This window comes from Puma concolor, chromosome B3 (genome assembly GCF_028749965.1).
Source record: "Puma concolor isolate L17-30 chromosome B3, mPumCon1.1.hap2, whole genome shotgun sequence".
In the NCBI taxonomy this organism is placed as follows: domain Eukaryota; kingdom Metazoa; phylum Chordata; class Mammalia; order Carnivora; family Felidae; genus Puma; species Puma concolor.
Window position 1 is genome coordinate 146,673,327 of NC_141672.1, and position 70,544 is coordinate 146,743,870.

Sequence of the window (70,544 nt, forward strand, 5' to 3'; positions counted from 1 at the left end):
CCTTGGCCCCGTGTGGGTCGCATGCTCACCCCCTGAACCCGAGTCACAGGGACCCAGTGTCCAGGCAGGTGGGCGGAGTGGAGTGCCGCAGCCTGAGCTGAGCCGTGCAGACAGTGTGGGGCGACGGGGGCTTCCAGAAGGCGAAGGGGATTCTGAAGCTGGAACGAGGAGCCGCCGATGATGCCGGGCAGGCGAGAACAGGAGATTCGTCCAGCGATGCCTGCCACTTGGGCCGGGAGGACAGAGAGGGGCAGGGACGTGTGCCTGTTTATGAAGGACAGAGCCGGGCAGGGAAGCGACACAGTGGGGGTGCGTGGCCGCGGGGCAGGGGGTCAGGCGGGCCCTGCCCCCCACTTTGCTACGGCTAACGGGCGGGACTCGAGCTGGACAAAGCAGATTGTCGCTACAAGAAACTTTGTGACTCAGAGACTCTGGGAGCCCCCGTTAGGTATTTGGGCTGGGGAACCAGGCGGACATAAGCAGAGGAAGGTGGTTTGGGACAGAAAGAAGCAGAGATGTGCTGTGCAGCGAACGCCAGGGACCAGCAGCCCCAGGGAGACAAAAAGAGTTGAGCGGTCCCTCTTTCCTCCTGCCACCGGGCGGTCCAGCCCCCCCCCCCCCCCTGCGGACAAGACTGCACTTCCTGCGCTTGGCCAAGATTCAGGGTCCTTCCGGCAGGTTCCCCTGTGGGGGAGGGGCTGTGAGGGTGTGGGTGTGTTTTAAAGCTGGATCAAGTCCTTTGCTGCTCCACACACACCACACACACACGACAACAAACAGAACAAACACACAAAGGCAGGGAAAGAAGCAAGTCTTCCCTCCTAACTCCACTGAAGAACACAGTCAGGTGTTTCCCAAGAATGTGTTGGTTTTTATCCTCGTTTTCCACAGACCTCAGGAGGAAGGGGCACCAGCAAGGCCTGGCCGTGTTCAAGGTCTGGGACAAGAGGCGGGGAAGGGGGGGACGCACCGGGCAGAGCATCAGGTGGGGGGTTTGGGGACCCTCAGGCCACCACTGTGGGAGCTGCGCCCTCCCCTGCACGATCTGCATGCTCCCAAGGTTTCTGTAAAACCCACGGTCATATGCTGAAATCAGATTTCCAGCTCTGAAATCTGAAATTAGATTTCCTACCCTCTGCTGGTAAGTCCTCTTAGAAGCCCTTTGTGAAGCGTAGCACGACCCCTTCCTTGGCATTTGTATAAGATTTTTTTAAGTTTGTTTTTTTTTTTTTAATTTATTTTGAGACAGAGGGGGGGCAGAGAGAGGGGGAGCAAGAATCCCAAGCAGGCTCCACGCTCTCAGCGCACAGCCCCGTGCAGGCATCGATCCCACGAACCCTGATATCACGACCTGATCCGACACCAAGAGTCGGGCGCTCCACCGACTGAGCCCCCCGGGCGCCCCAAGATACTATTTTTTAAACCAGAAAAAAATGGAGACGTTATTTTTCCTAAAAAGGCATAACAGGCCAGGTCCTCTGGAGGCGTCAGACGTCTGCTCCGCGCCGTTTTCCATGTTGTTGCCGTCAGAGCCACGTTGAGGCCACGTTATGGAGCCCGTGGTTCATGTCACTTAGCAGATCTGTTCCCTGGAAGACCGGGAGCCGGCACTTACTTTTTGAAGGTAAAGTGTGTCTTAAAAGCTCCAGGGGGCTGTGCTATTTAAAGGCACAGGGGGTGAGTGGAGCTCTAAGGAGGGGCCCCACTCGGGGCTTTGGCACAAGCAGCTCCCTCTGGGGGCCTTCCCCGGGGCTCGAGGGGAACAAAGACCCTCTGATGGAGAGGTTCTTAACCAGAGTCACCTGGGGAGCTGTGGGCCCTGCCCCCCCCCCCACCCCTGCTCCAAAAGCAGCATGGGAGAGGTGAGGGGGTGGCCCTGAAGCTGAAAAAGCTCCTGGTGATTCTGCTGCAGCTTCCGGCTCAGAACCGCCCCCCCCCATCCCCGACATGGGGTCTTATTTCAAAGCTTGGGGTTTTACATTCAGCAAAATCCACCGCTTTCAAAGCGGGGCACCCTGGGGGAGTTGCACACCACAGCAGGACGCTTCCCCACCCCGCCCCTTGGTGAGCAGGGGAGCTGGGACTTTGCGGGGGGGGGGGGGGGGGGGGGGGAGGGGGGGGGCTTCTCCTGGTGCTAATAGGTTATATAGGAGGGAAGGCAGAAGGGGGTGCTGCATGGGGTCCCATGACCTGACACCCAGCTAACCAGCCTTTGGGTTAATTTGTCAGGCCAGGTAACAAAGCTCTCACCGAGGGAGAGTTTCTTCACTGAAAAGAGAAGAAGAGAGACTTGAAAAACAGTACTCCCGGCATCATCTACGCCGAGCGTTATTCATTTTACAGGCAGGAAACGCGTCTGGGTATTTTGGGCTACGAGGAGGGAGGGGTGGGCCGGGCTGGGCGTGGGGGTTCGGCTTGCCCTGTTCTGGCCTCAGCGGCCGGCCTGCCCCTGCCAGCGCGCCAGTGGCGGGAGGTGCTGTGTCCTGCGCGGTTGTTCGTGGCCATCGCACCTGCAAATCGCTCGCGTCCTTGCCTCCCTGCCATCTGCCAGCCTCACCCCCTCCTGGCCCAGCGCTCCGGGGGCTCCGAGGCCGGCGCGGTGAAGTCTTAGTCTCCCGGTCGCCCGTGCTCTGCACGTGCAGTTTCCTCCGCGCGGAAGATGGACAGGAGCCTCTCCTGCCCTCCCTTTCCTGCAGCCCCGGACTCCCTCCAGTCAGCGGATCAGTCACCCTCCCGTTCTTAGTCCAGTGCCTCGTCTCAAGACCGCTCTGGCCCCACTTGAAAGACAGCCTCCACCTCGGGGGATCCCTGGGGGCCCTCGCCTGCCATCATAGCAATCCAGGGGATCGCGTCAGAATTGCCTGTTTCCGCGTCTTTGCGCCCTCAGGGTGCTGGTGGGGGCCTACTGAGTTCTTCCGTGCACCGGGCACCGTGCCAGTGCTGGACAGACGTCCTCAGCCTTCGCCGGTACCCCCATTGTACGGCTCGAGAAACTGAGGCTCAGGGCTCGGTAACCGGCTCTCGTCTCGTAAAGAGAACCCAGGGTCATCCTGTCTCCCGGTCTGAGCCCACAGCGGCAGAGTAAGCCAGAGTGGGGCAGAGATGAGTTTCTGTGTTTGTACCTTCAATGGCCAGCCTAGGGGACGGGCCCCGGGCGACTTGCTAAAAGAAGGAATCGGGCTGCGGGCGTGGCCTCGGCAGAGTCTACCCCGCACGTCATGCCCCGAGGCCTTAGTTACCTGCCGGCTCCGTTCCTAGGACACCTGGGACGCGGGCCTACGGAGGACTTGGAAGGTTTTCACCAAGGTAACGGGAACCTGAAAGGTTAAAGCAAACCGAGGTGGGCTGCCTAGAGCACTGTCAGCTGTGTGTGTGTGTGTGTGTGTGTGTGTGTGTGTGTGTGTGTGTTTGAAAACTGACTCCAAAAGCTGAGGATTTTAAAATAAGTAGGACTCTGTCTCTCTGAGCTTTGCTTCTTTTGGATTCCTTCCTCTTTTTGAACTTAAAAGGTGCAGGGGGAGCCTGGGTGGCTCAGTCGGGCAAGCGTCTGACTTCGGCTCAGGTCATGATCTTATGGTTCATAGGTTTGAGCCCCACGTCAGGCCCTGTGCTGACAGTTCAGAGCCTGGAGCCTGCTTCGGATTCTGTGTCTCCCTCTCTCTCTCTGCCCCTCCCTGCTTGTGCTCTGTCTCTCAAAAATGAAGAAACGTTAAAAAATTTTTGTTTTTTAAAAAGGTGCAGACCCTGTCTGACAACATTGGGATAGGACAGCTGACGTGCCGAGAGTGTCATCTGCGTGGGTCACCGCGGTGGGGTCTGCGGGACAGGAACCCTGTTCCCAGCAGGTGCATGACGACGGGTTTAGGGCAGGAGGGCCCCGGCCAGCTCGCGGGTTCTCGAGGTGTCAGAAACTAAGCGTGTGTGACGTGTATACACATAACACCCGGGGGGAGGGCGGGAGGGGAGACGGCGGTGAGGCCGAGCGGGTACGTGTTACCCACAGACGAGTCTGGGTAAAGAATATACGTGCGTTCCTTGTACTATTCTTGTGTTTGCACTTGCCTGGAAGTCTGAAAGTTAAAACAAAAAAAAGACGGTTGCTGACCTTGGAACAAAGGGACGCCGCAGGGAAGAGGGAGTCGTGCGTGTCTTGTGTCTGAAGTGCGGAGCGCAGGGGCCGGGGATCCCGCCGACTGAGCTGCTGCGTGGCCGGCTTCCCTTCCCAGGTCGTGTCTCTCCGAGTCCGCTCAGCAGGCCCAGCTCCGCGGGAGGCGGCCTCGGTGCCAGCGAGGGCCACCCGTCCGCGCGCGGCACTCGAGTCGCTTCCTCTGCTGGCCCCACGTGCACGCTGCACGGACGGCCGTGGCCCCGTGACCCACGTTCTCCACGTTCTCCACGGGTGGCGACGGACGCGGACAGGAAGTGGTTTCTGAGGACACAGGAAGGGTGCAGCCGGGAGCCTCGGGGAAGCTGCGGCTTAGCGGGATCGGGGGGCGGGAAGAGCCACAAAGAACACGGACGCGGGGCTGAGGGCGCGGGACACCCCGACTCGCGGCCGGCAGGCGACAGGGGGTCGGCGCGGGGGGCGTGGCTGGAGAGGTGGCTTCTGGGTGGGGCCTCGTGGGACGAGAAAAAGGATGCAGAGAAAACAATTTTTAAGAGGCGGGCGTCGGGGCGGAGTTCCGGAGAGCGGCGCTGGCGGAAAACGGCGGGCGCTGAGGTGGCGACAGCCGGGCACTGTCCTGGGCACCGTGTCCGCCCGTTCAGAGCAACGGCCTTTCCCTCCCTCGTTCTAGAAACGAGTAAACGGAGCCTATGCGGGAGGCTGCGCGCATTAGTGTGGCAGGCAAGCCCACCGGCTTGAAAAGTGCTTCGTGACGATAGCTGTAGATGATAATGTGGTAGGAGGAGGGGGAGAGGGAGGAGGAGGGGGAGAGGGAGGAGGAAGAAGAGAGGGAGGAGGGCGAAGAGAGGGAAGAGGAGGAGGAGAGGGAGGAGGAGGGGGAGAGTGAGGAGGGACAGGTGAGGGAGGAGGGAGAGGTGAGGGAGGAGGGAGAGGAGAGGGAAGAGAGGGAGGAAGAAGAAGAGAGGGAGGAGGGAGGAGGGAGTGAGGGAGGAGGGAGAGGAGAGGGAGGAGGGAGAGGAGGGAGAGGAGAGGGAAGAGAGGGAGGAGGAAGGAGAGAGGGAAGAGAGGGAGTGAGGGAGGAGGGAGAGGAGAGGGAGGAGGGAGAGGAGAGGGAGGAGAGGGAGGAGGGAGAGGTGAGGGAGGAGGGAGAGGTGAGGGAGGAGGGAGAGGTGAGGGAGGAGGGAGAGGAGAGGGAAGAGAGGGAGGAAGAAGAAGAGAGGGAGGAGGGAGTGAGGGAGGAGGGAGAGGAGAGGGAGGAGGAAGGAGAGAGGGAAGAGAGGGAGTGAGGGAGGAGGGAGAGGAGAGGGAGGAGGGAGAGGAGAGGGAAGAGAGGGAGGAGAGGGAGGAGGGAGAGGAGAGGGAAGAGAGGGAGAGGTGAGGGAGGAGGGAGAGGAGAGGGAAGAGAGGGAGGAAGAAGAAGAGAGGGAGTGAGGGAGGAGGGAGTGAGGGAGGAGGGAGTGAGGGAGGAGGGAGAGGAGAGGGAGGAGAGGGAGGAGGGAGAGGAGAGGGAAGAGAGGGAGGAGGAGGACAGGGAGGAGGAGGAGAGGTCGTGGCAGTCGTGGCTGTGGCGCTGGTGGTCCCGGTGGAGGTGGTGGGTTGAGTCCTGGAACACTCCCGAAGCGGCACGGGTAGCTGGGTTTCTCTCCCACTCTGCCTTAGCCTTGACCAAGCCGGTCATGTCCTTAGTACTCAGTCCCTGCTCAGGCTCATAGGAGAAAAGGTGCTTTGGAGACGAGATCGTCTCCCTTCCTCAGACACGTCCTCATTCTTTTCTGAGCTCTGATTCTGGTGATGTTTTCCCAAATTCTGCCAACCCCCACCCCCCCACCCCCCCACCCCCCCCACCCCCCCCACCCCCCCCCCCCCGCAGAAAGAAAAAAAAAAACCCACAAACTTGTACTTGTCTTGTGGTTTGTAGGCAATTTAGAGGAAAATCATCCCAGGGCAGGATGGAGAGGAGGGAACCGGACACAGCACTCCTTGGGGGTCAGCTCATTCGCGGTCCCCAGGCCGGTCCCTAGTGCCCCCGAGAGACCAACAGAAGCAGAAAACACTCTAGCCAGGGGCACGAACCCCATCCCAGGGTGAGCCCGTTCCCGCGGGTGCTTTCCTGGCACACCTGCACCAGACCTGAGAAAGGAAAGTGCAGGAAGGGGTGTGTGTGTGTGTGTGTGTAGAACCAGTGTTAAAAATAAGATTTCCTCTGCAGGAGATAAAAATTAAAAAAAATTTTTTTAATGTTTATTTTTGAGAGCGAGAGAGACAGAGCATGAGCAGGGGACGTGCAGAGAGAGAGAGGGAGACACGGAATCCGAAACAGGCTCCAGGCTCCGAGCTGTCAGCACAGAGCCCGATGCGGGGCTGGAACTCAAGAACCTAGAGATCATGACCTGAGCTGAAGTCGGAGGCTTAACCAAATGAGCCGCCCAGACGCCCAGACATTAAAAAAAAAAAAAAAAAAAGCTGGAATGTTCAGTCTGGGGTGAGGGAGGAGGAGAGGGGAAGATAGTGTGCTTTTACCTCTTGGGGAATATTTGTCTAATTGACCCTTAAGTATGGTAAGGATAGAGTGGTTCCTTTCCCAAGGAAAATTTCACAGGGATTTATTTATTCCTCACCGGAAACCATGAAAACCGTGAGCGAAACGCTCCGAGATCCACAGGCGATCAGAAATCCACGCTGCTGGTGTTCCCGGCACAAGCGGATCTTCCTTCGAGGATTCTGTCCCCCGGGGCAAAGCCACTTAGAGATGACCTGTGTCTGGGTCTTCTGTGCCTCAGTCCACGTGGAGGACGTTAACAGTCCCACGAAAGGAAGGAGCTGCAGCCTACCCCCCTCCTGCTTTCCACTTGTTTTGAAGTGACCGCTGCCCGCCCCACACCTCAAGGGCTCGCCCACTAGGAACCATCTAGAGTAGGGGACTTGAAAGAACAGCGGCGAAACTCCAGGCGTTATTCATCCCCCCTCTTCCATTTTGTGGTGCAGGGACATCAGCAGGGAACACGAAGGGCTTGGAGACCCCTCGTCCAGCCAACCTTCTGCGTTTCCGTAAGAACCTGGCGGGGGGGGTCTCTAGTAAACCTCCCCCCCCCACCCCAGTTGGACGGTTGGCTTTGTAACGCCACGGGCATGTTCGCCTCGGAAAGTTTTGGTAACGTTTTACTGCTGCCATAAAGTAGCAGAGTTGATTTAATGAGCTTCTATGCTCGTAGGAAGCGTCCCCGATTCCGGTTAGCCGTATGAGATGCATCCATTTTGAAGGTTTGTGAAAACATGTAAGGCCCCTGGCCTTAAGAGAAAACCAGATTTACATTCCTCCCTGTCTCAGCAGGAAACCTTAAATCAAAGGCAACCCGCAAATCAACACATGCTTATCTGTCAGTGTACTTGTCCCAGTTTGTAATTAGACGTGTATTTGTGTGGCTCGATGCTGGTCTCCTCATTACGCTGCAGACTGCCTGGGAGCATCTGGCCCGGTTACCCTTGGACCCCTGGGCCCAGGCAGTGCCTGGCACAGGGGCGTCTGAGTGTCCGGAAGGGAAGGAGGGAAGGAAGAGAGGAAGGCAGGCAGGCGGGGGGAGGAAGGAGAAGGGAAGGAAGCCAGGAGAGAGGCAGCGAGGGAGGCACGGATGGAAGGATTCCTTACAGCCATCCTGTCCGGCGCACGAGGCTCACTTGTTTTTCCCCCAGATATAAAGTGGAAAGAATAAAGTACTATTTTCAATTGCCACTGTATAACTCAAATAGTTATATGTATACATTTTAAGCAGTCTTATTATATATATATATATATATATATATATATATATATATATGTATATATATATCTTTTTTTTAAGTGGTTTTAGGTGTCGGACAAGACAGGCCCCATGCTTTCGAGGGTCCCCACTCTTGCTGCCTGCCCTCTGGCTGTGTCTCTCCCCACGATAGGTCACAGCAGGACCTCCATGCCCAGAAGGCCGCACCCCCTTCTCAGGGTCTGGGGGCCTCTCCCCGGACAGTTCTTTCCATCTTCCACCAGAAATGTGCCCAAGGTGTGTCAAAGGGTGTGACTGTTGGCAGGGACAGAGCGTGGACGGAGCTGGGGCTCCACACGTGCTCAAGACCCCCTTGTGGTGCGGGACGGGAGGCACGGATCACGGCCAAGGCCAGCTCTCCCTGTGTGGCCAAGGACTGGGGCAGAACCGCACAGAGGCTGGGGGCTCTGAATTCTAACCTGGCCTTCCAGATCATTATGAAGGTCTATTTGTCTAGGTAGGAGGTTACAACATATTATGTACAGCAGGTGATACCTTGACTCATAACTTTTAAATATGTAGCGATATGGTATGGGAGCAAATGTTCGCATGTGTGTATAGTTCTAAAACTTTGCTGGTATCACATCATGATTAAGTGGGAGAAAAGTTTTTTTTAAATGTTTATTTTTGAGGGGGGGGGGAGGGGAAGGGGCAGAGAGAGAGGGAGACCCAGAATCCGAATCTGAGCTGTCAGCATAGAGCCCGACGCGGGGCTCGAACTCACAGACCTCAAGAGATGGTTAACTGACTGAGCCACCCGGGTGCCCCAGAAGAAATATTTTTTTAAGTTCTTTGCCCATTTTTCCATTGGGTTATTGTGTATTTGTTTTTGTTTTTAATATTTGGTATCGTATTATTTCCTTATATAGTTTGGATATTAATCTCTCATCAGGCATGTGGTTTGCAAACATCTTCTCTCATGCCGCCTTCTCGTTCTGTTGGTGGTCCCCTTTGCGGTGCAGAAGCCTTTAGTTTGATGTAGTCCCGCTTGTTTGTTGCTGCTTTTGTTGACTCTGCTTTTGGTGTCCTATCCGTGCCTTCGTTGCCAAGACCAGATGAAAAAAAAAGGGGGGCTAATGACTCGAATAGACATTTCTCCAAAGACGATACACAGATGGCCAGCAGACACGTGAAAAGATGCTCGACGTGACTCATCGCCAGGGAGATGCAAATCAAAACCACCATGAGATACCCACTCATGCCCGTGAGGACGGCTCTTCTAAAACAAACAAAGCAAAGCAGAAGAAAGTTCTGGCAATTCTATGGCGAGAAAATGTGGAATACACGTAAACTAGAGCATCGGTCAGGCTTAAGAAAGGAAGGAAATCCGTTTGTGACGACGTGGCTGAATGTGGAGGACGTTGCACTAAGTGAGATGAGTCCATCACAGAGGAAGGAATGCTGCGTGGTTCCCCCTGGAGGAGCCTGCCAGGGTCAGACTCAGAAGCAGAGAGGGAAACGGAGGTTACCGGGGTCCGGGAGGAGGAGAAAGTGGGGAGATGTTCAACCGGTACAAGTTCCTCCAGTTATGCAAGATGAACCCGTTCTAGATTTCTGCCGTGCCCCACGGCACCTGTGGGGAACGACACGGTGTCGTGCGCTCAGAAACTTCAGGGGCTGGATCTCATGCTGTTCTTACCACAGACAAAAGGGACAGCAGGAAACTTCTGGGGGTGACGGATACATCCATTGTCAGGACCGCGGGGACAGTGTCACAGGTGCGTGGATATGTGCAAAGCCGTCAAATCGTACACGGCACACGTGTCCCGGTTTCTGTGTCTCCGTTATTTCTCAACAAAGGGGTTTTTAAAAAAGAAAGAGAGCTCGCGCTTGGACAGCTGGGTGTGCCTGCCGCTGGCCAGCTCGGGCTCAGTTTCCTCTGGGCGAAAGTATAAATAAGTTAGTCCCCATTTCACTGGATTATTGAGATTATCGAGTGACGGCACCAGCATCATCCTAGCATGTAATAAGTGCTCAAAAATATCACAACTTATTCTGCCTTATTTTACTTCGTGCATGAAAACATCTTCTCAGCTCGTCAGTTATGTACTTTGAGGCCACAGATGAAGTCCTCTGCGTAGCAAGAATTGCGGGTCCCCCCTTTGCAAGTTGCTCGCACCACGGTCTGTCCTCCGTGGCTGTTGTGATGTGACACAAACGCCTGTCGGTCGGCTCGTCAACGTGCTGTTCCCTTGCAGATGCCCCACCCTGGGTCACCCCGCTGTGTTCCCCGTCCCCCAGCCCGGTGCCCGTGGGACAGACACGCCGGTATCCGCCGCAGCCTCATACTGTCTTGCACCAGCTTCTGGACGTCCTCTCCTCGGAACGGATGACACACTCCTGTCCATCCGCGGTCGTAAGAGGGGCTAACGTCTGGTGTCGTGACAGCTGCTCCTAGCCCCCCTTGGTTCTTCTGTGATCTTTCAGATGAACTTCTGAAAGATTCCGTGCCCCCCACCTCCCAAAACAGTTGTCTTTTGGCTACCGTATAAACTTCTAATTATAGGGGCGCCTGGGTGGCTCAGTCGGTTGAGCGTCCGACTTCGGCTCAGGTCATGACCTCGCGGTTTATGAGTTCGAGCTCCGCGTCGGGCTCTGTGCTGACAGCTGGGAGCCTGAAACCTACTTCAGATTCTGTGCCTCCCCCTCTCTCTGCTCCTCCCCGACTCATGCTCTATCTCTCTCTGTCAAAAATAAATAAACACTGGGGCGCCTGGGTGGCGCAGTCGGTTAAGCGTCCGACTTCAGCCAGGTCACAATCTCACGGTCCATGAGTTCGAGCCCCGCGTCAGGCTCTGGGCTGATGGCTCAGAGCCTGGAGCCTGTTTCCGATTCTGTGTCTCCCTCTCTCTCTGCCCCTCCCCCGTTCATGCTCTGTCTATGTCCCAAAAATAAATAAACGTTGAAAAAAAAATTTTTTTAAATAAATAAATACTTAAAAAAATTAAAAAAAAATTTTAATTCTAATGATAAATTAATCCTTAAAGAATTAGCCTAATTAGAACATCTTCCCATCCGTCGTTTGTCTCCAGTCCTCATTCACTCACATAACATCTGCATTGTACAGTTTACCACATCTGAGCACCAACCGTAATGTTATTCACCTCACAGTTTTGCTCAGATTGACTTCCTTTCAAAACATACATACCAACTTCTGCTTCTCCTTGCCTTGATATCACTGAATTCCAAGGTTTCATATACTAAATATGATTTTGTAATGCAATTAAGATGAACGTATAATAGTCAAAACAGACCCATCTGTGTGCCCCCCAAGGTCACCACTGGCCCGTCTCACACCGGCCAGTCCCGCCCAAGAGACCGTGGCCAGGGCCTCGGCAAGGTCAAGTTCTCCCTGAGAACCCCTCCCCATCTCTTTGCAGCGGGCCGAGCAGCCTCCTTGTCTCTCTTCCTACTGACCTGTTGGTATTTGTTTTATTTGGTTGTTATATACTTTTTGTATGCTTTGTCGTGTTTGGTTTTACGCTTTCCACTTAACGACGCTTCTTAACATTTTCCTGCTGGAGACCCCATCTTCTTTCTTTTCTTCGGAGTCGTGGAATCTACATCATGGCCTCTGTGTTACTTCTTCTGTTAGGTTGGTGCTCACGCCTCCCGAAAGGCATTCTCGCATTTGTGTTTCTTCGCTTGTCAGAGTCCATGAATCTCCGTATCCTCGTGTACACGTTTTATTACAATGACAGCTGTGCAATTTAAATAAAGCTGGAGATTTGTTTTATCAGCATAACAAAAACGATTCTATTAGTAGCTGAAATTTTAATAGCTCTGTTGACATAATTTTTATCTTTTGAACTGAAATGCGTAGGGAAGAAATCATTTTAGCACGAAGTTAAGCTGGCTAGTCATTCGGAGTTAGTTGTGAGACGGTCACAGCTGCATTTCAATTGATTGGCATCTCGACTTGTCACGGTGATGCTGAAAAGGCAAAAACTCTTCAGGTTATAAAGGTATTTCTTTTTTTTTTTTTTTTTAAGTAATGAGAACAGAGAAGGTGTGGTCATACAAAATGTTGAAAAAGATTAGAGCTTTAAATCCTTTTTTGCTCTGTGTTCTGTCACTTTAGAAGAGGACGAACACGGAACCCGCGTCCCTCAAGTGCGTCGCCATCCCACTGGCGAGAAAGAAGGGTAGCCCGCCTTTGTTGCCTCAGTAAGGACTAATATTCCTATGTTATAGATGAGAAAACCAAAGCTAAGAGACTAGCTGACCAGTCGAAGGTCAACAAACTGAGGAAAACTCAAAACGTCACCCCTGATCCGGTGCACCTGTCTACGCAGCCAGTGCGTGCAGCCGTTGTAGACGTCCCTGATTAAGTGGTCCTCGCGTTTCTGGGAGGTGGCCCGCCCCATCTGCAGGCAGCTCCCAGCTCAAGGCCGCTCCTGTCCTCTGCTGGCATCTGCCTTCCAGAAGCATCTACCCTTGTCTCCCCCACCCCCCACTGTACTTTCACAGAAGAAGCCTCCCATTGAGAAAAGTTCCTAAGTATCGGAGAACTATCAGTCCCTCCACGTTCACGGCTTTCCCACTTTTGATCTTTCAAACTCCATTTACTGAGCACTCAGGATTGTGACCCGCTTCAACTTTTATTTAATTTGGTGTTATCGTTTTCTAATCTGTCATCCTCAAGTCTGACGAATAAATACTTTTAGCCCCGAGACTTTCCTCTGTTGCCAGAGGCCTGGCATTTGGTTCGTTGGTTGGTTGGAGTTGGGGGTCTGGGGTCAGCTGGATTCCAATCCTAGTTCCCAGAATGGGACCTTTCTGGAACAGAAATGGCCATCGCAGCTTATCAGTACACCGTGAGAATTGACACTGTCCGGGTGTTCAGCATGGTGACTGACTCGTGCCATATGTCAGCACGTGGTGTTTGTTTTATTTTGTTTTACTTCCATGGCACGGAAGTCCTGCTAGGAGCTTCGTGCGGGGCTGGGACCACGGAGCTGTGGCTGCCTCACCACCTCCCCCACACAGGGTCTGGCAGCTCCCGGAGCCTTCGCCTCGGGGCCCCGTTTAGTTCAGGGAAAGGGGGCTGGGAGCGAGGGGGCTGAGACCGCCTTCCTGCAGATGCCTCGCAGGACGGCCCCCACCTGGACTCGGGAGGCAGCTGTCCTGTTCCTCATAGGTTTGACAACAGCAAATGTGACTGAGCCTACCCCACGCCGGCCCAGGACACGCAGAGGGGTGAGCTAGGGGCAGCCTCAATTTCCTTGAGTTAACTGAGAAAGAATGAGCACTTCATGTGGGAAGTGAGGGCTCCGGGTCCCCAGTCCAGACCCACACTGTCAACGAGCCTGTGAGTCTGGGCCAGCCGCTTCCCGTTCCTCTGCTCCCTGCCACATAAAAGTTTGGGACCACACACTTGCTGGCATCCTGAGGTTCTAACCACCTGCTAGAATTCATCAGTTCATAGAAAGGGGTTCCACCTGAGAGTCTGGGGTCAAGTGGAGGATTCCATGGGTCCATTTCATCCCTGCTCAGGAAGAAGAAAGGGCACCTCCTTCCCGAAGGTCGGCGGGCCTCCGGGCTCCCGGAGTTCCTGTGTATCTTCAAGGTTTTAAAATTACCACCTCTGGTTCCTATTCCTCTCTGACATTGCAGAATGGTTATTACTGATGATTAACCAAATGAACGTTTAAATTTTAGAAGTCAAGCCACTTTTAAAGGCCCATTTTATACAATTTATGACACTTTCTCCCTCTCTACCCTCATAATTCCGAAAGCTTTTATAAGTATAAATGTGTGCTAGGATTCGCTTTAGGTTTTTCCCTTCTATTTACAGCAGGTACGGGTGCTTTTGGTTTTATTAAGCCTTTTAGCGCTATTTAACTTTTAAACTAAGCATGTATTGCTTTTAAGAACTAATCCAATAAAGACGTTCAGAACTTGAGACATGAAAATAAAACGTGATCCCGCTATTTAAAGAACCATCATGAAAATGCCGACGTATTGCTTCCCGGCCTGTTCGTCTGCCTCTCCTGATGCTTCCTGCGGGTTTAGTAACATACGCGCCTCTTGTCTCTTTCTGTTCGTCCAACCCAAGGACAGCATTTCCCAGATTATCAAAACATTCTTCAAAAACGTTGTGTCCATGTTACATACACGTTAACAACAGGACAGCAAAAACCAAAATGCTTTCAGGCGCCCTCACCCACGTGGGCGGTACAGTCCCATGAGGGACGCAAGGCTCGAAGTGTTTCCCACCTCCAGTTGAGGATCCACAGCTCAGAGGTGGGACGGAACTTGGGTGGTTCTGCTCACAGGCTCGGGTACCATTTATCAGCTGTGTGACCTGCAGCCCAACAGTGAATCTGAGATTTATTGAGTCCAAAGGTCACGTCACCATAGGGGTCCTGCTTAAGGAAAAGAATAAAGACCTCACTCTTGAAAAGTTTTCTAAAATGTGATCCTGTGAATAAATTGCTTTCACCCCTCCCATGGCCATGCAAAGGCCCCGTGCACACGAAGAGCCCAGAGCTCAGGCTTCACTTGCTTTAAGATAAATAAATCTGCCTCCGCCTGGGCAAGAGACTTAACCTACCTTCATCTGCAAAATGGGGACAACAGAAGTGACTTTACCTTTTCTTAATTTGGGACAACTGAAATTCTCGATTACATTACCAGACCATACTCTACACTCTGCAAGCTCATCTCTTTTGCTAATAATAATAATAATAATAAAACAAAACAAAACAAAACAAAACAAAACAAAACAAAACCATGGCCACCTCGGGAAGTTCTTGGGGAAAGCGTCCTGTGTCAGGAAAAGTAATTAAGCTCTGGGGTCCTAAAGGAGCCTGGGAAAGTCTAGGCAAAAACTAGGGAGGTGGGTCTATTTAAAAACAGAACTGGACTTTGCGAGTTTTATCATGTCTTGGCTTATTAAATCCACTAATTGAGAATTAAATTTTCCAGATTGTTACTTTTATAACAGCACTCGAGTGTCAGAAAATCCCCTGACCGGTCAGCACTGGATACAAGTAGAGAAGATACGAAGTGACTGTGGGTTAAGCACCACCCCACCCCAAACTAAGTACGTTTGCTTAGTGCTTTGTAATTTACAGCGACTTACCTTTCACCGTCATTATCCATCGGCTCAAACAACCCCCCGAGGCAGGTGGGACGCTGGATACTAGCCTCTTCTCAGAGACCAGCGTGCTGAAGCTGAGCTCGGCTGGGGGGTCGGGTCTGTCAAACATCACCCTCCTAGACTCTCAGGAGGCCCTTCGATTTTGTGGGCGTCTTCAGAAAACCACCCGATCTTTGCATAGGTGTTCCTGAAGCACTCTGGTCTACGGAGGGCGGCCCAGGCTGCATGGAATGCCAGTGGGCACCTGACCACAGGCAGCTCTCCATGAGTTCGTCGGGTCGGAGTTTGAGCTTATCCTCCAAGTGGGCTCAGATGTGTGATTTCATTGAACACCTGCAGTTACGGCCGGGTACAGATCTGCTGGGGGAGAAGGATACCTGTCAGTTCCACAAAGTGTCACACACACCGTCCTGGGAATGACCCAAGGACCCCAGGGACTCTCAACAACATGGGCTTCTGATTTAACCTGCCTGAAATCTTAACACTGCAGGTAGGAGGGCAGGATGTGTGCAGGCCTGTCCCCCAGCAGGAGCAACCCTGGGTGGGGGAGCCCCCATTTACCCGTGTGCGGGCCTCACTAGCAGTGGACGCTGAGGAACAGCTTTACTTTCATGGTGTTGTTTGAAAAAGGAAACCCCACTTGGCCCAATCGGGAGGTTATTAAATTCCTGGAAACGGAGCTGAGAGGCCAGCAAAAAAGCCTGTGGTGTTGGCAACATGTAAACGCGGAGGCCCTGGGAGTCCTTTCCCTGTCTGCCCTGGCCTTTATAGGCCCTGAGCAAGGCCATTCCCGGCCAGGACCCTCTCCACGGAGAACCTCCTTCCTCCGGGCACCCCCTCCTCACCCACAGATGAGTGGGACGGGAGCCCACAAACCAGGTTGAAAAAGACAAGAATTCACTAGAGTACTAGGCGGTGGCTCTCCAGAGGACTTGCCACCGCCTCTGCCCCACCTCTCTCCCTCTCTCTGTCTCACGCACACCCCAGACTCAGGGAAGCTGACACAAACATCCTGACGAAATAACCACTCTGAGCGCCTTCTAAGCCTCATTTCCCCGAGGAAATAATCAGCACCTCTTCTCCAAGACAGCTCCAGGTGAGCAAGAAGGGAACACCTTCCCGTGCTCAAAAGTAAAGGCGTTTGCGGCACTGCCCACTGATTCCCGAGCGCGCTCGCATCTACTGTCACAGTCAATTCTCCGAACCCACGAGGTGGCCGGGGCAGGTACGACCTGCCCCCTCCTTTCACGCATGGCACACCTGGGCCCGGGCGCTCGCGCTCCTCCCGGGCTCACGCAGGGAGAGAACACCCGGGAGCCTCCGCCTGTGCGCCCCGAGCCCGCCCCGCGGCACCGGCAGGCCCCCCGCGTGGGCCCGTCCGCGGTGGCGGCCACATGGCCGCATTGTCCCGCGCGCGCGTCCCGCCGAGCCGCGCGGACGCCGGCGCTCTCCGCCAACCGCAGCCCCCGGCCGCCCTGCCGAACCGCAGCCCCCGGCCGGCCGGGCGCGGGGACGCGGCGAGCCCGGGGGCGCCGGGAACAACGTAGAGGGGCGCGCGCGGGGCCCGAAGGGGCGTCGGCGCCCGTGGCTGCGCAGGGGGCGGACCGGGCGGCGGCCGGCGGGCAGGCGGTGAGCCCCGGCCCCCAAAGCCTTCTTTCTTCCCTCGCGCTCGGAGGCGGCCGCGGGAGCTCCGGAAGGGGGCGCAGCTCGCCGTCCCCCTCCGGTCGGTCCGGGCGCGCCCTCCCTCCGCCGCCAACTCCACCCCGAGAAGCGCACAAAGAACGGCGGGGCGGCGGGCGCACACCTCCCGTCGGGGCGGGGCCGCGGGAGGGGCCGGCGCACGCTCCGCCGCGCCCGCCTTAAAGGGCCCGCCCGCTCCTCGCGCTCACCGCGCATGCCCGGCCGCGGGGCGGGGAGGGACCCGAGAGCGGCGCGCGCACGCCCGCGCCGCCCGCCGGAGCCATGGCCGGCGTCCCCGCGGTGGCGGCGCGGCGCTCGTGCACGCGTCAGCGCCCGCGGGGGCTCTGCCCGCGCGCGGGGCGTGTGCAGGACCCCCGCCCCGCGCCTTCCGGAGGTCGCCGGCCGCAGGGCGGGCCAGGCCCGCGCTGCGGCGGGGTTCCGGCTCTCCGATCCGCAGTTTCGGGGCCACTTGGACGGAGTGCTGCCCGGGGGGACCGAACTGCGGGCGCGCGCGCGAGGAGCGATGCGGGCGGGCCTATGCCTTTGTGTCTCCTGCGCTCCCGCGCAGGTGGGCAACCCGCGCCAGGAGCCACTTTGCCAGTGCGCACCGGGACCCCGAGTCCCGCTTTCCGTGTCCGAGGACTCGGACCGCCCTTTGGGGCGGACAATAGACCCTTCTCCCAGTGGCACCGTGGGCTCTAGGGGTGGCTTATTTGGGGACGCTAACGGGACTTTCGCAGGACCGCTCGCTCAGAGCCGGGCCGCTGGCAGCAGAGTTGGGCGCGTTTTCCTTTCTCAATCGCGCGAGGGAGGAGATCTGGGGACAGACTGTCCTCGGCCGATAGGTACGCGCGAGTGTCCCGAGCCTGCCGGTCCCGCATTAGACAACAAAGAGAGGCGTTAGCGGCGGCGGGGGAGGGGCGCGGCCGGGAGGAGGACGGGGCGGGCTGCGGCGAGCGCGGGGGTGGGGGGCGCTCGCTCTCCGCTCGCCCTGACCGCGGCCTCCGCCCGCCCCCGGCCCGGCGCGCGCCAATCGCCTCCCCCAGCGATAGTGTCAGTAGCATTGTAGTGTCAGCTCCCGCCGGTGACGTTGCGCCTCCCTCGTCCCCCTCCGGAGCCGTCTGGCTGCAGAGGCTCAGTCAAGAGGCGGGGAGGAGAGGAGGAAAAAGCGCTGAGTGAGGGCGGGCGGGCGGGCGGGAGGGAGGGAGTGGAGGAGCCGGGGAGGGGCTCCTTAAAGAAACGCTGCTGTCGCTCGCCTGCTCGGTCCTCGCTCGGCATTGTGGCCAGCCAGCCGGGCACTCGGGGGGTACGCGCGGCCGCCGCTCGAGCTTTGCCCCCACCCCACCCGCCGGCAGATCTGGGGTGGGGACCCAGGCGGGGGCTCCTGCAGCCACTGCCCGGCGCGGACCGCACCGAGCGCCCCACTCCTCCCGGCGCCGAGAAAGGAGCAACGGAGCCCTCTGCAGCCGGCCGGCCTCCCCGCCCCTGACCACTCGCTTCCCGGCTGCCTTTGTGGCCGCAGCTTCTCGCCGCCGAGCCGAGGGCCGGCGGGGGCGCGGCGCGCACGGCCGAGCGATGCCCAGCTCCCTGTTTGCAGAGCTGGAGCGCAACGGCAGCGGCGGCGGAGGGGGAGGCGGCGGCGGCGGTGGCGGCGGCGGCGGCGGCGGCGGCGGGGGAGAGACCCTGGATGACCAAAGAGCCCTGCAGCTAGCGCTCGATCAGCTCTCCCTGCTGGGGCTGGACAGTGACGAGGGCGCCTCTCTGTACGACAGTGAGCCGCGCAAGAAGAGCGTGAACATGACCGAGTGCGTGCCGGTGCCCAGTTCCGAGCACGTCGCCGAGATCGTGGGGCGGCAAGGTGGGTCCGGCAGGGATGGGGAGCTGGGGGGGGGGGGGGTGGGGGAGAGGGTCTCGGGCCACCGCCCCGCGGGGAGGGCGCGGGAGGGCTCGGGATCCGCGGCGCCCGCGAGCCTTGACGAGAGAGGAAGAGCCGCGCGAGGGGCCGGCGCCCCAGACAAAGAAAGTGCAGGCAGGCTGTCTCCCGGAGCCGCGCCGCTGCCACGGCGGGATGCACTTCATCCTGCTAAAATCACTGCCTTCTCCCCTAGCGCCCCCCCCCCAACCCACCCCGGGAAATAGAATTTAAATATAAGATGCTTGGGGGAGGGGGCCTTTGATGGGTCCTTTGGGAGGGGGAGGAGGAGGAGTGAGCATCGGATGGGAGGAGGATTCTGGATTTCTGCAAAGCGGAATGGAGCCCAGAGGAGGAACAATGGGTCCCGGGACTGCCCCCCCCTCCCGTCAGTCCCCCAGCTCTGGTGGTGGGGTGGGGGGGGGGGCGGGCGGATCGCGGCTCCGGCCCTCTTCCCCGGACCCCTTCGCCTCGTCTTCAGGGCGGACGGCGCGCCCCGCTGGATCCTAGCGGCATCTCCCCAGCTGACTTTTTCTGGGATTCTCGGGTTTGCTCGGGACGACTGCAGTCACCGGGGGAGGACTGGGCAGCCAATGGGCTGTTCCTCGAGCGCCTCGCGGGTGGAACCCGCTTCCCAGCCGGTGGCGTGGCCTGGGGTCAGTGAGGGAGCCGCCCCCTTTCCGCCCAAAGCGTGTCCTGCTGTCCCGCAGCCCTGGGCGCGGGCGGTCCCAGGTCTCCGCGGTTACCCCGGGATAATGGGCGTGTCTGTCTCTCTCTCCCACTCCCTCCCCTGCACCCGGGCTCCCAGGTTGTAAAATCAAAGCGCTGCGGGCGAAGACCAATACTTACATCAAGACCCCGGTTCGCGGGGAGGAGCCTGTCTTTGTTGTGACGGGCAGGAAGGAGGATGTGGCCATGGCTCGGAGGGAGATCATCTCTGCCGCGGAGCACTTCTCCATGATCCGCGCCTCGCGGAATAAGAACACGGCGCTCAACGGCGCAGTGCCCGGGCCGCCCAACCTGCCTGGACAGACCACCATCCAGGTGCGGGTGCCCTATCGCGTGGTGGGGCTCGTGGTGGGGCCCAAGGGCGCCACGATCAAGCGCATCCAGCAGCAGACGCACACGTACATCGTGACGCCCAGCCGAGACAAGGAGCCGGTGTTCGAGGTGACCGGCATGCCTGAGAACGTGGACCGAGCTCGCGAGGAGATCGAGGCGCACATCGCCCTGCGCACGGGCGGTATCATTGAGCTCACGGATGAGAACGACTTCCACGCCAACGGCACGGATGTGGGCTTTGATCTGCATCACGGGTCCGGCGGGTCCGGCCCGGGCAGCCTCTGGAGCAAGCCCACCCCCAGCATCACGCCCACCCCCGGCCGCAAGCCCTTCTCTAGCTACCGCAACGACAGCTCCAGCTCGCTCGGCAGCGCCTCCACAGACTCTTACTTCGGCGGGGGGACCGGCGGCAGCACAGCCGCCACCCCGCGCCTAGCGGACTACAGCCCCCCCAGCCCCGCGCTCAGCTTCGCCCACAACGGGAACAACAACAACGGCAATGGATACACCTACGCGGCGGGGGAAGCTTCCGTGCCTTCCCCCGACGGCTGTCCCGAGCTACCGCCCACCTTCGACCCGGCCCCCGCCCCCCCGCCTGGGGCGCCCCTGCTCTGGGCTCAGTTCGAGCGGTCCCCGGGGGGCGGACCTGCGGCGCCCGTCTCCTCTTCCTGCTCTTCCTCCGCGTCTTCTTCCGCTTCGTCCTCCTCGGTGGTCTTTCCCGGGGGCGGCGCCAGCGCGCCCTCCAATGCCAACCTCGGGCTGCTGGTGCACCGCCGGCTGCACCCGGGCACCAGCTGCCCGCGCCTGTCCCCGCCCTTGCACATGGCGCCGGGGACGGGCGAGCACCACCTGGCGCGCCGGGTGCGCAGCGACCCGGGCGGAGGGGGCCTGACCTACGCCGCCTATGCCAACGGGCTGGGGGCGCAGCTGCCGGGCCTGCAGCCGTCGGACACCTCCGGCTCGTCGTCGTCGTCCAGCTCCTCCTCCAGCTCCTCCTCCTCGTCGTCGGGGCTGCGGCGGAAGGGCAGCCGCGACTGCTCCGTGTGCTTCGAGAGCGAGGTGATCGCCGCGCTCGTGCCCTGCGGCCACAACCTCTTCTGCATGGAGTGCGCCAACCGCATCTGCGAGAAGAGCGAGCCCGAGTGCCCGGTCTGCCACACCGCGGTCACTCAGGCCATCCGCATCTTCTCCTGAAGGCGGCGCGCGCCTGCGCGCACCCCGCGGGGGGGGGGGGGGAGAGAAGGGGGACCCCACTCCCCTCCCCTCCCCTCCCCTCCCCTCCCCTCCGGCCTCACTCCCCCCACCCCCACCCTGTCCGCGCCCACCCGCCGCCTTGGTGCCCCACCTTCTCCTCCCCACCCTGCTCTCACTCTGAGGTCCAGAGGAGCTTGGAAAGCTGTAGTATCCGCTCATTTTTAAAATGTAATTTTTAAACAAAGGAACTTGCCAGGATATCTGCGTCAAGAGTACTGTAGCCTGGGAAGCCTCTGATCTGAACCACCTGAAATGCATGCTCTATAAATAATAGGAACGGCGACATTCTAGTCATGATAGTTTTTACACTGTACTTAATAGGAAGCTTCCAGAAGAAGAAAACCCCACAAGTTTTCCATTTTCTTAAAGTAGGAGAAAAAAAAAAAAAGGAACAATAATTATTATGATTAAGATGGTAATAATAGTGCTTATGGGATGTGTGGACTGTTTTACGTGTGTTCCCCTCTGTGGCTGGGTTCCTCCGATGCTTATTCTAGAACACAGTGGATCCTTTTTGAATGTTGTGGAAGGGCCAGGAGTTCCTGTGAATCCAGGATACTGCAGCTTTATAAAAGTTAAACAAACTGTAACATATCTCTTATATATTAAAAACGTTTAAAAGTTTTAAAGAGAAATTGCATTAATACAGATTGAAGTATTTTATTCTTTTTTGACTTGAAAAATTATATTTCATATTGCAAAGATGTTTACAAGTATTTTAATTTAAGTTCAGTGAACTTTTTTGTAGCTGGGTTAAATCTTTTTATTTTAGTATGGCCTTATGGCAAAGAACACTGTATTATTTTAATAACCACACAATTGTGACGAAATTACAAAACCATAAAATGTGTAATGTTTTGAACAGTATTCTGTTGGGATGGAGATTTTATAGGTTCAGACAAATCTTCTAGATTTGCTTCACCCAGCATATTTTCTATTCAGTGATATAAAGCATATTTTATTCTATATTATTACAAAAAAAAAAAAAACGGAAACGTATAAACACGTCAAAAGGAACTGTGGATGCTTTCTAACATTTGTATAAATAGAATTCCGTGCAAGCTACGAAAATTCTGTTGGGCCACTATAGTTTTAGTATTCCTATTTTAATACATTTGTTTACCACTTGTTTATGTATATGTAGGTGACGTTACTTGAGCTTAAATGTACTTTACTGAGCAAAGTTTAAAAAGCAAAGTATATTTTATTTTATGATAAAGGGCCTTTAACCTCATGGTCAAATACTAATATTATATTTGCTGAGACAAGATTTGAAATTGTATCAAGAGTTTTATTTTTCTGACATTTAAAGTTCTACATAATAAAGGTAAGACTTAAGTAATGGTGCTACTTTGTTTTTTAAGTATTTCTATATAAATAAAATATTGAAGAAAATCTATCTTGTGTGGCGGCTTGGTGTTGTTTTGTTTTTGTTTTTGTTTGCTTGTTTGTTTCTAAGCCCCTTGGAGCCCACTTGTGTAAATCACTTTTAAGTGGCTGGTGAAAATGTATTCATTCCAGGCATATGATGTCAGTATTTTGTCAATAGAATGGGCTTTCAAAACAGGCCAGAGTTGTGAAGAGCTGAACGTATAGACTGTGGGTAACTTTATTTATTTATTTTTTTTGTAATTGCACGCTTCTACTGAATCAGGGCTCACTTCCCCATTAGACATAGCAGGCACGGTGCCTAGGGCCCACGACACTTTTCAGGGGCCCAGCAAAAAATGTTTGATTGCTTTCAAAATCAGAAGAGAGAAAACCCAAAAGCGATGAAATTCTTCAAAGGAAACGTTTGAATTTTCAGGCCCACGAGAACCTATTAAATTTTCCTGAAACACGAAGGAAATAAAATGTTAAAAGTAAAGTTACATCAAAGATACACTTTAATGTTGATATTATTATGCAGGAAGGAGCCCAGGACACAAGAGTGCTTGGAGCCTGGCAAAGCTATAATCCCGCCCGGCCTGGCCCCTTCCGGGTACAGGGAGCCTAAGGGCTGTGTTTGCTGTTGGAAGTTTCCATGGAGGGTCGCTTCTTGGGGGCAGCTGCGCAATGACGGTTTCTGCTTGCAGAGGACCCCGCTGAATGACGGTTTCTGCTTGCAGAGGACCCCGCTGAATGACGGTTTCTGCTTGCAGAGGACCCCGCTGAATGACGGTTTCTGCTTGCAGAGGACCCCGCTGAATGACGGTTTCTGCTTGCAGAGGACCCCGCTGGATTTGAGGACTGGTCTTAAGAGGCTTCTGCCGGAAAGACAAACTAATTGGTGTTGACAGGCTGAGGGGGTTAACTGTTTGTTGTTGTTTGAGAGAAGTTTTTTTGTTTTGTTTTTAGCAGACCTATACCTGCTGCCTGGCTGTGGGGCTTTGTCAAATGATGGGGCCACCGTGTTTCACTTGACCTGAGCTCTGTCTTCTAGAGAGTATTCAGATATGACCGGACCATGCCCCTGAATTCCCAGCAAACTTTCCAGCGGATCCACTGCCCCCGGAGAACCGTGTCTGCCCAGACTGTGGCAGGCTTCTCTTTTCATCTGTGCGGATGGGTAACATTCAGCAGGTGAGTCCAGACCGTGGGCTACAATATATATTCAGTGGGGGTTCCTCTTTTCCCTTTGTATTCATTTCTATCTGTCCAGAAATTTAGCAACGGCCTTGTCCATCGTCGCTCCTGATTTGTTTGGTTCAAATGCTGCCGTGTAAAGGCAGGAGGCTGGAATTTGGGGTGGGAAGGGAAAAAGGAGTGGCCCGGCTTGGGAAATTTCTGGCATCATCTCCAGCCTCTGGAACGTTCCCAGATGGTGTTTACCCCCTGGCCGAGGCCTGGCGAGAAGCAGTGTTACAGTGTTTCCCACCTTTCCTGTTAACTGTTCAGAAATGCCTAGAACAGAACCAAGGTTCCTTTTACACTTACCTCTTCGGCCATGTAACTGCTTTTCTGCTCCAGCAGAGTGATTACAGAGAGGACAAGGAAAAAACAAAAGCCTTGACGGAATTTCTCATGGGCTCTTCCTCACACGTGGAGATTTTCTTGGGGTCCATATGCTGCTTTGGAAAATAAAAAAAGATCAGGTCTTGAGGCTGCTGACATACGCTTTGAGTGGCCCACATACCTTTGTGGGGAGAGGTTCCCTTGGTTGACATGGAGTTTGGGGATGTATTATTAATAAATGTTGGTTTCTCAGGAGAAAGAGCTTTCTCTCTTTTAACCCATTGGTTTCCCCTGCGGGGCAGGCCCTGGTCACCGGCACAGGGCGTGGAAAAGGCTAGTGGGATCAGACTGGCATTAGCTTTTGATCCGAGGCAAGCCTTCTGTCCCATTCCCCAGATCCCCCAGGTGACGACCCTGAAGGTGGCCACGGGCTGCGCAGGTGACCGTCCTCCAGCTGGAGAGGCGAGAGAGGCTATATTGGTGCCCCCTCTGAAATCTCTCTGGTCTCTGAAATTCCAGCTGGCAGACAGCTTTCCCCACGCTATTTCTTTATCTACTGCTCAGCGGGGGTGGGTTTTGCACCCCCCCCCCCCATTTAGGCAGTCTCGGGGGACATTTTTGGGTGTGACAATTGGGGCTAGTGCTCCTGGCATCTCGTGGGCAGTGGTCAGGGATGCCGTGAAATGTCCCACGAGGCACAGCAAGGAATCATGCAGCTCAGGGTTTCAGAAACCCTGGTAGAGACAAAGCAAATGTATCTTTCCTGCCGTTTATTCACCGCCTTGAAATTGGCGATACTGTCCTGGTGTTTGAACGCATCTGGGATTCTCCGCTAGCCAGGGTCGCTCTTGCGGTGTCAGGAATGTGGTGGGGGAGCACTGGGCGTCAACGCGAAGGAACTTGTTTTACCCGCCAGAGTGGTAGATTGCACCCAATTAATAATAATAACGCGCACATGGGATGTTCAAAAGCCCTGTTACCTCCATTCTCTCCTGTGGATCTTACCACAGCGCGGAGGAGGCGCCATTGACATTTTGCAGTGCCTATTTGCGGTAAAATGCAAATACTCGAAATGCAGTCTGCACAAACACAATCCTGGGTGTTCTCACCCGGGCTCACGCTCTTCCTGCCTCGTCAGGCTGAAGTCATTTTATGGAGAATTCTGGGAACGGATCTGTTGTCAGCAGCCTTTCCCCTTTCCCTGCAGCTTGGGTCCCGAGTCGCCTCTCCGGAAAAGCTTCTTTATCTTCGGTGAATTTCAGACACGAGGTAAGCCAGACCTCGTATCTCGAAAGCCTTATCTTTCCAAGAAATATGAACAAGTTTGCCCCCTCTCAACGGGGTTCTGAGCCCGCTGGGCCACACAGCGCTGGACGTAGTCGTCTGTAAAGCTTTCGGGGGACAAGGTAACTCGGGAAGAGGTGGATGGCTGGGGGTCACTGTCACCTTCAGAAGGTCATTTCCTCGCCCGCTAGGGAGCAAGGGCCCTTCAGGTGCTGAATGTTGCCTACCTTTGCCTGCCTCCCTCCCCTGATCCGGTCACAACCTGCCCCTGCCCCCTTACTAAGGGCTCGTCCCCCACTGTTAAGGCCCTCCTGCTTTCCAGAAGGGAGGAAGTGGAAGGGGGGGTAGTTAAGCACCCCTTACAGGATTGTGACAGTCTATTGAGCCCTCACTCTGAACTCCGCTCGGCGCTCACCCAGCCCAGTGGGATGTATGTGAGTAAACCCATTTCAGAGATAAGGAGACTGAGTTGTCGAGCAGTTCAGTGACCTACCTAGGGCCAATAAGCCCCGGACTAGGATTCCACCCTGGATCCATCTGAGTCCAAAGCCCCTATCTACACCGCTAGAAAAAAAATGGCTTTTCCAGGAGAGCCCTCATCCATCACATAATAGTCAAGCATGGGAATGATGGTTTTCTTTTCTTTCTTTCTTTCTTTCTTTCTTTCTTTCTTTCTTTCATGTTTATTCATTTTTGAGAAAGAGAAACAGAGTGCGAGCAGGCGAGGGGCAGAGAGAGAGAGAGGGAGACACAGAATCGGAACCAGGCTCCAGGTTCTGAGCTGTCAGCCCTAAGTCTGATGTGGGGCTCGAACTCACGAGCCGCGGGATCATGACCTGAGCCGAAGTCGGACGCTCAACCGACTGAGTCCCCCAGGTGCCCCCAGGTGGCATTTTTATGGAGTTTTTTGTTTGTTTTAGACAGGATATTCGGCACTCATTTTATCCTCATCAAAGACATATTTTTCAGTGTTCCTGTGATGAACGTATTACAGAATTGGCTTCATGTCCACTGTTCGGCTGGTCACAAAACAGTCAGGAAATAACAAGGCTTCGGGAAACATGGCACAGAAACGTCCCTGTGCTCACGAGGGGCTGATCGTGTTCTTGGTCCTCCTCGGCAAGTCTGTGTCTGGCCTGGTGTCATGACAGCAGCTGGGCCCTTTCCCCACTTCTCAAATCAATAAAAGCACTGATCATCAAGAAAGAACCATCATTCCCATGGGGCGCTGGGGGCTCCATCGGTCAACCTCCGACTTCGGCTCAGGTCATGATCTCGCGGTTCGTGAGTTCGAGCCCCGCGTCGGGCTCTGCGCCGGCAGCTCGGGGCCTGGAGCCTGCTTGGGATTCTGGGTCCCCCTCTTTCTCTGCCCCTCCCCTGCTCGCCCTCTGTTTCTCTCTCCCTCTCAAAAATAAACATTAAAAAAAAGTTTAACAAAAAACATCCCCTGAACTAACTTAGTGGCAGAAAGTTGCCCGAACCCTGACTGAAGAGTAAAACATAAGCAGTTGTTTGCCTCCAGAACGTGAAGCTCTTCGTTTGCTCCCTCCCATTGGCTCCCTCTCCTAGGGCATTTGTTAGGCCTGTGGGGTCTGGGCATGGCCTGAAAATGCTGTGAGGGGTACTGCCCACCCCGTGAGCCCGTGGGGCCCCTTCCATCAGGAATACCTGTCTTCACAGGAGGGTGGGCGGGACAAATGGCAGGTCTGTGACTCAGTTTGCGCGTCCGTGGAAAGAGAGATGGCTCTCCCTTCCTTCTGGAAGTGTCAGACGTGCTCAGGCCTCCTTTTGGGCTTAAGGACACCTTCTACCCCTCTCCACGGCAGCACTCGCCGTGCTTTTCACGGTTGTTTCCTTGTCTTTTCTGGCCCCGAGTCTGAGAACGTCTTGTCCTTTCAACTCTGAGCCCCCAACGCCTAATACAGAGCCCACAAGGGTACTCAGCACGCACATTTAGAAAATCAGTGAACAAGTCTCTTTTCCTCGCAATATCCTGCATGCCCATCGCGGGGGTACCTGTTTATTAAGTTCCATAGCCTGCACACAGTGGGATTCTATGCATCATAGCAAACACAGAGGTCCCATTGGTGTCTGTACAGGCAAAACGCAGAAGACAGGCTTTTCGCACCAGCCAAGTGCTGGATGCGTAGAACAGTTTCAGAGGCTGATACGATGGGTGGCCTTGGAGCGGGTTCATCCCGCCTCCTGGTGGTCAGGCCCAGGGAGGACCCTCCCCTTGAGGGGGGCTTGCACGTGGTGACTTGCTTCCAATGAACAGGACGCACACACAGGATGGGATGTCGCTTCTGAAGTGAGGTCATAAAAAGGCTGTGGCTTCTGTGTCCGTCCGACCAGCTGTGTGAGAGGCCCCGGGGGCCAGAGATGGGGCAGGGGGGTCTCTGGCTGCGAGGAACTGAGGGGCTCAGCCCAGTGGCCCGTAAGGATTGCGACCTGCCGACAAGGAGAATGAGCGGACACGCCCTAGGCTGGATCTCCGGATGAGACCGCAGCCCCGGCCGGCATGTCGACTGCAACCTTGCGGAGACCTGGGCAGAGATGCCCAGCTGCCGAGTGTCTAAGTTTTGGGGTGACTTGTTAGGCAGAAATAGAAGATAGTACAGACGTGCAATTAACTGTTGAAGACTGGTTGCCCCTGGAGAATGATGGAGAAAGTTACTAGCTGGGTCACTGGGGAAAATTGCTGAGCTTTCTCTGTGCCTCAGTTTTATCGTCGATGAAATGGGGACGATAATGGGGATATCAGTATTATCCTGATTTTACAGCCCAAGAAATGGAGCTTAAGTGCCTTGCCCGGCAGGGAGTCACTGGTGAAGGGGGGACTAGAGATGTCTGGAAACCAAGACCCTTCTAACTGCACCCGGTGCAGACACGCGGGAAACACCTGCTTTTACGGAACGGCCAGAAATGACTCCAATGCATTATGAGGACATTTAATATATCGCTTACTGAAAATGTCTAACCCTCCCACCTATGGATTTAGAGTCCAGTAAAACCCATCTCTCATTAAGACCACGGTGGCCGTGACTTAACATTCCTTCAGTAATAACTCAGGAGGCACTTCAACAACAGTGCACTGCGAGAAAGCTACACCCCTGAGAACCTCTCAGGACTCTGATAGGTGGGGTTACTTCTCACAGCCACACAGGCGGTACGGGGTACCTCCCGGGTGGGCTCACTCATTCACCCACGTTTCCTGCTTTGTAGATTGCTTTGTCCCTTGAGATGCCCCCACGAGAGGAACCTGGAAAAGTTGCACGAGATGAGACTTCCTGGATCTACCCTCAGAAATCAACACCTGAGGGGGAGCCTGGGAATCTGCAGTTTAACAAACTCCCTACATCCCTCAGTAGAGGGTGGTTAGTTCAAGATGTACATGCATACCTTAGGCAACCCTGCAGGATCCTGTGACAAAGAAGGCAGCCCTCCTAGTTTGTATGGATGTTAAACCAGGATGTATGATTAAGGGAAAAACTTCAGAGGTACTATCGCACCTATAGTATGAATAAAAAAAACCCACGTATGAATGAATGTATAGAGCTGGATTCACGGAGTCAAAGGTCCCGGGATTCTGCAGCGAAGCCTCGCGTGGGCCACCGGGCTGGGTGAGCTCCAAGGCCCCTTCCGGAGACGGGTCCAGCTGAACTGGGCAGGGGAAGGTAACTCTGCAAAAGCGGCTGAGACGTGGATCGCGGAGGGCCCGGAAGGTTTGGTTGAGAGCTCCGGGGTGCGTGTTGCAGGCATCCCGGGGACGCAGATTCCATGTTGTGTTTTGGTAGCCGGGAGCCGCCTGGCCTGGGCCGGCGCCAGGACGGGCTGGGGGCCCTGATCCTGGAGGCAGATGGCTCAGGGTGAGAGCAGGCAGAGCATCTGGGATAATGAGAGGAGAGGAGGAGAGGGTTGAAAGGACCCCGCCAAGGTGTTAGACCGTCATGTGACATCTCTGACGTGGGACGTTTTGGAGCCACCACAATGGCAGTGTCACATGATTCCACCTCCTAGAATTGACAGTGTGGTGGCAGAGGGGATTCCTGGGGAGGGAGGACGGGCAGGGGGATGTGGGGACTTGACAACTCCATGGCTCGGTCACCGTTATTTAAAAGTAGAGGAGCAAAGCTGTTTGAGGGGTGACTGGATGGCGGGTCATAGGGTTTGGGAGCAAAAGCCTTTGCTTTCTGCTTCATGAACACATCTTGTGTTTTTGCAGATTTGTGCCTTTGCCTGGACCATTCGTTCCCTCTGCCTAGGAAATGCGTTATTTTAAACTTTTTTTAAAAAAATGGTTATTTATTTTTGAGAGAGAGAGTGAGCAGGGGAGGGACAGAGAGAGAGAGAGAGAGAGAGAGAGAGAGAGAGACAGAATCCTAAACAGGATCCAGATCCAGGCTCTGAGCTGTCAGCACAGAGCCCCGTGTGGGACTTGAACGCACGAACCGTGAGATCATGACCTGAGCTGAAGTTGGCTGCTTAACCGACTGGGCCACGAAATGCATTACGGGAAAAAACAAAGATCCCAGTGGAAGTCTGGTGAGCCAGAGGAAAGGAAGGTCTACCCGAGTAGGTTTATGAAGTCAGTGCGCAGGGAGAGAGGTTCTCAAGGATTTCAAAGGTGGAGAGAGGCATTCTCGTTGGACGTGGTTGGGAATGGGCCTTGGAACAGAGCAGCTCCCTAAGGAACACGCTGTTTTAGGAACACGACCGCGCTGGTCATAGCCAGGACTGGAAAGAGAGATCAGGGGCCCAGGACCGAGGCGGGGAGGGTCCCAGGCCAGGGAGACCGCAGCTGGGTTGGGAGGGCAGGGGAAAGAGACGAAGGGCTTCAGGGCTTAGCAGAATCTCGTGCAAGAAGGAGCTTCAATGTGGTCTGTTTCCAACGGTACGTCCGCGGACGCTGACGTCGTCTCCTCCACCCACCATGTCTTTGATGAGTTCTGGGGCCGAGGAAGGGCATCCCTCTTGTGCCTTTGGGCAGGTCCCCGTGGGACAAAGCTGGTCCTTGCCTGGAGCCAACAGCCAAAACGTCGCCCGGCAGCTTTCGCTTTACGGATCGAGTCAGATTTCCCTCCCGCCTGACAACCTGCCCGTCAGAGGTGGAGATACTGACCACGACAGCCCAGATCTTCTCACTTCCATGATGCCCCTCTCGAGGGCTCTGGCTTTGTGCTTTGGGCACGCTCACCCTTAGCTCCAGTGACTCAGAGCAGGGGCACCCGCTCTCCATCCATTCACTTTCTCGCCGGCCCGGTTGCACCACCGGCCCGTTTCCAAGTCAGTGCCGTCGCAGACCGTGAGTCTTGCTGGGGGCGCGTGGCCAGGTTTGGGGAGGACTGGAACACCCCCCCCCCGACCTTGGAGAGGCTGGCGAGGTGGTCAGGAGGGCCCACGTCCGGGGTCCGAACACCTCAGGCCCCGTTGGGGATGAGTAAGTAGGGCAGAGGCTGGAAACCACAAAAAGACTGCAAGTCCAGAAGACGCTGTTGAACGCATTTTTTGGAAACCACTCTACTGAGGTCTGATGGACATAAAATGCAGTACATATTTAATGTACGGATTTATAGACATTTTTATATACACATTTAATGTGTTTCCTTCAATGAGTTTGGGGATAAGTATATGCCTGTGAAACCGTCACCACCATTAAGACCAAAAACAGACCCATCACCTCCCAAAGTTTCCTCCTGCCTCTATTATTATTATTATTATTATTGGTGAGAACATGAGAGAAAAATCTAACCTCTTACAGCATTTGAAGTATACAATATAGTAGTGTTAGCTATAGACAGCGTGCTGTATAGCAGATCTCCAGAACTTACTTACCTTGAATAACTGAATTTCTCTACCACTTGACCATCCCCTACCCATCTCTCCCTCCCCCTACTTCCTTTTTTTTTAAATGTTTTCTTATTTATTTATTTATTTATTTATTTTTCAGAGGAAGAGAGAGAGAGGAGAGAGAGATCCCCCTATTCTTTTTTTTAAAAACGTTTACTTATTTGTTTGTTTGCTTGTTAATTTACTTTTTAGGGAAAGAGAGAGGACAGAGAGAGAGAGAGAGAGAGAATAAGCAGGGGAGGGACGGAGAGAGAGAGAGGGAGATACAGAATCCCAAGTAGGCTCTGCACTGTCAGCACAGAGCCCAAGGTGGGGCTCGAACTCATGAACCACAAGATCAGGACTTGAGCCAAAGTCGGACACTTCACTGAGCCACCCAGGTGACCCCCTCCCGTCCCCCTAATTCCTATTCTACTCTCTGCTTCTAGAAGTCTGACTGTTTCAGATTGCACATGTAAGTGAGACCGTGCGGTATTTGTCCATCTGTGTCCGGCTTATTTCACTCAGCACGATGTCCCCCAGGCCCATCCATTTCGTTGCCAATGACAGGATTTCCTCTTTTATGAGGCTGAATGATATTCCATTGCATACACCTGCACTACATTTTCTTTATCCTTCCACGTGAGGATGGACACTCAGGTCGTTTCCACGTCTTGATTGTTGTGAACGATGCGGCAGGGAGCATGGGGGTGTGGGTGTTGGACACTTCTCGAATTTTCTCATGGAGTCTCCTTCACTTCGTACAGAGACCACCTCAGGTGGGTGTGCAGATTTCCCTCTGCCGTCCTGGCCTCCTCCCTCTTCCTTCTCTGCCACCATCCTCTTGACATTCCCTACAGAGTCGCCCTCCCACAAGGGTTTCCACCCCATCCTAGAGGAGGGATGCGAAGTCCTCACAGTTCTTGTTCTTTTCTCAATGACTTTTACTTACTTATTTGTTCCTTTTATTTTAATTCCAGTTAGTTCACAGACAGCGATTTGACACATCGTGCGTCACCTGGTGCTGATCACAACGGGTGCCCTCCTTAGTCCCCGCCCCCTATTTCACCCATCCCCCCCACCCCCTTTCCCTCTGGTAGCCAGAAATGTGTTCTCTAGTCAAGAGTCTGTTTCTTAGTTTGTGTCTCTCTCTGTTTTTTTTTTTTCCCTTTGCTCATTTGTTTCTTAAATTCCACATATGAGTGAAATCGTATGGTATTTGTCTTTCTCTGACTGGTTTATTTCACTTAGCATGGTACTCTGTAGCTCTGTCTATGTCATTGCAAATGGCAAGATTTCATTCTTTTTGATGGCTTTGTAATATTCCATTAGAGACCTACATCTATATCTATATCTATGGATATAGATATAGACGATACACATATAGATACAGATATAGATATACCACATCATCAGTCAGTGGACCCTTGGGCTGCTTCCATAGTTTGACTATTATAGATGGTGCTGCTGTGAACGTTAGGGTGCATGTATCCCTTCGAATTAGTGTTTTTGTATACTTTGGGTAAATACCCAGTAGTGCGATTACTGGATCATAGGGTAGTTCTATTTTTAACTTTTTGAGGACCCTCCACACTGCTTTCCGGAGGGGTTGCACCAGTTTGCATTCCCAGCAGCAGTGCAAGAGGGTTCCCCTTTCTCCACGTCCCCACTGACATCTGTTGTTTCCCGTGTCGTTGATTTTAGCCATGCTGACATGGGTGAGGTTGTATAGTTCATCGTGGTTTTGATTTGTATTTCCCCGTTGACGAGCGATGTTGAGCATCTTTTCGTGTGTCTGTTGGCCATCTGGATGTCTTCTGTGGAGAAGTGTCTCTTCCTGTCTTCTGCCCATTTTTAAATGAGATTGTTTGCGTTTGGGGTGTTGAGTTTTGTAAGTTCTTTATATGTTTTGGATTCCAGTCCTTGGTCGGATACGTCATTGGCAAATATCTTCTCCCATTCGGTAGGTCATCTTTTAGATCTGTTGGTTGTTTCCTCCACGGTGCAGAAGCCTGAAGTCCTTGCAGCTCTAATACCCCCTACTGGTGGGAGGCACACTTGTGCGGCACTCTAGGAGAGCGTGTCTGAGTCTACAGAGAGCAGCGTGGACAAGACGGCCAAACCTTCTAACATTGTCTCAGAGCATAAGTCTAGGTGTTATTTTACTAACATGTCCCCCTGTTTAACAAAACGACTGTGTGAAAATATGCACAGCACCAAACTTGCCATTTTAACCATTTTTTAGCGTACGAGGCAGTGGCGTTAAGTACATTCACAGTGTTGTGCGACCACCCCCACCATCATCGCCAGAACTTTGTCACCTGCCCACATGGAAACTCTGTATGACTTCCCTCCCCTGCTCCTGGTGACCACTCTCCTACTTTCTGTCTCTATGAACCGGGCTATTCGAAGTCATGTCCCTCTTTTTTTTTTTTATACATTTTTGTCCATCACAGAATTTTTTCCCACCAGGGGAGGGTAGATAGGAAAAAAAGCCAGTCCAGGAAAAAGAAGCCTTTGTGCCTGTGCCCAGTAATATTCTGACTGATAATCAAACTTTCTGAGGCTCACCTCCCGGGCTCTCACGGGAGCTCGAGGAAAAACCCCAGGGAATGGCTGAGTGCGTTGTGGGTGAAGTTCAAATAAGGAAAGAGCTGCTCTTCAAGAGGAAGACGGGGACGTGGTTTGTACACAACCTGAAACAATGTGCTTTAGGTTCATCTTGATTATGTACATTATAAAGCCCCTTTCCAAGGGGCAAATTATGCATTTGGAAGCAAAGCTAAGACAGCCAGACAGTCTTATAAACAGGTGAGTGTCCAGAATGAGACTCAAAGTGCTTGCATTTTTCATTCAAAGTTGCGTGCGCGCCCGCGCATGTGTGTGTAGCTTGAAAATGTTTCCTAGCTTTCTTCTGAGTGTGGCGTTTACATAATTGTTCCAACCAATGAGTATACAATTAGATTATCTGAAAATCTCCATTGTCGACTTATACATATACTGATCCTAATGAGTGACAGGCAAACATTCTGTTTGTGTGTTTTCTGAGGGTTCACTTGCTTCACTTTTTTTTTTTTTTGAAATTAAGTTTAGAAATTCCACATTTCAGGTTAAACATTTGCCACCTATTCTAAAATCACTACAGAGAATCAGAGTGTGTTTTTTCTTTTAATTTTTAATGGTTATTTAAGGTTATATAATGGTTAAGAGAGAGACAGAGCACAAGCAGGGGAGGGGCAGAGAGGGAGACACAGAATGGGAAGCAGGTTCCAGGCTCCCAGCTGTCAGCACAGAGCCTGACGCGGGGCTCCAGCTCACGGACCGTGAGATCACGACTTGAGCCAAAGTCGGACGCTTAACTGACTGAGCCACGCAGGTGCCCCAGAGTGCTTTTTTTTTTTTTTAATACAAATCTTGTGTTTCCGAGCATTGATTTACGCCGTCGAAGGCTGAAGATTTTTAAGAAGCGTGGAACTGTAGCTTCTGAAAATTGGCCTGAAAGTTTTCTGACGACAGCTAAGCTGTGGAAGCCGGGGGAAAAATAATAGTGACACTTTAGAAGAGAATTCGAAGATGAGAAAGAAGATTAAATGCCAAAGCGTAGGAGACGCAAATAATCAGCAAACAATAATTACAAGGAAGAGCAAAACTAGGTAGCCCTGAAATACAAGACGTTGGGAACAAGAGGCAGACACGTTGAACGCATTCCCCAAACGCTGCACGATGGATAGGCTTGGTCTAGACCCTGAAGTGTGTCAGGGTAAGGACCACTCACAAGGTAACGTGTAAGTGGGTTTATCCACCAAAGCACAGTAAGCCATGCTGTGCATCTATTGGGAGCACATTTGACCCCCAGACTCAGGAAATGTGATAACCGAGAACAAAAAAGCATTGCTAACTGCATCTAAATGACGGCAAAGAATAAATAAACACATGACTATTTTATTAGTAACTATTAGGACTTGCTAAACAGCCTATGTTATACTGGATCTGGCTGGGGTTAATTAAATATCAAAGACCGACAGTTGTTACCAGGAAGCTTTTAAGATCCATGCATTATGAGTAGCAGTATTTTAGATCTTCTCTTGTAGGAGCTTGTACATCAGTGTGTTATTGTCATAAAAGTTTAATTTCAAGAGCTCAGTCTTCATTAATACACAGCTGGGATGGCGTGCCAGTCGGATTCCAAACCCCACTCGGAAGCCAAGATCAAAATGAATGAAAACCTCCAATCCATATTTCCCTTTTAGGGAGAAAAACCACCTTAAATTTCCCTCAAAAATTTATGAGAAGTTGGGGACGGAGTAAATGCTGGGAGGCATGGGATTTCGGATTTACTGCCACAATACCTTGCCCTCTGCTTGGTAAGGCTGGGCCCTGCCAGCTAGCTCACTACAAGAGTGGGTAGGCCAGGAGTGCGAGTTCTTGGTAGAACTCGGCCACATATTGAATTTGGAAACCAGAACGAAGTCCCTTCCAGGGCAACCCAATTAATCCTTCCTTAATGGTTGGAATTGCATCCAAACCAACCTCCAAAGGTAATCAGTCAAACTTAGGAGCTTATTGAAATAGAGAAGTCTGCAGGGTTTTGGCGCACGGGATGGGAAGGATGAAGAAACACATCCCCCTGGGCCGCTTATCAAATCAGGTTCTGATAGCTTCACGGCCAAGGGCAGTCACGGCCACGGGCAGTCACGGCCACGGGCAGTCCGCTCAACCACAGGCAGGTTGAGCTGTTAAGAACGGGATGCCCCCAGGCGCCTGCATGGCTCAGTCGGTTAAGCATCCAACCCTTCGTTTAGACTCAGATCAGGATCTCATGGTTTCGTGAGTTCGAGCCGCGCATTGGGCTGCATGCCGGCAACATGAAGCCTGCTTAGGATTCTCTCTCTCTCCCTATCTCTCCTCCCCTCCCAACTCTCGCTCTCAAATAAGTAAATAAACTAAAAAAAAAGGGGGGGGATGCCCCCACGTGAGAGGAAGGAAGCAAGCCCCTGCCTCCTGCTAAGGCCTCTGAGAATCTCCCTGGTTGTCCCGAGGTTCTCGATGGCTCTTTAAGTTTGAATACAATGTAGTGGCTACGTGTGCAGCTCACTGAACAGCCACCCGGACCAGGGAGAGTTTTCCAAACGCTGGATCATATCAGATGACTGTGGAGGTCACCTGTGGGGTGCTGCGGGGGAGGGGCGGAGCTGGAGGCTGTCTGGCCGCGTCCTCGGGGACACGTCCAGTTTCAAATAACACAAAACCCTCCTGTATCCCTTTGCCCGGGTGGACAAAGGACCTCAGGCTGAGGGGCTTACATAACAGGAACGTGCCGTCTCCCAATTCTGGAGGCGAGAAGTCAGGTCCGGTTCCTTCTGACGGCTGGGAGGGAGGACCCGTTCCGGGCCTCTGTCCTCGCAGATGGACGGCTGTCTTCTCCCGAGGTTCTTGCCATCGTCTTCCCTCTCCGTGTGTCTCTGCACTCAAATTTCCCCCTTTTATAAGGACACCAGTCATACTGGACTAGGGCCCACCCTGATGACCTCATTTTACCTTGACCTCTGTAAAGACCCTGTCTCGGAATAAGGTCACATTCTGAGATACTGGGAGTTAGGACCACAATACATGTTGTTTCAGGGGACGGAGTTCAGCCTCTAAGACTCCCATAGCGGCTGAAGCAGAGTTCAGATTTACGTATGGATGGCCCCGGAGTAGGCAGGTCCGGGCTGGTCTGGGGGCTCAGAGACATAACCAGGGGCTACAGCTATTTCTACCAAGTTATGTGGTTGGTGCCTCAAGGTCCCGAGCTGGCTTCTCAACCCCCCAGGCTGCTTTTCTGTAATCCTTGCGTGAAGAGAGGGGTGAGGCCCAGGGGAAGGGCCGAGGGGACCACAAAGAGGCACTTTCCCACTGAGCCTTTGCCTTTTCACTCAGGGACCACCTCTCGCTGGCCAGACCCGTCTGCGTGGTGGGGAAACCAAACTTTATTAGCTGTGCTTGGTGTCATCTTGAACAAAAGATAAAGGACGAAGGGGGGGGGGTAAATGTTGCAAAAATAGCAGAACTATTTCAACAGCTGAGCCCGGGGGGCGCCTGGGTGGCTCAGTAGGTTACACGTCCGACTCTTGATCGATCTCAGGTCGAGATCTACAGTCATGAGATCAAGCCCCGTGTTGGGCTCCACATTGAGCGTGGATCCTAGTTGCGACCCTCTCTCTGGTCCTCTCCCGCTCAGGGTCCCTCTCTTTCTCTCTCTCTGCCCCCCCCCCCCAATAAATAAATAAACATTAAAAAAAATAGATCTGTCTGAGCTGAGTAAGGACTGGTCTGTGACAGGAAATGGGACCCTGAAGCCCAGAGAGAGGATGAGTAACCGACCCTTTGAGGACGGAAGGGTTCAAAATAGTCACCTTGCCACTGCGTCCTGTTGGTCTCCTCAAGGAAGAGGGTCCGTCCCTACGCTTAGTGCTGAGCTCTGTTGACGTGGGTTGGACATTCAGAGGTGGCCACGACGAGACCGGCCATGGTCAGTGGGAGTCCAGGCAGATGGACCCATGAAGATCCTCCGCCGCTCCATTCCATCACCCACTGTGCCAGTTTTGAGGTGGCCGATGACGAAGGCTGGCTAGAGCCAACTGGCCCAGTCGTTTTGTCTAGCTTGTTGCTGGCCACCTCTTCCACGGTGGACGCTCTCTGGTGGGCACTCCTGGGTGATAAAAAATCACCATGTATTTCGCCCATTTCCATGTTCATCTACTACGCGCCTCTCTGCCAAGACTTCTCGGGCTCCAACCTTCCAACCCTCCTCCTTTTGGGTCCTGTGGCGGCAAGACGGACTGCTGGCCCCTGCTCAGGAGTTTGGATGTTTTCCTCTTGGCCACTGCCCCCTCTACCTTGCCTTTCAGGACCACCCCTGCATGTGGCTCTCATGTGGCAGCTGTCCATTTTCAGCTTGTGTCCCCACACCAAGCTGACCCAGCAGTGAACCAAGCTTAGACCTTTTTTCCCCCTTCAGTTGGTCATATGGGTCCCCCATGAGCTGAGAAAATTGTGGTGGGGGGCTTGGGCACCTGGGTTCCCCACTCATGCACCTGTCTCACGCCCCTTGGTCCTGTCAGACTCAGTCTTGGGTCGGTCATTTTCAACTACCATTGAACTACTGCTGAGCGCATCTGATTTTATGACTTGGAGAACCCAGCTCGTAACGGACAGCTATGGACACATGTTCACCTGATGTTCCATAATCAAGCACTCTTTGTCTACCAGGGTCCAATTATACATCGTGAGCTTTTCTCGAAAGTCCAGTACCCCTGAGACCTGCTTATGATTTTTCCAATGGGCCTTTGCAATGAACCCCATGCTGCACCTTCTGCTACCCCAGACACGTCCAACATCATATGGTCTGCCAGATTGGCCCGCGTGGCAGGACTGCCCAAAACTCTTTTCTGCTCTGAGTTGCACTTGACTCGGTGACCTTCTGCGTCAACCAGTATGTGGACCAGAGCAGTGTCCCTAGATGTGGCACCCCAAAAGGTCTACCTTCCTTCTTTAGGTGGCTAATATAAGATGTAGCAATCTGTCTTTTACTTTGGAGGTAAAATCCCAGTATTTCCTTGGCATCTTGACTCCGAAAAATTTATCAAAAGAGCAGGTAACTGAATCTTTATAGGATTTGTCTCCCACCCTGGGATTGCAAGTATGTTACTAAGGCTCCAGAGTACTCACCCGTTTTGTTCATCCTTTTTGATCCGTTTTGATCATCCGGTTGTCTGATCAGCATGGTGTCATCAATGTAATGGACCAGGGTGGTGTTCCATGGGACGCCCAGGTTCTTCAGATCTCTTAAGACTACATGGCAATAGAGAGCAGGAGAGTTAACATGGCCCTGAGGCAAACTGTAAATTAATACCGTTGTCTGATCCTTGGGAATGCAAACTGTTTTGGATGTTTGTTTCTGGTTGGAATAGAAAATAATGAATTTGCCAAATCAATGACACCATACCTTGGACCCAAAGCTTTATTAATTTGTTCTAGCAATAATGCCTCAATCTGCAGGGCAGATGCAACCAAGGTTAGTACTTCATTGAGCTTGTGGGAGTCTATAGTTGTTCCCTAGGATCTATCTAGATTTTGGAAGGTCCGTGCTGGTGAATTAAACCTAGATATGATAAGGTCTCCAACCCTGTTGCCCTGAGATCTCTGGAATTGTCCCTGGATCCAATACTGTTTTTGATGAACTGCTAAGGGAACAATTTCAGAGGGTTCTACTTGACCCTCTTCACCGTGACAGCACTTGCTCTACAGGCTAGGGACTCAGGGTTGGGGGATGCCAGGCAGAAAGGTGGTTCCTTGAAGATGTTCATATCTTAATCCCCAGAATTTAGGATGATGTTACCTTACAAGGCAAAAGGGACTTTGCAGATGTGACTGAGTTCAGAACCATGATGTGGGGAGATTATCCTAGACTCTCTGGGTGGACCCAATATAATCATAAGGGTCTTTATGAGGACAGTAGGAAGCAGGAGAGTTAGAGAAGGAGGGGCAGTGACCGAGGGGAGGCTGGAGGGATGCACCTTCTGGCTTTGAGGATGAGGAAGGAGTCGTAGGCCAAGGAATGTGGGTGGTTTCTGGGAGCTAAAAAGGGCAAGGAAATGGATTCTTTTCCAGAGACTTCAGAAGCAACACAGCATTGCCGACATCTTGATTTTGGCCCAGCGAGACCTATTTTGGACAGCTGACCTCCAGAACTATAACATAATGCATTTTTGTCATTTTAAGCTATTTTTCTGGTGGCAATTTGTTACAGCAGCAATAGGAGACTAATACAGGTGACTCACACTGACAAGTACATTGGTCCCAACTGTGATCTCCGGGACTGGGAAAATGGCCACCACATGTGTCCACTGTCCAGCAGGCCAGCTTTAAGGTGGACTTCAGCCAGAGTTCCACTGGTTACGTGGTCCCTGTGAGCCCATACCACAACAGTGAGGTCCTGATGAAGCTTCCGGCGTCCAAGTATCAGTGACAACTCAAATCCTGTGTCCACCACCACTTGCAAGGTGTGGGCATTCCCCTTTGCCGGTGAACGGTGACTGGAGCATTGCTCATAGGTCTTTGGGGGAGGACTGAAGGGATCGTTACAATACATACTAGCCGTGGTGTGCAAGGTCCCTTCTCCAGTCCTTGGGTTCTGGGTCTGAAAGTCGGTTCCGGTCTCGGAACTGGAAGAAGGATCATGACTTTTTTATTTGGGTGATCTCTGGTGACCTCTTACTCTATCGTTCTTGCCTTCTGTTGATTGCAGACGTCTGGCAGGCCCATCATTGGCTGCGGATCTGTTCTGCTCCTCAGGGCGCGATGCCCTGTGAGGCAGCTCCACAGCTCCCTGTGGGTCAAGGCCCCTTTGGCCTTGCGGATTGCCGTAACTGTGGCATATCCTGGGAGGCACTACCACCTGGCCTCTGTTCTTTTGGGCCTCCATCATACAAGTCTCCTTTAACGAGACCAGCTCTGTGAGCGCCTCACCTGTGGTCAGCTCGGGCCATGGAGAAGAGCCACCAGCGATTGTTTTCCTGTTGGTGCCTCTGCCGTCAACTTATTCCCGGTGAGCTCGGCGAACCGTGGGCCCACCGGGCCTTCCGACGGAACCCACTCCTCGGGTGGGCCCTTCTCCTTGTATACTCTGTCTCCTCCAGCACACCCACCGCCCTGAGCATTCTGTCTCCCTTCCTCTACTGTTCCCCAAAGCAACTCAGGCATATCCCCGTCGTTCAGCATGCTAAGCATGGGCCATCTCGTGCTGTGGGCTTCTAGCAGCCACCGTCACATCTAGAAAGCGCCCCCCACTGAGACATTTTCTCAGATTACCACCCGCGAAATCGTTACCAGTTAGGCAGCCACCTTGAGCTAGTCCTGCGTCCACACGTCCCTGGAGATGGGGTCCTCCGTGCCAGCCTGGGCGTGCATGATCCAGCCCCAAGACCCCATCTTCTTGTCTGCCTCCTTGGGTCACTCCCGGTAGTCACTGTGTTAGTTTGGACCCTCTAAGAAGCGGATAGTAAGACAGAATTAGATGGGCGAGATATTTACTGAGGGAAAGTCCTGTGAATGATGAGGGAGAGAGGGAGCAGGCTCAGTAGGCAGCCTGGGGACCCCAGTGCTGACTTGACACCTGCAGAGGTGGGGGAAGAAGGAAGGAGACTGCTGGAGAGTGGTGTAGCAAAGATTTCCTATCAGAGGGGTCTCGCGTCGGGCGGGAATAGCAAGGCTGTAGCACCTCCGCGACACTGGCCCGGGACAGCGCGGGCCTCGGCAGGAATGTTGCAATAGATCCCCAGAATGCGGAAGCTGGAGGCGATCAGCTACCTTTACTGCTCGTGCCAAGTAGCCTCTGGAAGGGATGTGCGCGTGCCCGTCTCCCAGGACTGCACATCAGTAAGCGTTTGGACAGAGACTGTCCCAGGGAGGGCCCTGGGCAGGGGCTGGGCCCCCAGGACGATGGGGCAGAGCCGCACGGACTAGAAGTGGGTTAGTGAGGAGGTGTTCTGCAAGGGCCTTTTCAGGTCTCTTACGAGCGTGTGGTCAAGCCACAGCAGGCTGCGTAGCTTCTAACCGTTAGTCTATACCTGTGGTGCTGATGCGAGAGTAAGTAAACGAGTGCAGCGATGAATTTCACCACGAGTCCAAGACAGAATAAGCACAGGCCTGTTCCTCAGTGGCCCGTGCACGGGGACCAGCTCTACGCCAAAAAAGGCCCAGACGGGCCCACCGTGGGACACGACTCTCCCCCAGTTTATGCTGGTGAAGTACTTTCGCACCTGTATTCTCGTTATAAACTTTTACTGTGGAAAAAGGGGGGGAGGAGAAATATCGGGGACTAAGCAGTGTGGCATGGGCAGGCGCGATCAGAGACGAGCTCTTAAAGAGCTGGTTGCTGGCTGGCTGCAAGCAAAGCGGCAGAGAGGGGAGAGAAGGCGGGAAGGGCTGGGCGCCCGGGGTGAAGGAAGCCACAGGATCGACTGAACTGCCTGGGGTCTGTCGCAGGAACCTCTTCTCGGGGGTTTACCGTGACGGGGATTCTGTGGCCCAAAGGAGACTCCTCAGATGGTGATGTGCCACGAGGAATCAGAAACCAGAGGGAAGAGGGTTTTATGGGCCCCTAGCGTCTCCCATTCCAGGAGGGAAAGAGAACCCCGTGGTGGCTGGTGCCTGGGGAGGCGGAGACCGAGTGTCTTGGAGAAAAAGCCTGGGGTGAACCAGCGGGGCAAAGGAGCTGAGAGTCAGGGCGTGTTTGGGGGTGGGCAAGATGGAGGCATGGGAGTCCCATAGGAAGAAGTTCTTAGGGGCTGAGGGATCTGACCTCAATGTGAGCACCCAAGGAAGCCAGCAGTTCATGGGGATGGGGGGGCAAGGGGGTGGGGCTCCTCAGACACAACCCGGAGGGGCCCTGCTGCTGGGGGCCAGGGTCCTAACCCTGCTGCAGGGAGGACGCGCTTGGGCCCAACAACGCGCTTTTGCGGCCCTCGCGCCCTGCTCCCCCTGTCTCCACCTTTCTGGCTTGCCCATCGGTCCCGCACTCGGGGATCAAGAAACTTGCAAGGAAGAGATTCATAGCTTCTCTTATTTAAAGTTTTGCTTTGCAGAAGTCAAGAGTGTGGAATTGCTCGTGCCACACGCACGTCTTCCGGGCCCCTCACCCTGCTCCCCTGTGCTGCCCTCTCTCTTCCTCCACCCCCTCCTCTGCCTTTCTGTCCACCGGCTGGTCACAGCTCCTCTTTCGCCATTGTCTTTCCCTTCCGGCTTGTTTCCTTTCCCCTTCCTTCCCCTCCTGATGGATCCCCCCCACTTCCTGCGGCCACCCACCCTCCTGACACACCCACACTCGCGTACAAGGCCATCACGCTCACACACGCACACTTACCTGACCTCTTCTTCCCTTTGGGCTCCCTGGGCCCTGCGTTTGGCTGAGGAATCGGCTTCTGACTTCCAAGTTTTCAGATGTCGATTATCTGACTTCGCTCTAGAGGTTAATCTGGATTCAAGGATTTCGAGTGGAGAGGCAAAGGTGTAGAGAAAGGCAATTTGATTACTTTCAAGTCTGTAGATAACCAGCTGCGTCGCCAAGGGGAGAGGAGAACACCCCTCTATCGGGAAATCTTGTAAAAGCCTTCACGGAGAGATAAGGTTCATTTTCGTTCCTTAAATACATTTGCTGATGTAAAATGCCTTACCTTTAAAGAGGTCAATATTTCCTCTACTTGAAGTACATAGTACTAAAGAAAATCACATGTTCCTCCGTGGAGATATAACTGTATTATGGAGGTTTGGTAAAGGCGTTTTTTTCTAAGCTGCTTGGGACTTCTTCCCCCAGCAGTCCACAAACGTTTGAAAAACGAAATGCCCCCAGCAAGTTCTTTTTTTTTTTTTTTTTTTTAATTTTTTTTTCAACGTTTTTATTTATTTTTGGGACAGAGAGAGAGCATGAATGGGGGAGGGGGCAGAGAGAGAGGGAGACACAGAATCGGAAACAGGCTCCAGGCTCTGAGCCATCAGCCCAGAGCCCGACGCGGGGCTCGAACTCACGGACCGCGAGATCATGACCTGGCTGAAGTCGGACGCTTAACCGACTGCGCCACCCAGGCGCCCCCCCAGCAAGTTCTATAATACAACTGGAGAGACTAAAAAAAAAAAAAAAAACCAAAAAACAAAAAACACAAATTGAATGGACAGGTGCCCTCCAAATACAAAACACACAACATATGCCACAATGTGTATAAATGAGTTATCTTTTTCTTTAAGGTGAATGCAACTTTTTTCCTTAGGTATTACTATTCTGAGTCTGTCTGAAATTACACACTTGACTGGATAATCAACCCCAAGCACTTGAGACTGAGAACTTGAAATCAGGAAGGGTAAGGGGAGAGGTTGATAGGGTCTCGCAGACTGCTAGGCTGGAGAGAACCTTATGGATCCCTTGACATCGAAGTCCTTAGGGCGAGGACACTCAAACTGGCCACTACTGACATCTCGGGACAGGCCGTCTTTGTTGAGGAGGCCGCCTGGGCGCTGTGGGATGTTTAGGGGCATTCCCACCCACGACAAGCCAGTAGCATCCCCCCACCCTATGCGACAACCGAGACTGTCTCCAGACATTGCCAAATGTTCCTTGGTGGCATGTGCGTGCGTGTGTGTGTGCGTGCACGCACGCGCGTGTGTGTAAAAATTGCTCCTGGATGAGAATTCCTTAGGTTACAGACAAGGCAGGGATCCAGAAACCTCATGATTTCCATCAGCGGGAGGGGAAAGATACTCTTGGCCGGACCCTTCAAACAAAGAATCCCACCAGGTCCAGGGAAGGCCAGTGGGGGGCTGGGGAGGGGGTCCCCCTCCAGGTCAACAAGCCGAACCCGTGGGGACATTGGAGAAGTCGATAGAAAACCCTAAGGGAGAAAGCCACTGAATGGGAAACAGAGACCGTGTTTTTTCCTTACGCAGACCCCCTCTCCCCATCCAAGTCTTCGAGCTTGCCTCGCAGGGAAGGATTTGTTCTCCACTGGGCAAAATTAACACAAGACCCCAGGCGGTTCCAATGGGAGCCTTGAAGATGAGACAGAAGCTGAAATGGCAGAGCTTGTCCCTGAGGTGGCGGAGGAGGAAAGGCCCCGGGCAGTGACCCCGGCTGGAGTAGCCGGCGACTGCTGGCTTCTGTGGCTTGGCCTGCTGCCACGAGGGAAGAGAAGGCAAAGAAAGAAACATGTCCGGTCCCGCAAAAGCAGTTGGGTTGGACAGACGGCAGCTGCACAGGCTGGAAAAACAGCTGGACGGGAGGCAGGGAACAGGGGGCATGAAAGGAAGAGGAGGAAACCCTGCCCCTAAGATGAGACTAAGGGTCCTCAGCCTTGGGAGAGACATCGGCGAAGCGGGACCTTTCGTCCTCTCTTCTGAGGCTTCTCATTGGAGGCATCTGGACCCGCTGCCCATCCCCCACTCCCGGTTGCCCAGCAGGACTGGCCCCAGTGGCAGGTGCTCTGCCGGAGGCTCAGAATAGCTGACCTTAGAGCGACACCCGTGCCCAGGAGAAGAGAGGTGGGAGAGGGGCCTGATCTGGAAAACAGGGCCCCGCACCTGCTGTGAACCTCAGTATGAGGCGGGAGAGAAGACGTTTCCGAGGCTGGTGGGACAGCTTCCAGGCACAATGGCAGGGTGTCCGTCCTCGGGTGTGACACCGACCTTTGACCCAGGTCTCTGCAGGGTGGGGAACCAGAACTGCCACCAGGCTGTGTAGACACTTGCGGGGCGGGAGATACGAGTTCACCTCCCCTTCCTTCCTGGCAACCCCTCAGCAGGGAGCGGAACCTGCCTCCTGAGATCCGTGCCAAGGGTTGAGGAGGGCCCGTGATTCATGAAGAAACTTGAATCCAAGGCCATTTGGTTTGAAGGGGGTTGATTTTAGATCTCCTCCACCCATACCTCCGGGAGAGAAAATCCACTAAAATGTCGATCTCTGACTCGTGCCCAGCGCACTGTTTCCGCAAAGGGATTGTGCCGGAATGGACCAAGACACTCCCGGTAGGGAAATCCCCTGGGATGAGGTCTGGGACGAGAGACCATGAGTCATCTTGGCCCCACGGTCCAGCAAGGGAGCTGGCGGAGCGAAGGCATCAGCATATGTTTCTAGACGGGGCTGGTGAATGAGCTGATTAACTGCAGGGTGAATGGCTCTTTGCACATGGGAGCCCTGCCGGCCTCCATCCGGGTTCTCTTGCTGGTTTCCGGGCACTGCAGGTGCCAGATATGGGGCAGCAGGGACCGGGCAGGAGGCTGACTGCAGGGATCCTGTGACGAGGCCAAGGTGAGCCCCAGAGGGAAGGAGCTTGAAGAGCAGATCCAGAGACACATGAATGGGCTCGGCCTGTCACCCAAAAAACCCAGGGACAGCAGGCAAAGGAGCAACCTCCTCCTATCACATCCTCAGTCCCTGGGCTGCCCCGCAGGGAACCCCAAGGAGCTTCGGGGACCGAAGTGTCTGGGTCTAGGCACCAAGGGGATCATATCTGCGGCCGCCCTTTTCACTTGGGGTGACTTGATCAGTTCTGAGGTGTGGTGACTGGAACGAAACACATGGTGCCCCGAAGAAATGGGAGAGAGGGGTTGGTTGGGCCCCGGGGCAAGGGGACCATGTGGAGCTTAAAGGAAGGGGTAGGGACGCGCATCCCCTTCAGCGGGCTGCAGCCCAGCAGGTGGTAACGGACGCCCAGGTCACGGCGGTCAGGTGCACCGGGGAGCCCCGCGGCTCTCCTTGTCGGCGACCCTGGCCTTGGGAACGCAGTCTCAGGTGGCCTGGGGAAACCACCGCGGGAGGCACTGGTTTCTGAGGAGCCCGGGAGGAGTGAGCAGAAGGAAACCGCAGAGCGGTCGTCTGCCTGCTGGCGACTTCGAACCCGTTGTCTCGCTGAAGGTCAAGCAGGAGAGCCCCGAGGCCCAGAAGTATGGGGTGGGGGGGGGGAGCCTGGCGCTTCCGGGGCGGGCAGAGGGTGCCCTGGAAACTGAGGCTGTTCAGCCAGAGTGCCTTCCTCTCGGCGGACAGCTGGCCTCCGTCAAAGCGACGGCCTCTGTGACTCACACACCAATACTATGTTCATACAAGGTGCAGCAATAGAAGCATTACATAGGGGCGCCTGGGTGGCGCAGTCGGTTAAGCGTCCGACTTCAGCCAGGTCACGATCTCGCGGTCCGTGGGTTCGAGCCCCGCGTCAGGCTCTGGGCTGATGGCTCGGAGCCTGGAGCCTGTTTCCGATTCTGTGTCTCCCTCTCTCTCTGCCCCTCCCCCGTTCATGCTCTGTCTCTCTCTGTACCAAAAATAAATAAAAAAACATTGAAAAAAAATTAAAAAAAAAATAGAAGCATTACATATACACTACTTATATATATACTTATAATATTATACTTATAATATATAATATAGGTAATATATAATATAATATATATGTGTGTGTATATGTATATATATCATACAGTTGTTATAATAATCTCTGTTATTCTGCAGAGATGGGGGAGTTGATTTGCTCCAACGCCCAGGGGGACGTCACCTAATACAAGATGAAAGGGAAGATGTACGTTTTCACCCTATTCACCTCTGACTCTCTGCTCCTCTGAGAACCACCCCCCCCCACTTCCATTCACGAACGGACCCCAGCTCTCCCCGGTAACCCTCACGGGGTTTGGAAGGTCGTCGGTCAGGGCCTCGGGAGATCTGGCTGCGGCCCCGGTCCTGGCCCGTGTCCCAGGCGATGTGACTTTCAGTTAATTTTCAACCCAGTTTACTCATTCTTTTCCCACCGGGGTATTAATAGATGACCCGCTTGTTTCGCTAGGTAAGCGGCGCAACCAAAGGAGAGAAGATGCGTCAGGTCGTTTTCGGACTCTGAGAGCGCCGTGCGATTCTTCTCCTTTTGTCGTTGTTTGGCACGAGGACTTTCTAGATGCACCAACACCACTCTGTGTTGGGCCATGAAGAAAATGGCCTAATCTCCTTCAGGGTTATTTTTCCCATCCATCACAGAAGGATAGATAACCTCTCTCACGCACGCTAGTGGTTACGGATTCAGCGAAGTAACATGCGCCGGGTGCCCGGCAGAGGGCGTGGCCCATAGTAGCTGCTCAGTTAAATGCCAGTTTTGGAATGATCGGTCTTGTTCTCTTCTGTGCAGGACGTTTATTGGCACCTGCTACGTGGATGATGATGTTTAGGACACTGTCCCTGTGTCAAGGGATACTTGGAAGCGGAAACAGGGAGCTGAGTGTCCAGGCCCCTCCCCACATAACCCATTCCTCCGTCTTTCCCTGTGCTGCGACCCGGACTGGGGAGTGACTTTTGCTGCAGCCTCCCCTCGGCCAGCTTCGTCCGCGGATGCCCCTCTCCACGTGTGTACTTCTCCCCTCGCTTCTGTTTCCCTTTCCCTTTCCCCAAGCTGCCACCCTGAGCGCACTACCTTCCCCTTTGCTCCCACCCTGCCTCGACACGGACTCTGTCATCCTGGATTTGTCCCCTTCTTTCCTTCCGGTCCGTGCTCCCTCCTGCCGCCCCAGAAAGGCGCTTCCTGCTCCCTACCTGCTGTTTTGGACGATGGGACCAGCCTCCGGCTTCTCCCGTGCTGCGCCCGTCTGTCTGCCTTGATGGAGGAGATCCTTCCGAAACCCAGCAGGTGAATGCATCACTTTTCACACATCCACGGAGCGGTGGCCTTGCGGTTCATCGAGAGGGAAACAGCTTTTTTATGACTAATTTTGTAAGAGCCCTAACAAAAATATTATCTCTAGTGCTTAAATATAAATCCTGGGGTGGCTGGGTGGCTCAGTCGGTTAACCATCTGACTTCAGCTCAGGTCATGATCTCACGGTTCGTGGGTTCGAGCCCCACATCAGGCTCTGTGCTAACGGCTCGGGCACGGAGCCTGCTTCAGATTCTGTGGCTCCTTCTCTCTCTGCCCCTCCCCTGCTCACGGTCTGTCTGTCTCTGTCTCTCAAAAACGAATAAACGTTAAAAAATTTTAAAAACAAATCCTGCTGTACGACGCTATCCCTTACCAACTACGTACGTGATTTTTGCTTGGCTGTGATTTACTTAGAAAAATCTTAGAATCATCAAGAGAAGTAAAATCCCATTTTGATCACCCCATAGGCAATTATTTCCAAATTCCGTTACACACACCAGATCAAGGCATCAACTAGCCAGCATTTACGCAAAGAGGAAGGTGAACAGTACGGAGGCCTTGTCCCCAACAGCTCACAGTCTGTTTTATAAATCCAGCTCCAATCAAATTTAATTACCAGAGCCTCTCAATGCCACACTTGAGTCTGCGTAGAGAAAATAACGAAGTTTTATCCCGTTTATTTTGTAATTCAGGGAGGACGGATCGTAACGCGCTTCTCCGTTCCTTACTCTGCCGTAAAGCAGCAATTAACTTCCAATTTTCCTTCTTTCTCTTTTTAATCTCTCAGCGCATTCTAATTCTGGGTGAAACGGCAGTTTTATCACATGTCTATAAAAATATGCATATACATATTCTCCATATTACCAGACCTCCATTCTATTCTGATCGAAAATCCAAAAGGGTGCACAAATGAGGGGAAGTCTGCCTCGGAGAAGAGGGCACCCGCAGGCCACGCTCTGGGGGGGCTTGCGCCCGGGCCAGTCCAGAGGGGTCCAGACAGAAGGGGGGCACTGACGTCTCGCCTGCGGCTGCCCTTCAGAGAAGCGGGGGGCGCTGAAGGACACAAGCTAACAACCCGGTTTGGAAAGCAGGACGGGTGGAGTGTCGCTCCCGGACCCCCTTTTCCTACTGGACTGCCGGCAGCTGAGCAACCAAGTGACCCATGGCTTCACCCAACTCACAAGGAGCTGCAGCCAGGGGGGAGGCAGGGGACAGCTACACTGTGCATCTGGAAGAGAGGCTGGGGCTGACCGTGGCTCGTGTCCTTTGGGCTAGATGGTGGGCTCCATGAGAGCGGGGACGGCGTCTGTGTCCTCACCGCGTCCTCTGCCTCTCTGTCGTATGTGCGCCATAGACACCCGTGGACGGGACGTGAGACCACCCGATTGCAGTCAGCCTGTTGCCCTCTGCACTGCGGGTTTCCAGGTCTGGGGCATTGGTGGCCCAGGGGACAGGCCGTCCTCGCTCTGCTGGGTGGCACTCTCATTTCCTCCGACCAATCAGCTGCTTGATCTCCTGGAGGCACTGGTGCATCAAAAGAACGGGGGTGTTCAGGGCGCCTGGCGGGTTGAGCCGGTGGAGCGAGTGATTATTGATCTTGGGGTTGTGAGTTCGGGACTCAGGCTGGGTGAAGAGATCGCTTAAAAACAAAATCTTAAAAAAAACAAACAAACAGGAGTTCTATTGTCATAGGTCACCTGGGATCACGGATGAGGATCTTGTTGAAATTTTATTTCATTTTAAGACACCTGCTTTTCTTTCTTTGGACTGTAGGAGTCTTAGAGTCACTGCTTCATTCTAATGATCTGACAGCTCTCAGAGACGTGTCTGGCTGTGGGTCATTTCTCCAGCATCCAGCACTTTCTGGGGTCTTTCATATTTAAAAAAAAATTTTTTAATGTTTATTTTTGAGAGAGACAGAGACAGAATGCGAGTGAGTTAGGGGCAGAGAGAGAGGGAGACACAGAATCGGAAGCAGCCTCCAGGCTCTGAGCTGCCGGCACAGAGCCCGACACGGGGCTCGAACCCACGAACCGCAAGGTCATGACCTGAGCCGAAGTCGGACACTTCACTGACGGAGCCATCCAGCCGCCCCATGTGGGGCCTTTTACTTTGAAGGCCAGCGTTTCCCTTAAGCTGGGGAAATTTCCTCTCATTTTTGAATAGGATTCTCCCCGTGCTAATACATCTTTCTGGAGCTTACATTTCGATCGTCTCTGACCTTCTAGATTGGGTGCGTACATCTAGGAGAGTTTCTTACTTGTCTCTTCCCACCCTTCCATCTTAAAAACTTAAAAAAACACATTTTGGCGGTCAGATATTTTATACTCTGAATCGTGCTCTCATTTGTCCACTGTCGTTCTCGGTCAATTCCATTTCGAGGAGGAAACAGGGGCTGAAACAGGTGCGCTTGTCCGTAAGGAAGGAAAAGGCCGAGACCCCGGGGGTGGCTGCGTGGTTCCACCCGAAGGCCATCCCGGAGCTCGCGGGGGTCAGGTGAAGGACGGTGGGGGTCGGGTGAAGGACGGCGGGGGTCGGGTGAAGGACAGTTTCAGCTGCCGAATCTCCTTCAAGGAGGGGCTCAGATCGAGACCTTGTCTCAGAACTCTGAGCTCAAACAGAAAGAATCGGAGGTGGCAGTTCCACAGGCAGCCGGGCTGAGAGAGCTGGTCGCCAGAAGAGACGGGAGCAAGAAGAAAGTAGGCCAAACGGGACAGCCTTGCGGAGGCGGAGACATGAGGTGGCCGGTTCTTAAGGACGACTCTCACAGACCCCTCCACCTGCAGAGAAAACCGTAGACACTGGGCTTCGTAGCAGTCTCCATCCATTGGCACTGAAGACATGTCAATACACCGTCTTCCTCATCGACCCAGATGGCACCGACAGTGGGGGGGCTCAGGAGAAGGGGCATGGGGAAAAGACAGAACAGCTGACCTCCGAGACCAGGACGGGTCTGGAGAAGGGAGGGGAGCCGGGACCTCACCTGCGGGTTAACATCAAAGGAGGGTAAGTGTAGACATGCTGTGAGTTTGGAGAGGGGCGGGATTCCAATGGGCAACGGGAGGCTGGCTGGACGAAGGCTCCGGAAAGGCAGTCTTGTCTCTGGTGGGGGGAAGGTGGTGGGGGAGGGACTGGGACCAGGGTGAGGGGTCAGAGCCGACAGAGGGCATGGGGGAATTTGAAGGGATATAAGCAATGGGTAAAATACCTTTAACCTGGTGTTTCCATGTTGCCCTTTCTTCCAAGAAATCCACACATGGAATTAGTCGCAGCCACGGAGAAGAGAACACCTGCAAAATAGTGGAGAGTCTCTTATTCAGAAACAAACAGTGCTCAAGGCAATCAGGGTCTGAGGCAACAGGTTCTGCTTTCGAGATCTTATGGGTTATCTTCTCGAGCTATAGCCAATGCTCTGAGAAGGGGACAAAGAGACTATGTTCTAGATGTGGGAATGTTCCAGAACAGGAATTGATAGGAAACTACCTTGGGTGTTTCTCTCTGAGAAGACATTACAGTGATTTGAGGGGTTAATGGGAAAAGAATGTGAGCCAGTTTGGATGAGAGAGAAGAGAGGCTTGGAGATTAGCTGAAGAAGGATGCAGGGCGTATAAGCCTCCTATCGCTGCTGTAACAAATTGCAGAAACTCAGTGGCAGAAAACAACCAAAAAATTATTATCTTACCGTTGTGGAAGTTAGAAGTTGGAAAACAGGTCTTATAGGCAAAAGTCAAGATGTTGGCAGGACTCCACTCCTTTCAAAGACTATGGAGAGTGTTTTCCTTGCCTCTAACCTTGTAGAGATTGTTTGTATTCTTTGACTCATGCTTCCCTTCCACCAGTGGCATCACTTTGACCTATGTTTCTGCCATCGTATCTCCTTCCCTTGCTCTGACCCTTCTGCCTTCCTCTTATAAGGACCCTTGTGATTACCTTGGGTCCACCCAGATAATCCAGAATCATCTCCCCATCTCAAGATACTTAACTTAATCACATCTGCAAACGTCTCTTTTGCCATGTAAAGGATCATATGCACATGTTCCCAGGACTAGAATGTGGACGTGCTCAAGGCAGACGGGGTGTTATTCTATCTACCACACAGGGTTAAGGTAGGAATTTTGAAAAAGAATGGGGGAGACAAGCAGGCTTGTTTACTGAAGGGAAAGTGCCAGGAGAGAGAGGGAGAGAGTTCAGATCCAGGGCAGGGAGGTAAAGAAGGATGAAAAATGTTTTCCAAGGAGGTGGAGGGGGTGATGTCAAAGGCACGGGCGTGGGCAATACTCGTGAACAGGAAGAACGAAATGGAGTAACGATGAGCGATGGGTACGGAAATAATGTGATTGGTGGTTGGGTGGAAGGAGGCAATTTTCTTGATGGAATTGGAGATGAGGTTCTCAGAGGGGGCGGGGCAGAGTTAAGGATAAAGGTTGAGGCTGGAGAACTCATGAGTACTATGTAGGGGGTTCAAGCACTCTGAGCGCCTCACAGAGGAACATGAGATGGTGATTCCCAATTGTCTCCACCTCGATTCATGGTCATCCATTGTCTATACTGCAGAGGAACCCAGAGGTTGGGAGCCCAAACTGAATCCAGTCTGCTGTGGATTGAAGAGGAGTCTGATGGGTTAGAGCATAGGAAACTCTGCCTGTTCCTTGCTCCTGGAGAAGCTGGATGGGGATATCTCTCCTTGCTGACTCAGTCTTTCTAGACCTGGGAGCCAGTATAGGAATGCTGGCTCTAGGAGGGGGTACCTCCCTGGTGCGTGCTTGAACTCTCTTCATGGCTCTCATAGGGCTCTCTGACTGCCTCTGAGATTTGAACTTGGAAGATGGGGACCCAGCAGCGGTTCAAGCGGGAAAGCCATGAGACCAGAAGACCCAAGACAGAAGACTACTCGGGCGTCAGGAATTTGGGGGCTGAGTCGGCTTACAGGGCAGAGAGGGCATCTCAGGCCACTGCTGTAGCATAAAGTGGCCTCGGGGTACCAGGGTCAGTGACCTCCTTCTTCTGCCTGAGAGTTAAGGTGACTCAGGAAAGCGCCATAGCTACACCCACGAAGGGATAGATAGGGGTTCTAGAATTGAACGTTTGTCCACCTGATGGCATTTTCTGTTTTGTTTTGTTTGTGGGGGGAGAGGCGGATGAGAGTTATAGACTCTCCTGTGGCAGGAGAGAGGAGGAAGGAAAGGGAAGGCCTCCAGAAGAGTCCATGCAGCCTCCGGTATACAAAAGAGCCTGGAATTGTGAGGGTGGACAAGGGTTGTCTTGGGAACTGTGGTGGGGGCATCGGGCCAAATCCTATAATGTATATTTTTTCCTGTAAGGCTGGACCATTCATTAATGTGCTCTACTTTTCAATCGTGGAATAAGGAGTAGGATACAAGAGTGTCTATTTTCCAGCAGGGGCGGTTCCAGAAAGAACTTTGGTAGGAGCACATCTGTTACAATTATTCTTGCTATATGACATCTACCATACGGCCTCGCCCATATGCTTACGGCATCGCTGAAGATTTATTAAGTGCGGCACAATTATTTTTGGTAATTGAGTGTTTCAGGAACCGTACGTTGTCATTTTAAAGGGGCCAAAAGTTTGACATGCTGAAGCATCTGTCTTTCAAGACATCTGGAGTTGGGACAGCAGGCAGGGGAGAACAGGCACTTACGATTGGACGTTAAGAGAATAATCACAGTGTTTCGAACAAAACAAAACAAAACTTCCACGAGGTATTCTCTGTTTGGTTTTCCTCGTCCCCCTCCCCCCCTAGCTCCCCACCTTCGGATGCTTGCTCACCACCAGCGATCTCCCCTCTTTGCTGTCAACTTTAAACAGACACGGCTCCCAGATTATCTCTGGCCAGATTATTTTAACAACCTACGAGGGGCCAGCGGATGAAGGTGTGGTGGACAGCCAGGGGCATTCAGAGCCGGAAGATTTGCATTCATGTTCCAGATCTTTTTCTCCTGCTCTGGGGACTTGGATAATCTATAATCTAAGACACGTTTTCTTCCTCTGTGCACCGCAGGTCATAATTACACTCTCTTCCGGAAGCAGTGCATGTTATAGCCCTTAGCGAACTGTACAGGGCTGTGTGCATGCCTGTGATGGGTTTTCCAGGGATGTCTCTAAAACTTCTTGAGCTGTGCACATTCACAGTCTCTGTAAATATTCTCTTGGGTTGAAACGTCTCTTTCAAGCTACAAGGAGGGCGTCCCAAATCCTGAGCCTCTAAGCTTCAATACAATGGTCTTCATTAAGGGAGTGACTCTTGTGCACATATAAGTACATAAAAACCTTTCAAATGCTAAGTTAGCAGGAAACTAAAACTCTTCAGAAGCCCAAAGACAAGAATATGTGGGAAGTAAGCAATCAGGGCAAGGGCGCCTGGGTGGCTCAGTCGGTTGAGCATCGGACTTCAGCTCAGGTCATGATCTCGCACTCTGTGGTTCGAGCCCCGCGTCGGGCTCTGTGCTGACAGTTTGGAGCCTGGAGCCTGCTTCCGATTCTGTGTCTCCCTCTTTCTGTGCCCCTCCCCTGCTCACACACTCTCTCTCTCTCTCCCTCAAAAATAAACATTAAAAAAAAAATTAGAGTGATCAGGGCAAAACACACATTAACCGTTTAACTAAAATGACACTTGGTTTAAATAAAGACAAGATGAAACCAAAATACCGGTCACAAACTGAGTTAGTCCGGATGGGATTAACCAGAGTTAAAATACACCTCGCTCTCTCAAGAGGCGGGATATTGATTAACGTAAGATTTTACTAAGTTACAGGCAACTGTAACTACAGTTGTAGTTATTTAGTAAATTACAGGCAATTTCACTAGGTTACAGGCAACTCTCTGCAACTTGTAGAGAAACCACGGCCAGGTAGGAATTGAGCACAGAGCTTTCAAAGTAGTAAAGACAAGACAAAAGAAAAAAAGAAACTCGAGTATTCTACAATGTGCCAAGAAAGGAATCACGATAACAAATAAACAAAAACAGTGAGGAAACAGGAAGAGTAAGAAGCACACAAAATCAAAAGGTAGAAATAAGTCTTCATCTATCATTAGTTTTATTATATGTGGAAGACATAAACCATCCAGTTACATGATAAATGCTGTCCCCCAGGATTTAAAAAAACAGACCAGCCATATTTTGCTTAAAAGACACAGCGAAACTAAAACGTACAGTTGAAAAGTAACAGAATGGAAAAAGATGCGGCAGGGAAACACGAACCACATATCAGTGCAGCAATATTGGACAGACCACACGCGGGTGTAACCGTATCAGACGAAATAAGACTTTCAGGTAAAAAACATTGTGAGAGACACGCAAGATCAATACATCATGATAAAATAGGTCAAGTCACAAGCAAGATGTCACACTTCTGAGCTCGCTTGCCCGTAACGACGTAACCTTAAAACATGTAAAACAAAACTTGACAGAATTGCGTGGAGCGGTAAACAGACTCTCCGTCACAGTGGGAGGTTTTAGCGCACTTCTCCAGGTTTTTGTTTTATTTTTTTTCATGTTTTATCTAGTTTTGAGAGAGAAAGATAGAGCATAGGTGGGGTGGGGGTGGGGGGCTGGCAGAGAGCGAGGGAGACACAGAATCCGAAGCAGGCTTCAAGTGCTGAGCCGTCAGCCCAGAGCCCGACGTGGGGCTCGAACCCACAAACCGAGAGATCGCGACCTGAGCCGAAGTCGGACGCTCAACCGACTGAGCCGCCCAGGCGCCCCCTGCACTTCTCCAGATTTAAAATTCAGGGGGGATGTGGAAGAGTCAAACAACACGACTGGTCTAACTTGTGCGTGTAAGACCCTGTACCCAACACCTGCACAATACATAGCTTCCTCCAACACAAACGAGGTATTTATGAGACCTGACCCCACTCCAGAGCAGGGTGGCTCAGTACAGCTTCGCGCAGTGACGGAGGTCTGACGTTGAGACCACGGTGCAACTCAAATATGGGGACTGCACCAAGGAAACCGAATTTGAAATTTCGTTCAATTTTAATTAATTTATATTTAAATAGCCATTGTGGCTAGTGGTTACTGTATTGGACAGTGTAATACTGGGTCATAAGTCTTAGCACGTTTTTAAGGATTGGTACCATAAGATCATATTCCCTGACAATAACAAAAAGTTAGTGCCACAATCAGTATTGAAAGATAACTAAAAAATCTTGGGGCGCCTGGGTGGCGCAGTCGGTTAAGCGTCCGACTTCAGCCAGGTCACGATCTCGCGGTCCGTGAGTTCGAGCCCCGCGTCAGGCTCTGGGCTGATGGCTCGGAGCCTGGAGCCTGTTTCCGATTCTGTGTCTCCCTCTCTCTCTGCCCCTCCCCCGTTCGTGCTCTGTCTCTCTCTGTCCCAAAAATAAATAAACGTTGAAAAAAAAAATTTTTAAAAAAGAAAGATAACTAAAAAATCTTATCCATTTGGAAATTAGAACCACTTCTAACTAGGGGTGCCTGGGTGGCTCAATCGGTTAAGCGTCCCACTTTGGCTCAGATCGGGACCTCACGGTTAGTGAGTTCGAGCTCTGCGTGGGGGTCTATGCTGACAGCTCAGAGCCTGGAGCCTGCTTTGGATTCTGTGTCTCCCTCTCTCTGTCCCTTCCCTTCTCACACTCGGTCTCTCTCTCTCTCTCTCTCAAAAATAAATAAACATTTAAAAAATTAAAAAAAAAACCCACTTCTAAATAATTCAGAGGTCAAAGAGGACATCATAGTGGAAAACCGAATGTATTTGGGGTTGGACAGTAACAAAAATATGGAAGATGTGAACTTGTGTCACAGCTAAATTTGATAGAGGGAAACGTAATGTCTTGAATACTTATACAAGAAAAGAAGGCCCAAGTCATGACCCAAGTAATTCTAAGTAGATTAACAAAATATAAACAAAATAACCCCCAAACCCAAAGGAAATATTAAAGGTAAGATAAACATTATTTCAATAGAAGAGGAAGGGACAATCCAGAGGATAAACAGAGTTTGTTGTTTGAAAAGATTAATAATATTGATAAACCATTGGCAATATTTATCAAGAAAATAAAGCTCAGATAAACGATACTAGCAAGAGAAAGGTGACCTAGCTGCATGAATGGCAGAGATTAACATGTGATGAGGTACTGTGACAAATAACTTTATGCCCCATTTTTTAAAACTTAGGAATAAATGGACAAATTCCTAGAAAAACATAACTTATCAAAGTTGACTCGAGAAACATGGAAGGCATTGATTGTTCTGTAACCATTAAAGAAAGGAATCTGTGCTTAAAAGCTTTCCCCAAAAGAAATACCGAAGTCTAGAGTCTTTATGCGCGGGTTCTAACAAACAATGAAAGGATATACAGTTTTAGACTCACACAAAATATTCCACAAAATGGAGAAAAAAAGGAATTTCCTCCCACTGACTTAATAAGGCGAGTATAACCTCGCTGGCGAAACAAGACAAGGAGAGTAAGAAAAGAGAAAACTTCTGGCCGGTTTCGGTCATGAACTGACGAACAGAAAATTAGCAAGCTGGGTCCAGCAACGTGTAGAAGTGACGATACGTCGTGACCAGTGTGTCGCCGTATCTCAGGAACGTAAGAATAGTTTAACACTAGAAAATCTGTTTGTGCCCCTTCCATCCTCATTGATTAAGCAGAAAAGCACATGCTCGTGTCAACAGATGCAGGAAAAACGTGTAAAGAATCACTCATTTATGGTAAACGTTTAACAAATTCGGAATGAAAGGAAACTTTTTTCGGCCTGTTAAAGATTATCCACAAAATACCTACTGCAAAGGTGAGTAAGATAAAATTCCTACCCTCAAATGGCTCACGATCTGGGTTGGAAGGGCACAGAAACAGTGACAACTATGAACCACGTAATTATTTTTTGAGTCCTCATAACAGACAGGAAAGTAAGAGTCACATCAATGAAATCAGCCTGTACGTTTTAATTTCTTTTGATGTAATCACATTGGTCAAACATTCCCTTTTCTGTGACTTGACGGTGTAATCCTCCTGTGCTCACGGTACCATTTTGTCATCTCGTAATTATATCCTGTAGGAAAACTTGTAAATGTTTTGCTAAAATCAAACCATATCATGGGTATGCCACTCAGATGGCCTAGATGATATTTGGACTCCAATTTAAAAAACATTCTGGGGACATTTTGACATGGCTTTAAAACCGTAAGAATTTTTTTTTTTTTTTATCATTACGTATCATGCGTACATATGACTTAGCTGCAGCCATGGTTTTAACCATCCCTGTGCTTCAAGGAGACTGGAGGCTTATGAAGAGTACAGACACGCAGTGAAGGTCAAGAATGGGTTGGGGGGATGTGTAGTATAAAATAGGGTAAGATGTCTGACTTTACTGAGCAATAAACAGCTTGGCAGCTGAATGTTCTTTTGTCTAAAGGTCAATTGATAAGTACAAAACTCTGATTTCCGGAGCCTCATTGCATTCTGGGGTACAACATCCCCCGAAAACTGGGTGAGGCTTAGGGATGAGGGGACGGTCTCGAATACGCTACTTGATAATAACACGCTTCAAGTTTTGGGGATGACTTTTAAAAATTATGTTTATATTCAATCATTTTATTGTAATTTCAAAAATATCAGTCCCCAGTTGATTGGGGGGGGGGGGTGGAGAGAAAGGTCTTTCACCCCAGATAGTTTGAGAGACCCGGAAACGGACTCCATTAAAATCAAGAAATGCTACTCAGAAAAAGGCACTGTAAAGTCTGAAAGACAAACTACATAGTGGAAGAAAATGTTGGCACTGCATGTAACTGACAAAGACCTAGTATCTAAAACGTATAAAGAACTCATTCAAATCAATTAGGAAAATGGACACAATCTTGATGAGGCACTTCATATAAAAAGAAAGCCTAATGTCCAATAAACATATTAAAAGGCCTCCACCTCATTAGTCATCAGAGAAAGGAAAATTAAAACCACAATGAAAACCACATACACAGTCAACAGATTGGCAGCAACTTGAAAGCTTCACGAGCCTAAATGTTGGTGGGGAGGCTGTGCATTACAAGAACTCTCAAGTATTTATTGCTCCTGAGAGTGTAAATTAGTTAAAACTACTCTGGAAAACTTCTTGGCAGCATCCCTAACAATCTCCTGACAACAATACGTGCCACACGACCCGGCAGTTCCTAGGGACCCAACAGACACGCGTTGCGTTATATGAAAGCACGACATGTACAGATCGTGAAAAGAACCCAGATGTCCATCAGCAGGAGATGGGACACCTGAATTGCGCGATAGCCACACAACGGAATACTCTCTGGTAGTGGTTCTCAAAACACGGACCATGCATCGGCCGCAGAACCACCTGGGTACTTGTTAGCATTGCAAAATTCTTGGGTCTCGCTTCAGAGCTAGCCGGCCAGAAACTCTGGAGGTGGGGCTGAGTGCTTGTTTTAACAAGCCTTTCTGATGACTCGGATACACGTTAAAGATGGAGAACCACTGGTCTACAGCAAGAAAAATGAATAACTTACAACGTGGGGCAGCAGCCTGAATGAGTTGCACAAACATGAACTGTTTTCCTAGGTTTTTCATGGTTACCCTCAGGGATCAGCAGGCCATTTCAGTGGGTAGACTCTTCTATAAGTTCAGAATGGTTTCCCTGTGCCCGTGATAGTTCTCATCCAGACAGTTGGCCCCAACCTGGGGCCAAAGTCTCATGATGGAGAGGGGTAGGTATAGACATAGAGGTCACTGAAGGGGTCTGGAGCTGAAGAAGGGTGCCCTTTGGGCCCAAGGCAACGTTCCACCGCTGACGTGAAGTTCATGGTCAAGCCGGGAGCTGAGGTTGCCAGAAACTTTGCTGGAGTTCTGTGCTAGGACCTCCCAGGCCTGGCTGTGGTTGGAGAAAACAATTCTGCCGATGAACATCGCCAAGGGTCTGAATGGAGGAGGTGTCTGGAGACCAGATATCCCTAGACTAAGAGAGTGGAAGAGGCAGAGGCTCTGGGGAATGTTCTTGGCTCACCCCTGGCTCCGTATCTCTGGCCCTTGGTCATTACTATCGTTGCTGCTGCCCAGACAACTTGGAGCCACACCTGTTGGAGAGGTTCCCCAACTCTGGTTACCATTTCCTGCTGTGGACGGTGTGTTAGGATGTTGCCTCTTTGGGGGCCACGTGAATTCCTGAGGTTCTTGCACCCTTCACTCCTACCCTGTTTTCTCCAGATGGTCCTTAAAGTTTAACAATTCCTTTTAAGGATCACGAGGCAGATGTAAAAGTCAAATGTTCCAAGGTGTCAAGACAATCTCATCAGAGCATTATGTACTTGTGTGGCTCCTGGCCAAAGGGGAGCTCATGACAAACATATGGTTCTTTGAACTTACCCGTCCCTACGGGTGGTGATACACTCTATACACGACTGACTCCCAAATTGATGTCCCTTGCCTGGTCCTCGTGTCTAAACTCCAGATGATGCCAACTGCTTCATGTGATATTTTCCCTTTAACCTAAGCAGACTCTCTCTCCATCCACTTTTCACCGTCTCCACTTGGCAAAGCCGCTCCTGCCCCAGCTCGTCACTCACTCAAGACCCAGGGCCCGGTACCTCCCTGGCTCAACTTCCCTCATCGGCCACATCCAGTCTACTGGCACATTCTTTTGGTTCTGCCTTTGAAATATGTAGTTTATCCAACCGTGACTTGTATTCTCTCTACTTCTTCTGCCCAAGAACAGACCACAACCACCCCTCTCCTACATTTCTGCGCAGGTGTTTTCACGGGTCTCTTTTGTCTATTCTTGTCCCCTTCAACCCACTCTGCGAATAGCATCCAGCATGATTTTTTAAAATATGTAACCCGGACAACTTAAATCCCTTAGTTAAATCCACGCTATCGTTTCCCATTGCACTTGAATAGGATCCATATTTCTTGACATACCTAGGACGCGATCTAGTCCCCGCTACGTCTTCAACCTCATCTCTGGCTCCTTTTCTCCCAGTTAGTGGTGCCTTAGCCACGTTGGCCCTCTCGTTCTTCCTCCTGCTGGATGCAATCATTCCTAACTCAGGGCCGTCACCTTCACTTTTGCTTCCTTCTGGAAGGTTCCCCCCACTTCCCAGGTGGTCACATAGTTCTCGCCTCATCATTTGTGCCTCTGCTCATAGACATCTTTGGCTGTTTTATCTGTAATATAACTGCTTGTCTCAGTCCTCTTATTACACGTTATTTTCCTCATAGCATTTCCTATCCAAAATTTAATCATTATATTATTGAGTGCTTAGTTGAAAGATGATAGGGCTGGCAAGAATATAAAGCAAGGCAAGAAACACATGGAACAAAGCAATTGGCTTCAACCGAATATGCCCAAGCACCAACTGTGAGCCAGGCACGATAGCAGGCGACAGAGTTAGAAATACGAATTAGATGGGACCTGACCCTCATGAATCTCAGGGTTTAGGGTGACCAGAGGCATGTTCAAGAAAGCTTGGCAAGACAATGAGTCATGGGTGTTGGGAGTATGTATGGAGGACAATACAGAGAGTTTCAGTGTTTGACGCGTAATTAGGTTTGGGGAGGAGGGACATGGGAATCGACTCGGGTTCTGAGCCTGGAAAGCTCAGTGAAAGGAGTAAAACCAGCAGTTTAGGATCAGAGTGGAAAAGGTTGTCTCCGACAATCCCTGATACCTTCGGGAACCCCCTGGCTGGAATCCACGGTGGTCAAAAGCCAACTGTGGTTGTGCTGAGGATGTAGCTGATGTTAAGGAAGCAGCGGCAGGGGGAGGTAGTCAGTCAGAGGGTTTGTGGTTAGGATGGCTCTGAAAAGAGAGAGAAGCAGACTGGCTCCTAGGAGGGCCTAGATCCCTGGGCGGTCCTTTTTGGATCCAAGCCCTCTTGGGCTCTTTTCTGTAGTGACCTCCTAGGACGTAGAAATCTGTCTCTTTCTCCAGAGTCCCAAAGCTGGAGCTCCGAGTTGACTCACTAGAATACATTATGACCTATAGTCTTGAGTGTTGGCCACACTACTTTTCAAGCTATTGTTTGTTTTATTTCACTGAATGCTTACGCTTTCTATCTATGAGTTCCTGGAAGCCAATGGGTTTTGTACACGCAGGCTTCCGATCTTGGGAAAAGGCTGGACTCACTTGGTACGGGGCGTGCACACACATCTTGGCTCCATCCAAACCCTGGAAAGTTGGTTTCTGAGGCCGTTCTCTACAGCTGCCTCATTGTGTGGATGCTGTGGGCATAGATGCACGTTCTAACTCCTAGTCCTCAGCCTCACCTTTCATGCGGAGTTTCTAGCGAAAATAGGCCAATTGGAGTGGTGACTGCTGTACGTAATTCAGGCTCACATTATGGCTCTTTCTGCAAATAGAGTTTTGCCCTAAACCCATCGGCCATCACTGGGGATGATCTGAGTCAAAAGTTCATTTCCGTGATGTCTAACTGGGAAACTTTCCATCTTAACCAAGATGGTGTTTGTAGTGTCTCAGAAATATTTGACAATAATATGTTCTTCAGTTAAGCAGAAAATCTAAGAGAGACGCTCAGCAAACACTTTTATTCCATCCATGTTGGCCAATTATGACCTGGTTTCCTAGAGAAGAACTATGTTTACTGCCTGCTAAAGAGGGTGCACGACTCAGCTTTTGAATATTAACTTACTAAACAAAGTGTTAAAACTGCTTTGCATTCTCAAGTTCTCATTTTCACTCCGATCCCCGAAGCCTGCATGTTAGCTTAACCCCAGATTATTCTGGATTTTTGCTGCCAGTGATGTGTAACATTTGGTTTCTTTTCTTTACTTACCCACCTATAATGAGTGGTTGATGGTCTGGAGGAGGGGTCAGCCAGCTTCAATGAAGAGATAACGCTGTTCATGGGGCACGCTGTATAATCTTCCTGAGCACATATACGTATTCTAGAGAACAAATTACTGAACAAAGGCACCGTTGGAAAAGTAGCTTGAAAACACGAGGTCGGTTGATTTGTATTTACACAAGGGGTATAAAACACAGGGAGCAGTGACTACCTACTCAGTTATTTTCAGAAGCGTTGCCACCGTGCTTTGCTGGAGGGTGACCGCCCCTTTTCAGAGGGATGATTGGCCCGAAGACGTCGGGTAGACGAAGGAGGAAGCAGCAACGCGAGGTGCCATGTCATAGTGTCGTTCCCTGACGTTCTCCCTACCCATCAGTAGATGTTGAAGAAGTCCTTGGAAAAGGGCTTTTGTAGTCCACTAAGTGTGGGAAATGCTGTGTACTTTGTCTCCCGTCCGGAAATTCACAGGGTAAGAGAGCATTATCGGGACTCCGGGAAAATCTTCCACCAAGAAAACCGACTTTGTTTCAGGGGACCTTAGAAAGCATTTTGGGGGGAAGGGCCCATATTGATGTCGTGTGATCGAGGTCTGAGTTCATTAAATCAGAGTCCAGGCGCTATGGGTTTTCCCCACGATTCAGGGGCTCTGAGGTACGGGGCCCCTGTCGCCGGACAGGGGAGGCTGACACCGAGTTTCAGATGGGTGTTAGGAATTACTATTATTTTTTTTTAATTTTTTTTAGCGTTTATTTATTTTTGAGACAGAGAGAGACAGAGCATGAACAGGGGAGGGGCAGAGAGAGAGGGAGACACAGAATCGGAAGCAGGCTCCAGGCTCCGAGCCATCAGCCCAGAGCCCGACGCGGGGCTCGAACTCGTGGACCGTGAGATCGTGACCTGAGCTGAAGTCGGATGCTTAACCGACTGAGCCACACAGGCGCCCCAGGAATTATTATTTTTTAAGTTTGTTTATTTATTTTTGTGGGGAGGGGGGGAGGGCAGAGAGAAAGGGAGACGCAGAATCCCAAGCAGACTCTGCACTGTCGGCACAGAGCCCGACACGGGGCTCAGACCCATGAACCATGAGATCATGACCTGAGTCAAAATCAAGAGTCAGATGCTTAACCGACTGAGCCACCCAGGTGCTCAGATGGGTGACTGTCAGTCAGAACTGAGTGGAGGGACCAGAGACCCACAGTCAGGGCCAGAGGATGGGGGTGGGGGGACAAGTAAGTGGCCCTCACACATGTCCCTCTAGTGTCTAATCACCTCTCCAGTAGGACAGTTCATCAGACACCAGCCTTACTTTATGCTTCCCGTCCCTGCTTGCCTGGCAGTGAGAAAAACAGAAAAAGAGAGAATGACGTTGTGGTAAAGATTGCCACGTGACATGCCACGACTGTTTATTCTTCTCTATGGAGTGTGCCAGCATGAGATACGAAGACGCTGAGTTGGTACATCAGGCGAAGATGTTTTGATTAAAATCAAATTACGGTTAAATTAGCAATCCTGCCTCCGAGAACACATTTCAAGGGAACAAACCTAAACAGGAAGAAAAACGCGCAATGAGATACTCCTCTATTAGCAAAACATACCAGGTACCTAAAGTTTCAATGATAGGGGAATAATTAAATAATCATGGTATACCGATCTGATGGAATGTTATTTAGCTGTTAAGATAATAATTATAGAAATTTTACGGGACGCCTGGGTGGCTCAGTCAGTTGAGCGTCCGACTTCGGCTCAGGTCATGATCTCACAGTTCGTGGGTTCGAGGCCCGCGTCGGGCTCTGTGCTGACAGCTCAGAGCCTGGAGCCTCCACCGGATTCTGTGTCTCCCTCTCTCTCTGCCCCTCCTCTGCGCATGCTCTGTCTCTCTCTGTCTCAAAAATAAATAAAACACATTAAAAAAAATTAAAAAAATAATTATAGAAATTTTATAATAACGTGGAAATACTCTATTAAGGGATATGAATTTACACATCAAATATAATTCAGGCTATCTAACACAAGCAGGAAATCTGTGCAGAGAAGTAAACATTAAAGCAACCATATCAACACGAACACGGTTGTTACTTGGGTGTTGGGCAAAAGACAGCTTTTTTCTACTTTTGCGTATTTTAAAAAATTCTCTAAAATGAAACTGAATTACCTTTAAAATGAGACATGCCTAACAAACTTCAAACCCATAGAGTTTAAGCTATCACTCAGAGGATTTGGCTAAATCAGGTACCCCAAATCCAATTTACTTGTTTGGAGAGATTATGTATAAAATATTCTATATATTTTCATCGTCTGGATTTAGACGCAGGTGTGATTTTAAGGCACATGTACATTTAATAGCAGATTAAGATATTCCCAGAGCTACTTTTGCAGCTTCATCAAGGATCTTACGTACCTAAGGCGCGTACTTACCTACCGTATTGACCGCAGCTAACCGTGTGAACAATCCATTTTGGCAATAGTCATGGATCTCAGGGCAGAAATTTTACGGTGACGAGTAGACCCGCCTCCTGGAAGCTACCACTGGGGCCTTTGCATTTAACATTAAAAATACTGAATCCCTTGAAAACCTCTCCCTTCCTTGCCCTCCTCAGAACTCAACCAAACCGAAGCAAGGCTCACGACGCAGGCGACGCTCTTGAAGTTGGCGATCCCAAAGCTTCAGTTCTGGAGTGCGGCCTCCAGGATGAAACGTCATCAGGGAAAAATAATTCAAAACGAATCTGATTCTTCACTCCACCATGCATTAAAGGGATCAGAGTTGTGACCCCCGGTTTTGTCTTCACTTTCGGTCCCCTGTTCTCTTAGGCTCCATGCTCTGGATTCTCTTCTCGGGTCTCTGAAAGTTCTCTGGTGCCGTCAGGTCTGTTGCTCCTCTGCCTCTCCTTCCGAATCTGATCAGACGGACACGGGAACGCACACACGTGAGCACCCATGCATCCACAGCCCTCCGTGGAAATCAGGGAAGGGGACGAAGTTCAAGGGACAAAGCAGACGGTAGCTGGTGTGGAGGGCGGACAGCTGTCTTCGTAGGGTCCACACTGGCGTTGTCCGTGTGCACCCCCTTTCCACCCGCACGCACCCAGCCGGCCGCAGGTCCTGCTGAGCATGTACATCTTTGGGCCACCTGCCTGCTCGTCCGCTTACCCTGGCCCCATTCTCACTCCCTCCCGCCTGCGAGGTTTCTACGGGCCCCTGACATGATTCCTACTCTTCTGGTTTAGCCTTCATTCAATGGACATTCTCCCAATTGATCTTCTTGGAGTCCGTGGCACTCCTGTGCCCCCAAGTCATCCGCACTTGGGTCTCACGGTAAAGCCCAGCACCTCACAATGACATTCAACTTCTTCCGGGACCTGGTCTGACCCATGTTTCACCCTTCGACTCTCTTCAGACAACTTCCTGAGTATGTCTTTCCTCTCTGTTTCCCACCTGAGCTCCAACCGACACCCACCCTGTGTCTCCACCTGGGCACGCCAGTCCCCACCTGATTTAAAGTCTTTCTTACTCTTCAAGCTCAGTTCACAATATTACTTTGTCCGTGAAGCCCCCCGTTCCTTCCAGCCAGGGGGACCTTTGTCCTTCCTGTAACCTGATAGCCCTGTTGCCTTCACTTTTACCTTAAAAAAAAATGTTTACCTATTTATTTTGAGACAGAGCACACATGAGCAGGAGAGGGGCAGAGAGAGAGGAAGAGGGAATCCCAAGCAGCCTCTGAACTGGCAGCACAGAGCCCGACCCAAGGCTCGAACTCATGAACTGTGAGATCAGGACCTGAGTGGAATTCAAGGGTCGGATGCTTAACCGACTGAGCCACCCAGGCGCCCCCTCCGTTGTACTTCTTTTTATCTTGGTTTAGTGATTTGCACCTTTATTTCATCGCCGTGGAGAAAGGATATTTTGTTCGTCTTGCTATCCCCATAGAGCTCAGAATGCTGTCCTGCACACAGCGGGCACTCGCTTCTTCATTTTTGCAAAATTAAATCTAAAGAGCTGAGAAGCCTTTCTGTTTACGAGAAATACTTATACTCTGGATATTTGCCCTCAAAGATAATCTCGCCCGTTTTGGTCAGCAAAAGGGTACATTTCAATGCAAGCTTCTTCATTTAAAAGCGAGTGTTTTGTGGGGCGCCTCGGTGGCGCAGTCGGTTGGGCGTCCGACTTCAGCCAGGTCACGATCTCGCGCTCCGTGAGTTCGAGCCCCGCGTCAGGCTCTGGGCTGATGGCTCGGAGCCTGGAGCCTGTTTCCGATTCTGTGTCTCCCTCTCTCTCTGCCCCTCCCCCGCTCATGCTCTGTCTCTCTCTGTCCCAAAAATAAATAAATACATTGAGAGAAAAAAAATTAAAAAAAAAATAAAAGCGAGTGTTTTGAGAGCAAAAAGAGTAAAGCTCGGGTAACATGGTACGATAAAGCATTGCATGTTCAGTGAGTCCGGTTTTTACATTCTGTTCTCATTTATCTGCTCTCTAAGAGGGGATGACGAGAGACTGAGACCAGTTTCTCTGCATCTAAATGCCTGACAAATGATCAATTCAGAATTAGGCTACAGCTCTCTGGAATCCGTCCATGTGGTTAAGTCTCTCTGGGAACCTCTAAAATTCAGACATTTACTATGGCCCCTGGACTGTTGTTTATTATTATACAAATATTGAAACAATCGCTGTGTGTGTGTGTATATATATATATATATCTCTAATTACGCAGTAATTATACATCCTAGTGGAAAAGCATCCTTCTTATTCTTCATCTGTAGTACATGTTGCAGTAGAACTATTTGCGATATAACTTAACGAAATAAAAATAGAGTTTAATTTTTAAAGTCCGTTCAACAAAAACTGAACATTATTTTTATCCATTGTGGTGTTGGGAAAACTTTACTTGGTAACAGATTAGCAGGTGCATCCTGCATGTCTGGCCTATGTTGGTCTTGAGTGTGTTTTTAGTATGTGATCCGGGGCTGTGGTACCAGACTTCAGAGAACAATACATAATTCATCACCATCGTCATTCTCACAGAGCAGTATTTATGAAGCTTTTCCTTGGGCTTGGGGCCATCTTGGCTGTTTCAGAATTTTGGTGAGCAGATTGAGTGATAATTTTAGGCTTCTAAAATCAGTCTGTGTCCCCTCCGTCACATGATGCCATAAGCAGCTGGTGTTGCCTTGGCAACTTTACAGAATAAAAGTGCTGCTTTTGGTAAAACTTCGAGTCACGTGACCTAGCTCTGTCGCTGGGGAAGACGACACAAAATTATTACTTACTTTTCCACCAAAACAAACCCAGATTCACAGAGGAGAAAAACAAATCCAGAACTCAAAGTCCCGTGTGAATTAATTACCCGCCTTGCCGACATCTGAAAGCCAAGTTTCCTTGACTTTGTAATTTCAGCATGCTCTGCCCCTTGTGATACTTTGAGGCTCGTCTGTTCCTTTCCCCAGTCCTCCCTGTGCCGCAGGAAGGTGATCTGTTTCTCTGGAATTAGCATGGCCAAGAGAACAGTGACAGACCACATCGATCCAGAGGGTTCTGGCACCTAACCTTTAGTGCGGTCTCGCACCAGAGTCCCTTGCTGTGTTGAGTTCAAGCACTGCTATCACTTTGCTGTAGGATTTGGAGACAGCAGATTCATCTCCTGGGTAGGTCCCTCCTTTTGGGGCCAACTGCCAAAAAATCATGGCATCACTCGGTGAACAGACAAATCAGTCATCCACGAAATACAAACAGCCGACAGTAATCATGTAGATGTCCGCTTTGCATAGCTCTTTAAAGTGATAAAAGGACTTTATGTTTCATTTTTTTAGAAGTCCCAGCTTTTAAGAGAATCTGGGAAAGTAGAAAATATATAAAGAAACAGAGTAAAAATTACATAATTCTGGCATTCAGAGGACATCCCTGTTAACATTTTAGAAATTTTCCCCCCTTCCATTTTAAACGATGTTTCCTCATAAACAAATTATAACATATATTTCAATACAAACACACACACACACACACACACACACACACACACACACACACACAACGTTATTGTTCCTCATTCACATAGAAACCATTCCCCCATGGCGCCCGTGCACGGATACACCTATTTATTTCCCCAGTCATCAAATGTGAATAATCTAAGGTGGCTTAAACTTACCTTTTAATGACTCTTGTTTTTTTATTTCATCATTTCCATGTTGTTTGGCTTTTCTAATATTGTGCTATTCCATGTGATATGGCAAAAAAAAAATCTTTGCGCTTCATATAGAGCATCAAATGTGAGAATACGATATCAAAATTTGTGTAAAAAGTCTTCAGCCTGTATACATATTGAAAATTTACTTTCCCAGAAAACTTGTATCCTTCGCTCCTTCATCAGTAATGGATTAAAATGCCAGTTTTTGCAACACATCCTTCATAGCACTGAATCACGTCAGATTTTTTTTTTTAAAAAGTAATTAACACCTAGTGCCTGAATCTTGGTTTTGAAGTCAGTTCTCCAACTAAAGGAACCAAGGATTGGAGAAGTGACTGATTTTAGGTCTGGCACAGGAAATACGGAAGATGAGCCCAGAGCATCGTGAAGTGACAGAGAGTAAGGAAGTCCTCGGAAAAGAAAGTGATGGAGAACGCCCAAGGGTGGCGGGAACCATTGAAGAGCTCCCGATGGCCAACGTTGGAACGATCTGAACAACTAAATGCATGAGAGTAGAATTTAGATTATAAGCCCAAGTATAAAATAAATATCCACAAGTCCATACTGATATAAATAACGATTGAATAAATAAATAAATGGAGGAGAGTAGACAGATCTCCCACGCAGAAGAATTCCAAACAAGTCATGTGGAAACTCTGTCCTCAGGAGGTGGAGCCTGACTCCCCACTCCTTCAATGTGACGGCTGGGGTGACTTCTTTCCAAAGAGTCCAGCCTGGACACAGGAAAAAGGAGTAACCTGACGGTGGGGGAAACTGACAACCATACCTCGGCCAGGTGACCCCGGTTAGCGTGGGAAGTCCTGCTGACAGGATGTCACGACTTGGAGTGATGCGGAGTCACGGGCACTTCTCGTCTGCGCTCTCCATCAACGAGGAAAACCAGTCTACTTGTGAGAGTAACAAATCGAGGGGTATTCTACCAAATAGCTGACTAGCATTCTCCCAAACCGTCAAAGTCATCAAAAGCAAGGAAGATCTGAGAAACTGTTAACACCCAACAGGAGCCCAAGGAAATACACCAATTACATGTAATGTGGTAATTGTCATTCTCTTGCCTGATCCCTTTTCTTTGGAGAGTTAACAAATTCAGACTCTTGGATGGTATTTTACTTTATTTTATTATTTCATTTCATTTTATTTTATTATTGTTTTATTTTATGTTTTATTAAAAATTTTTAATGTTCATTTATTTATTTTGGAGAGAGAGAGGGAGAGAGATAGCAAGCGAGCAGGGGAGGGGCAGAGAGAGGGAGACAGAACCCCAAGCAGGCTCCATGACATTAGTACAGAGCCCAATGCAGGGCTTGAACCCACGAACCATGAGACCATGACCTAAGCCGAAACTAAGAGTTGGACGCTCAACTGACTGAGCCGC

The 70,544-nt window shown here is 51.4% G+C and overlaps 1 protein-coding gene and 2 long non-coding RNA genes across 6 annotated transcripts; 1 reads left to right on the plus strand and 2 right to left on the minus strand.

Annotated features, from left to right (window-relative positions):
- Positions 1-9,906: 9,906 nt before the first annotated feature.
- LOC147580494 (uncharacterized) lies at positions 9,907-16,841 on the minus strand. 4 transcript variants are annotated; one of them, XR_015252989.1, is made up of 4 exons: positions 15,590-16,841; positions 15,011-15,388; positions 10,859-11,856; positions 9,907-10,627 (listed from the first exon to the last, which is right to left on the minus strand). It is a non-coding gene; the product is annotated as an uncharacterized LOC147580494 (long non-coding RNA). The 4 variants fall into 4 exon arrangements; XR_015252987.1 differs by having other exon boundaries at positions 15,011-15,385; positions 16,103-16,840; XR_015252988.1 differs by having other exon boundaries at positions 15,011-15,385; positions 15,590-16,840.
- Positions 16,842-17,929: 1,088 nt separating this feature from the next.
- Positions 17,930-20,932, plus strand: MEX3B (mex-3 RNA binding family member B). The gene is made up of 2 exons (XM_086711726.1): positions 17,930-18,566; positions 19,429-20,932. Exons 1-2 carry the CDS (start codon positions 18,284-18,286, stop codon positions 20,874-20,876), a joined length of 1,731 nt encoding a protein of 576 aa, XP_086567852.1. The 5' UTR covers positions 17,930-18,283; the 3' UTR covers positions 20,877-20,932.
- A 16,002-nt stretch (positions 20,933-36,934) lies between these two features.
- LOC147580495 (uncharacterized) lies at positions 36,935-48,352 on the minus strand. Its single transcript, XR_015251951.1, has 4 exons — positions 48,079-48,352; positions 38,694-38,816; positions 37,379-37,674; positions 36,935-36,975 (listed from the first exon to the last, which is right to left on the minus strand). It is a non-coding gene; the product is annotated as an uncharacterized LOC147580495 (long non-coding RNA).
- Positions 48,353-70,544: the final 22,192 nt, after the last annotated feature.

Bases quoted from the DNA above. Each gene is read 5' to 3' on its own strand.
- MEX3B (XM_086711726.1), top strand. From the start codon at position 18,284: ATGCCCAGCTCCCTGTTTGCAGAGCTGGAGCGCAACGGCAGCGGCGGC. The intron at 18,567-19,428 runs GTGGGTCCGGCA...CCGGGCTCCCAG, and splicing joins CGAGATCGTGGGGCGGCAAG to GTTGTAAAATCAAAGCGCTG.